This window comes from Xenopus laevis, chromosome 3L (genome assembly GCF_017654675.1).
Source record: "Xenopus laevis strain J_2021 chromosome 3L, Xenopus_laevis_v10.1, whole genome shotgun sequence".
NCBI classification, from domain to species: domain Eukaryota; kingdom Metazoa; phylum Chordata; class Amphibia; order Anura; family Pipidae; genus Xenopus; species Xenopus laevis.
In genome coordinates, this window is record NC_054375.1 from 133176432 (window position 1) to 133248520 (window position 72089).

The 72089-nt window shown below is 41.5% G+C and overlaps 3 protein-coding genes across 3 annotated transcripts; all 3 read left to right on the forward strand.

Moving 5' to 3' along the window:
• The first annotated feature begins 23784 nt into the window (after positions 1-23784).
• cox5b.1.L (cytochrome c oxidase subunit Vb, gene 1 L homeolog) lies at positions 23785-30992 on the forward strand. The gene is made up of 4 exons (XM_018253440.1): positions 23785-23957; positions 25763-25833; positions 26044-26143; positions 30772-30992. Exons 1-4 carry the CDS (start codon positions 23861-23863, stop codon positions 30882-30884), a joined length of 381 nt encoding a protein of 126 aa, XP_018108929.1. The 5' UTR covers positions 23785-23860; the 3' UTR covers positions 30885-30992.
• A 3405-nt stretch (positions 30993-34397) lies between these two features.
• On the forward strand, positions 34398-40017 carry npy4r.L (neuropeptide Y receptor Y4 L homeolog). The gene is made up of 2 exons (XM_018253441.2): positions 34398-35499; positions 38300-40017. The coding sequence occupies exon 2, from the start codon at positions 38332-38334 to the stop codon at positions 39445-39447; it is 1116 nt and encodes a 371-aa protein (XP_018108930.1). The 5' UTR covers positions 34398-35499; positions 38300-38331; the 3' UTR covers positions 39448-40017.
• Positions 40018-55102: 15085 nt separating this feature from the next.
• On the forward strand, positions 55103-62859 carry purb.L (purine-rich element binding protein B L homeolog). The gene has a single exon (XM_018253442.2). It carries the CDS (start codon positions 55310-55312, stop codon positions 56279-56281), a length of 972 nt encoding a protein of 323 aa, XP_018108931.1. The 5' UTR covers positions 55103-55309; the 3' UTR covers positions 56282-62859.
• Positions 62860-72089: the final 9230 nt, after the last annotated feature.

Below are 72089 nucleotides of genomic sequence, written 5' to 3' on the forward strand. Positions count from 1 at the left end.
TCTGCCATTTTCCCAAGGTTCTTGTCCACACTAACTTTTTATAGGAATCTCTGTAATGGGTATTGTTGCCTCCAGCAGGACTAGAGTACCTCTAGACTGAAAACTCTCCTCCGGTGTTGAGCATATCTAGGGGGATCCAGGAGGGTTCTAGCTCCCTTGACTTTCCAGAGATTAACGGACAATGTAAAGCAGAGTTGTCCACATTTTCACTTGTAGTGGGCCCATAGTGCAATAAACAGTTGACAGACAGGCTGCATTATATTAAAATGATATAAACTGTGGGGATGGCGCCCTTAAAGGGGGAACTTCGCTCAGTGGCAGGGGAGCTCCTAGATACACTTGAAAACCCAGCTTGAAGGTTAGTTAGAATGAGATATTGGGTGAAAACCATATGCTGTCCTAGATATTCGTGGGGCTGAATATCTGATACACCAGGGGGTTCCTAAACATATATAGTGTGGCCCTGTCCAAAGGTTGGGACTCCAGTAGGGGCTTGGATCAAAAAGTTTGCCAACCACTGGCTACAGCCATTATTCAACATAACTAATCGCTAGTGTGTATAAGTGATCATCAAACATGCAATTTCATCCACAGAGATACATTCTAGTGTATCTGCACACGGATAAGCAATTAGCATTTCCATAATTCACTTTCTTCAGCATTTCTAAATGAATCCAGTCTTAATCATCTTTTATTCTCTTGACAATCTCCGTTTACAATACATCATCATGCAAAAGAGAGAAAGATCTCTAATGAATTTTAGAGGGTTTCTTTCCAACGACACAAAAACATCAGTCTTGCTAGCCTCATTTTCTGGTTACAAATTCCTTGAGTGTTCAGTGCCTAAACGCTGCTTGAAGTGCGCTCATCTCGTATTCAGTAGCTGTGACTTTATGTCCCTCTAGGCCACCCCCTCGCATATTAACATTTCCTAACTGGAGAGTCTCCATGGGAGGAAACAGAAATGAGGTTTCTCTGCTGAGGAGGGAATCACTTGGCTGCCCATGAAAATATGATATTAGCAACTAGCAAAATAAATACATTTTGTGAAGATTTGATTCCGAGGAATAATACCATTGTGTCATTACCCTTAAGATCATGTCTCATTGACTAACCAACTAATATCCATGGTACAAGATATTCAACCCACACCAGACCCTAATCCACAAAACCTTAACCTGCACCCGAAAAATATTGCCATTGTAGGACCCACACTGTACCTGTGTCATCCTCCTCTGTACACTACTTCTGTGCTCACCTCTGGTTCCAAGACAGGGATCTTTGGGGGTAATCGAGAAGTGTACTTCCCCAGTCTGACCTACACACAACCCGAACCAGCAATGGTCACCCAAATTTCAACCAGAATCAGCCAACCAGTGGTCAACCCACGGGTCAACCCACACATCGCTATTGCCCACATGTGCAGTAAAATGTTGATTTTACCCTCTAAATTTCAATTTTACTGCTGTGCATGCACACAGCCTAGGGCAGCCTAAGGGATTGTTGGGCAGGTGGCAAGATGGTGGCATAGCATTTACTAGAATAGTTCCCTGGTTTGGTGTGTTTTTCAGCAAAGAAGAGACTCAATCTGGGGTATGAGATTAACAATTGTAATCACTCACTCTCCTTTAAAGGACAAGGAAAACCCAATAAAGATATAGTTTCAAACTACAAGTCAGCTTTCACTGAAGTCAGTAGCACTGAAGATCCTTCTCAGTCACACAGTCTAAATATAACTTCTAGTTCCATTCCGTAATTCCACAGTCTAGGAGCTACACCAAGACCACGATTCTGTGCACAAAAGCTAAGTTTGGAATCGTGCATAAGAGCCGAAGGAGTGAATCTTCATGGTGACAATCACATCATGTGATGACGATGATGGGTCTGTGGGCTGAAGGCTACATCTGCACTGTTTTAGAGGTCATCTTTGAACTGTCATCAGATTAAATGTGGCTGCCGAGCTGCGGTCATAAGATTTTTCATCGGATATTCAAAGTAAGAAATATAGCACAAAATAAAATAAGAAACTGATTGGTACCAATGGTGGGCAGGAAATTGGTGACACGTTGTTTGGGGGGTTGCTTTATCCCTGCCATAAAGCAAGGTGGGACAGATGTCCCAGAAAAGGATGTAGAGATATGAAGAAGAACAATGAAGAAGCAGCTCCAGCTACTGAAAAATTAGTTAACTAGAAGAGATGTCTTTTAAAGAGATACTGTCACCAGAAATTGAACCTTTTTTACATTTACCATAAAACTGACTTTGCATGCTTCTTATATTTTTGCCAATGCTTTTGCATTACCTAACTGACTACCTGTGATCGCTTATGAGGGGGCTGCCATATTTGTGCAGTAGGAGTTCTTTAGTATTAGAAACTAACTGACAGGCTGAGATGGGACAGTCAGGTTGGCAAAACAGGTAGGTTTAGGAACTTCAAGTAATAATTACTTACAAAAACAAACCTCTCAGCAAAAAACATTGCAAGTTATGTACATTCATATTTTAAAAAGTCGTTTTTTAGTGTCAGTATCACTTTAAGCCTCAACAGATAATTGGGTATTTTTTCCATTTGAAAACATGCATCATTATTTGTCATTTTATTTATTCATCTATGTATGCAAAATGCCTGAGAGCAACGTCATCTTTCCATATGGCAATACTTTGCACAGTCATCCCAGTATAAATAGCTGCCATGAACAAGCCTCATCCACAAAGTACAGAACCAAAGGCTGCATGTCCTCCCTTTGACCAACAGAGAGCTGTCCTCATTAAAACCCAAGTATTACCAAGAAAATTCCACTCCATCGTGTACCAATTACATGCTTGTGAATGAATAAAGGGTACAAGTTTCTGACTTTCAAATACAGATCTATAAAATATATATCAAACCCCCTCCCCCTGAGCCTCTTCATCTCTAATGATCTCCAGATTGACACATGGCTGCTTCCAAACTGAATATCATCAGCTCCGAGAGAGACAACGATGGACACCCCCTGAAGGAAAGAAGGTGTGGGAGGGACAATCTGTGCTCATGTAAGATGGAAGAATTCATCATTTATTATACCGAACCTTTTTATTAAGAGCTACAGAATGCTCCAGCACATGCACAAAATATCATTTTTGGTATATTCTGCAGTAAATCGCACTTGTGAGAGGGTATAATTAAATAGTAATGTATGTGATGAAGTTGTTGCAGGAAACTATATCCGGGACAGGGAGAGGAAGGCCATTCTGGAAATGCTTAGGAAGGGTGAAAGTAGACACGTAACTCAGGATACCAACATAAATGAAATCCCAGAAATTGTGAGTATTGACTAAATAAATAAATTCAGTATTCTTGTTAGGAGCCAGAGTCTTCTGAACATCCTTTTTTAACTTACATGCTCTGTCCAACAGAACAGGTCTGGGCCAGCGGAGGCCCATGAGGGCCCGGTGTCCTGTCGGCCCAGAACTGCTCCCCCAGCTGCCCCATAAAGACCAGCTGTTGTGGCGCGGAAGTGCTTGCGCCCTTCAATTTGCAATCCTGGTGGCCCCCAATGCTCCAGTCCGAGCCTGTAACAGAAAGGGGACTCTTGGTCTGCCCAGCATCTTAAAATCATGGGTCCCAATACTAGTGATGTGTGGGCCGGCCCAAAGCCCATGGGTTTACCCATGGGTTGGGCAGGTTCAGGCCGGATTCTGCATGTCGTCTTCGGGCCTTCTTCTGCCCCACTTCCGTCTCTGCACATCACTATTTATATATATATAAGTGGGTGGAGGAGCAGCGGGTTAGGGTCAGGTGTGGATCGAGTTTTGCTCACTATCCAATACTACTTAGTTTTTAGCTATGCCACCCAAAGGGAGCCTTCTCCTTTGCACTTTGCAGAACCATTGGTTGTTGGTCACTGCCAAGTAGAATAGGGCCCCATGTTTGAAAAAACAGATTACATATAAATACTGACTGATAAAGGAGGCAAAAAGGGCCATGCTCATTATATTTTTACAAGGCTAGAGTGTTAGGAGGGGTCCCTTGTAATACAGTAACTTGGGGTCCCCCTCTGCGGTGGTGGATAAAATAAGTGAAACCTGTGTGTGCACAATCCCCTGCTATTATAATACAAGTCCCAGCATCCCCAGATGATCATTTACTGTTGGTGGGAAGCTGGAAGACTTAGTTTAACAACCGTTCAAGGACCCTAGGCTTTTCATGCCTGAATAATATAATTTCCTCAACTCAATTTCCTAACCCTAATCCCAGCCCCAAGGGTTTCCTTTAAGTGTAGGGTTGCCATCATTTTACAGAATAACATGGTAAGAATGAGAATTAAAGCCAATGGTATCAATACAGCAGACATAGAAAGGCTGGTTATTCTTTTACAGAAAAGGAAAAAGGGTTCCTTCGGTGCTTAGAGTCCAGGGCAAAGCCCCTTTCTATACTAACCTATAACTGCCCCCATAAATGCATATAGAACCTTCCCCCCCCCCTTCCTTGTATTTTGTAATATGCCCCCACACACATACTGTAATGAATACACGGCATTAATTAGAGAATTTCATTTCAGTAATAAAATAAAAGTCTTTGCTGCCACAGTTCTGGTATAATGCAGTTTTAAGATGTACGGCACAGGCTTTCTAATCTGAGCAGAGCAATCATTCGCGGTTCCCCGGTGTGAGCTCAGTGCTCATCCCTCGCTGGTTTGTGCTACAGGAGTCCTAATTCATACGGGGCTTGCTCTCTCATTACTGTCTTTGCTGAGCTCTAGCCTCATGCATATGGTATATGGACTCTCATTTATATGCTGTGCTGAGCAGGAATACACAGTCAGTTTCAAGGAGAACACAAACTGTAATTTATATGTGAGTAATTTTGTTTGGGCCATCAGTCTGCATGTCCCTTAGGCTTATGTGACACTGGCAGATTAGCAGCCGTAGCCATGAAATCTATTACTAACTGCCACCATTGCAGTCAGCACTTTACCAGGGAGCTGGTAAATTTAAAAGACTAATTTCTATTTTTTTTAATTAGCAGACCCCATCCACAACAGCTACAAGAGTTGATGTTTGCGTGATTTGGCCACATACTGTATGTGAAGGGCTAAATGGGGCTGATCTGATCGATTGGGCCAGCGTGTCTTTCAGGCATGCGTGCCCCTGGAGTTTGGAGGTCACGAGGGGCCCCCAGGAGGGCCCTTCAATTTGCAACCCTGGTGGGTTCCCAAGGCTCCTACATCAGAAAGAGGACTCTTAGCCCAAAGACGTGGAACCAGTGTGTTTACCCACAGGTCAGGCTAGTTCAGGCCGACTTCCGCACTTCTTCTGCCTCTGCGCACCTCTATTTATAGTCTCACGCAGACCCAACCCCCTTTTGTGACATCACAGCGGGCGCGGGTATATAAGGAGGGGAATGCGCCGGGTTAGGGTCTGGTGCGAGTGGAGGAGCAGCAGGTTAGGGTCGGGTGCAGGTTGCGTTTTGAGTTACTATTACTAACTGCCACCGTTGCAATCTGCACTTCACCAGGGTCTGGTGGAGGAGGTGCGGGTGGAGGAGCAGCAGGTTAGGGTCAGGTGCGGGTCGTGGAGTAACGGGTTAGGGTGCGGGTGGAGGAGCAGCGGGTTAGGGTGCGGGTGGTGGATCAGCAGGTTAGGTTTGGGTGCGGGTGGAGGAGCAGTGGGTAAGGGTCAGGTGCAGGTTGAGTTTTGAGCTTCTATTACCAGGGGGTGCTTCGCCAATGAGGCAAGTTGAGGCTGTTGCCTCAGGCAGCAGCGCCCCACTAGGTACCAGGGGCAGCAAAAATGCTGCTCCTGGTACTTTAAGAGCGAATTTCCGGGGGAGGGGGGGCAGCAGCAACTGCTGCTGCCTCAGGCGGCAGAGGGGCCAGGATCGTCCCTGTCTATTACTAACTGCCACCGTTGCAATCAGCACTTTACCAGGGAGCCATGTTAAATTTAAAAGACTAATTTTATTAGCAAACCCCATCCACAACCAAGTAAAAGAGGCAGCTAAGAGTTGATGTTTGCGTGATTTGGCCACATACTGTATGTGCCGGGCAAAATGGGGCTGATCTGATCATAACAGAGATTTATGTAAACCTGTCGGGTGAGGACGGCATCAATGCGACAGCCCAATAGATATCTGAAAGATTTTCATGCAGATATCTGCTGGGGACACAGTCAGGAAGGGCCCATACACAGGCAGAAAAGCTGCCCGTGTGTCGCAAGCTTTAGTACAGGTCACTAACCATCTGATGTTTCACATTTGAGTTGGGGGCTTCATACATAGTAATTAGAAGATGCTAAGGAACCCTCCATAGCGAGCATTTTACTCACACATTTGGCTCTCTCATATGGCCCGATGGCCCTGGCCCAGAAATCAATGGTAAAAAGAGTCTTTATGAGTTTTTAGTCCCAGTGGGCCTTTTAGCCCTGCAATATAGCAATTCCTTTCAGGGCTGGATATCTAAGCAAATACAAAGGGGGATTGTGGGAGCACCCGCATTGCTAAGTAAAAATATATATAAGTATAAGGGAAGTGCTACTGGCATATCCAAATGGGTCAGTGCACATTCCCTGGGCCCCTGTCTAAGTAATTCAGTAGATATGCAAATGCATGTGTTAACAAAGACAGGGGTTTTTAGTTACAAAGTTATGATCATAAAGTTGAAAAGCCACCATACCACGTCAAGGTAAACCCCATATGGCGGTCCCTAACTTATTTACCTACCAGTCATAGTATTGAGGATCCTGTGTCTCTCTGCATAATAGCATTAGTATAGTAAAAATAAAAGTCTGCTGAACCTTGGTTTCTGTCTGAGGGCTAAATCCTCCCCCGCTGCTGAATTGCAGCTTTTAAGAGAGAGTGATTGCCCAATCCAACGCCCATTTTTAAAGAAATGTATAAATATGGTGCAGTTAAAAGCATAGGGCCACTATTAATTAATAGGGGTATCTGGATATCTAAGTCCAACAGCTCATTGTCACTCAAAATGCATGTATCTGTTTCTTTAGGTAATAACTAGTGATGAGCGAATCTGTTCTGTTTCTCAACTTTCTCAACTTTTTTTTTTACATGCAAAAACATTTTCCGCGCGCAACAATTTTTCTCACTCCAAATGCATTTAAGTCAATGGTTGTTTTTTCTTATGCCGACTTTTTTGTTCAAATGTATCAGAGTCAATGGGCATTTTCTTTTATGGAGACTTTTTTGTCCAAATACATTAGGTGGTGGCACACGGGGAGATTAGTCGCCAAGCGACAAATCTTCTGTATTGCAGGTGACTAATCTCCCGAACTGCCTTCCCTAGGCTCTGGCAAGAATGCAAATCGCCGATGGGATGGCATACATATCGCTTTGGTTTTCCGAAGTTGCCCACATATGCCATCCTGACGGAGATTCTTATTCTTGCTGACGGGGAGGGATTTTGGAGAGATTAGTCGCCCGCAGTACAGATTTGTCGCTGGCCAACTAATCTCCCTGTGTGCCACCACCCTTAAAGTCAATGGGAGTTTTTTCTTCTGGCGACTTTTTAGTCCAAATGCATTAAAGTCAATGGGTGTTTTATCTTATGGGTGTTTTTTCTCTACAACTTTTTGTTGCTGCGAATTTTTCTGTGGCATGGTTTCGCGAAAAAAATTTCAGATGGCGAAATGCAGAATCCATGGCTGACAAAAACTGGCTCATCGCTGGTGCATAAACCAGGATCAACAGAAGAGGCATGTGTCTATGGTGCACTAGGGGACACTAGGCACATATATTTTCTGCATGGCTTTCCTTGTTTTTGGACTGTCTGTAAGTCCAGCGCAGCAAATCTCCCAACTTCTGATGCACTGCTGTCTCCATGTGGAGGTATTCAGTGTGCAAGTCCCACATGGAGGGGCAAGGGTAGTGGTGGCTGCCGAGCCAAGAACACGAGCAGGCGGAGTGGTGGTTATGAGGCGATTGGGTGGGGGCTTGACTTGAGAACCCTAAACCATGTGATTCTCACAGATCTTTTTCATCACTTTCTGGCATTTTCACTCCCAAAAAAGTTTCAAAAATAAAATGTCAGAATCTTTTTTTTGCGCACATAGCAGAGAAAGAATCAGAGGGAACATTGCCCTAAGGCAAAACCATCAGGGTCGTTGGTTTTTGTAACTCACATTATTGTGATATTGAAATGCAAAGCTATTACCGTACTCCGTATAATTGTGTCACAATGCTACAAAGCAGTCTGATTACACTGAAGTATGTCAGGGCCACAAAGCATGTGCTGCTAATGTAAAAAGTTTGTGCCCCGGGCACATTATGGCACGGGTAGAGGAAAGCTTCCAGACAGGCAGCTCCACCTACTAGAACATTATCCCAAAGCTCCTACTAGGAATCAGCATCTATTAAATAACAGCAGTGCCTATAAATATGAATATACAGTTTCCTCTTTGTGTTACCAATACATCCATGGATAACAATGGGGGACGTTAACATCAGACAAATACAAGAGTCCTCTGCACTCAATCCATTATCAATATATTTAAGACATTGACGCATTTTGTGCATACAGCTACCAAAAAATGTCTTACCCTTTAAACAAAACAGGGATTATTTGTCCATATATTGCAATATATTGCAGAGGACCTCTTATATTTGTCTATGTGTATTTTGTGGTCACAGTCTCATTTTAATAGTTTTAAAAATTAGTGGTGAGCAAAACTTTGTTTGTTATAGTTATACAGGAGCAGTGACCAGCTCCATGTTGTAGCTCCCACCCCTCCCAGCTATAGTCAGGTGATCCCACTGGTGTCTAATAAAAGGGCAGCCAAGTTTAGGAGTTTTACTTTGAAAGCAGCAAGTAAGTTGCAGGTAAAACTTAGTCCCTTTGTAAAATGTATAATGAAGCAATAGAATTCTTAATGAATCAGATAAAATTGAGCATAGGACTGGCCAGATATGGGATGACTTTGACGTAGTTGGCCAGCTTAAATATATTGCAATATATGGACAAACAATCCCTGTGTTGTTTAAAGGGTAAGGCATTTTTTAGTGCACAAAATGTCTCAATGTCTTAAATATATTGATAATGCGTTGAATGCAGAGGACTCTTGTATTTGTCTATATGTATTTTGTGGTCACAGCCTCATGCGCCCCTCCTAATGTTTTAAAAATTAGTGGCGAGCAGAAATTTCCCTTGTTTGGACGTTAACATTATACAGTACCTGCAGTACATCTTATCATGTTCAGGTCTGCTGAAGGGTCATCAAGGTCCTAACAAACGGGGGAAATCATTGGAGGAACCTTAGACAATACCTAGTGGAAAACTAGTTTTATTTAAATGTATTAATGTTTTTTTTATGCGTGTTCAAGAAGAATATGATGTTGCACTTTGTGACGACATTATTTGGCACAGGAATGAATGCTTCTTGGGTGAATCCAATGTATTATGTAGAATACAATATTGCTATAGTCTACGTTATGGAATATGCACCTATTGCATTGAGAATGACATATATGTCAGTGTAACCAGCCCTCTCAGTTCCTTGTCACTCTCTTTTCCATAAATGACATATAATAATAAGGTGGTCTCCATAAAATCTGACCTGAAAGAATCTGTGGAATGCAGATATAAAACCCACAGATAACATTTCTGCTGCTGTCTAAAGCTCCCCATAGACGTGACGATTCTTCTTGCCGAACGACCGACTTTAGGGAAGTCCGACCAATCCTTAATTATCGTGCGGTCAGTGGGATTCGAACGATCGTACATCTAACGATTTTTCGGCCGACATCTGTCAGGAAATTGATCGACCAGGTCAAAAAATCTTTGTCGGTCCCAGTGCAATCTATCTATGTTTGCTGGGACAAGCAGGCAGCTCCTCTTTGTTTTCCTGGCAAATTGGTCTTAGTTGATGGTAAATTCATACGATCGTACGATCGTTCTGAGAAGATCGTGGTCTCACGATCAGGATCTGATCTTTTAAAAATCTCAACATCTATGGCCAGCTTAAGCAAGTCCATCCCTAACCAATTTAGAAAATTACAGATTTTTTTAATCAGAGTAAAGGCCATACACAGGCTGATCTGGTAGTTACTTGCCATCTTCTTCTGACTCTCTCCAGCTCTCAAATGGGGGTCACTGACCCCTTCTAAAAAAAATGATCTGTAAGGGTTATTTATTAAAGTCTGAATGCCTAAAACCTGAAAAATTTGATTCTTTTTTGACTATAAAATCAGAATTTTTAGTGAAAAAAAAAACTAGAATTTTTTCTGGAAGTATTATACCCAAGGATGGAAAAAGTCAGAATCTGAAAATCTGGCATTGTGAAGATATCCTGATCTGCACTGGGTTACATGCAAAACTAAGAGGATTTTGTGGTTTTCGGGCAAAAATACAAAAAAAAAAAAAACAGATTTTTCGGGCGGAAAATTCGAAAACATTGTACAATTAAAATTTTCGGATTTACACGTTTTTTTTTAGTTTTTTCCCAAACTGGAAATTTTCAGGAAAATGTATTGATAAATAAGGGGAAATACCAGGTGCGGATTTGGTTGGAGAATATTTCAGAAAACAATGAGATAAATTTGGACTTTGATAAATAACCCCCTTATTGTTACTGCTACTTTGTTTTCACTCATCTTTCTATTCAGGCCCTCTCCTATTCATATTCCAGTCTCTTAGTCTAATCAAAGCATGGTTGCTCGGGTGATTTGGACCATAGCAACCAGATTAAGGAAAATGTAAACTGAAGAACTGCTGAATAAAAAGCTAAATAACTAAAAGAAACACAAATAATAAAAAAGTATAACCAATTGCAAATTGTCTCAGAATGTCACTCTCTACATTATACAAAAAGTTAACTCAAAGGTGAAAAACCCCTTTAAGATGTAAGAATCTGCTTTTTGTTGATGTTAAAGGGGTTGTTCACCTTTGAGTTAACTTTTGGTATGTAGAGAGTGATATTCTAAAATAATATGCAATTGGTTTTAATTTTTTATTATTTGTGTTTTTTGAGTTATTTAGCTTTTTATTCAGCAGCTCTCCAGTTTGCAATTTCAACAATCTGGTAGCTAGGGTCCAAATTACCTAGCAACCATGCATTGATTTGAATAAGAGACTGGAATATAAATATGAGAGGACCTTACTAGAAAGATGAGCAATAAAAAGTAGCAGTAACAATACTTGTGTAGCCTTACCGAGCATTTGCTTTTCGGATGGGATCAGAGACGCCCATTTGAAAGCTAGAAAGAGTCAAAAGAAGAAGGCAAATAATTATAAAACTATAAAAAATAAATAATGTTAATCAATGAAAAAGTTGTTTAGAATTGGCTTTTTTAATCGAATCTTGGAATTTTATATTGTCAGGCATGAACTAAGGGAAAATAACTTGTTCTATTGATCATTGTTCTTATTGTGGATTCTTTTTGAACTTCATATGTATGAATCTGCATAGACATTTGTTTGTTATTGCCAAATAGACATGTCAATTTTATTTATTTATTTTATTGCAAACTCAATAAAAAGAATTTGAAACGAATTGGCCTTTCTACTACATACTTAAAAGGCATGTTAAGGCAAAAAAATCGAATCCCTTTTTTTACTTTCTTTAATAAAAAAGAATCCTATCTCCAATATACTTGAATTAAAAACGTGTATCGTTTTTATAAGAAACCTGACTGTATGCAGTGAAATTCTCCCTTCATTTACTGTTGTGGATAGGAATTGTCAGACGGTCCCTAACTGCTGAGCAGGGAAACAATCATACTTATGAACAGTAGGGGGAGCCCCCGCCTTACTTCCCAGCCCTGCAGAACTCAAGCAGTTTTGTTTATGACGATCCCTAAGCAGCCCAGACCACACTGAGCATGTGCACAGTCTTAGTCTTGCAAAGATGTTTAACAAAGTTACAAGATGGTGACCTCCTGTAGCCAACTTTGAAAGCATAAATTATTTGTTTGATTAGGCTTGTGGTGCAGTAAGTTCATGTTTATATTTAGTATACAAAATACAGTATTTCTAGCCTTATTCTATTTTAGACTTTACATGCCCTTTAAAGTTTACTTAAAGGCGAACCACCCCTTTAAGCAAAGGATACACACTGACAAAACATATTTCTAATATAATTTCTTCCCTCCAGGGGAAGACATGCCTTTGTGCCTGTTTTTCCATGTACACCAGCTATTTCTCTGGGTACTTTCCATAGCATTCTCCCTTCCAGTAAGGAAAGGGGTATTCAAGACAGGAGAGCACTACCAAATCTCATCCAGCCGGAAGAAAAGGCTTTAGAGTAATAGCCCTCTTCATCACAGTAAATTCCAGACATGTGGTGGCAGAAGGCCAGATTAAATAAAGGATATTCATCTGGGCAACACAACATAATCAAGGTACCGCTGAGCAGTGCAATCCAGCCCCAGCTCTATATTTATACCCTGGAAGAGCGCCAGTGTTTTTATGTTTTGATGATCAGGCACTAGCTCTCACAGATAAAAAAAATGTTTTTGACCCGCTAATCAGAAAAGTATCATTTGTCCAGTTATGATATAATTTTGATTAGTCTGTAACAGCTAGTCATTTTAATGACATGCATAATCGATATAATGCAGATTTCAACCCCCTCTCCCAGGTGCAACAACCATAGATGAAGCAGAAGTGTACTGGGGCCTGGGTTACACTTTCGTGGGTGAATGAAGTCCTAAAAGTAGCATTGTTAAGGATATTTTCTATTAAACACCCAGTGCTATATAAATGAAATGCCCTACAGTAATGTAATTATGCTAAACTGTTGCAGTAGACTTTTAGCTTGTCTGTAAAATGAGGCAAAAAGACAAGCTTACATAATTTGATGTTTAGAAATAGAGTGGACTCCTTCAAACACATGGGTGTGACTATAATGAGTAATTATGAAACAAATAAGCTTCAGTCGCAAGCCTCCCAAATTATTATTTTTTAACTCCTTTTTTAGGGCAAATAGCAGTTCCTTCCCAATGATCGCATCATAACATTGAGCATATGGGTGGTCGGATTGAGGACTGCGTTAACAAACCGATGCGGTCCTCAAATCGACGGGATTTTTAACCCTGCCTGATCAACATCTGGCCAACTTTTGGCCAGATATCAATCAGGGAAGCCTGTTGGAGGGAACTACACAACTATACTATTTTTACTTGGGGGTGCTAAAAGTTAGGCACCCCCAAGTTATTGCATTTCTTTTTAAGTTCAAAAAATTTTAAATTTTTTTTTAGTGATCTATTAGAGTTTTGCCCCATTGAAGGAGAAGGAAAGTCCTTTTAGACTTGGGGGTGCGAAAAGTTAGGCACCCGAAGTGCCGCGGGCGGGTGCTCCTATAAGGAGAAACTGCACCAGCCTGGGGTTCTTCCAGCAAGAACCACAGAGAGATCCTCTTCTGGCTTCTTCTGGCTTCAAGTTTCCCTGGGCAGACGCATGCGCAGTAGAATTAAATAGCCGGCTTTTTTGTTAAAGGACATGTAAAGCCTACATTTTCCTACCATGTATATAAGTTGGGCATATCTTCCCCACCAAGCCACATCATTTGTATTGCATACATCCCCTCCATTTGCCAGCACCATCACATTTTCCTAAAACAAATAGCAGCTTTCACTAGGCGGCCATCTTCCCTGTGACACATCATCAGTAACATAGACATCTGCAAACAGGACATGTATGCTGTAAAGTTCATGCAATGACACAGGCACAACATACTTTGATAAAAAGTTCTGCTGGGTTTGAGCACTGTAATGGTTGAGCTGAGCTGAGGAGAGGTGGTAAGGAGAAAAAAAATAGGATCAGACAGCTAGAGCAGAGTTTCTATGGGAACCATTAATGCTATCTCTTTATTGGCTGTTAGACTGGAGGGTGTGTTTAGTAATCTGAGCTGAGAAGCACTGAGCATGCTCATAAGTCAACAACCAAAGCAAATTCCTGAGGGAGGGGGCAGGGTGGGTTAGAGGAGGAGAAGGATTTCTAAGTGATTAAGGGGGATATCTGCAGCTTTACTGTTAACCTTTTAACAACCAGAGTGGCAGGTATCTAAAGAGGCTGTTTATTGTGGAGGGATTTTACATGTCTGTTAAAGTACACTCTACTGTGCATGCGCACCTGCGAGAAGAAAGAAGAAGCAGTAAGATGATCGCTCCATGGTGCTCCTTGTAATAACCACGTCCCAGAGCAGTTTTCTCCTGATAGTTGCACTGACCCGGGGCACTTGGAGGTGTCTAACTTTTGGCACCCCAAGTGTAAAAGAACTTTCCTTCTCCTTCAATGTGGAAAAACTCTAATAGATCACTAAAAATTTTTTTTATTTTTTTAACTTTAATAGATTGTGAGGTTTAACCATTTTCACTCTCGGAAATGCCAAAATAGAAGAACACACCGGTTTCTGATATAAAATAGTATCGCTGACGTTGGCACTTACACATCTCACAAAATTGCAGTTTGGATGTATGCTAAAAAAAATAAACCAACCCCTTGTAAGCAAAGTGTGAGAATGCCAATGTACATACTGATGAGAAGAAAACAATGTTCTGAGCTGAAAAATAACAGCTGCTCGTCAGTATAATTTTACAGCCAGTGGCAAACTGTGAGACCACAATGGAATTGATGCTGAAGACGGAGAGAAAGAAAATCAGGGACACAATGTGACATCTGCAGAGAACTAATGACAGCAGCGTGAGATGCACTAGAGCGTCTGTGCTTGTGTGCCGGAATTCTGAGACGCTTTTCTCTGCCGGCAAGCAAATGATTCTAGCAGAATGTCAGCTTATGGTATATGCTTTGCCAATCACATATTGCACACGCAGGATCCTGCTTTCTAGCTGCACTGATCAAATAGAAATGGCATGACTGGAGGTCACTAGCCCTAGAAGATCTGACACCTCTGCTGTCACAAAGCTGCTACAGTGCCATGGAAATTTACATTTAATTACATCAAGCTGACATCAGATACAGTACTGATATAATTATTCTAATAATGAACTGCTTCATCCTTGGATTCCCTTTGTTTTATACAGCCCCCCCTTTGGAGTGATAGAATGAAAATCTCCAGCTATAGTTCTACATTCTAGGTATCCTTTATATACAGTATATACCCAGAGGTAAGTGTCAGCATTGTGGCCCTCGGCACTTATTCAGTAAGTAATAACATAGTAACATAGTAAGTTAGGTTAGGTTGAAAAAAGACACACGTCCATCAAGTTCAACCTTTTTTTAACCTGCCTATCTGCTACTTGTGTCTGGGGCATGAAAAATCTGCCCCAAGGTGCAGAGTGCATCGTCATTGGGTTCCTTTGCACCCTGTGTCCACCAGCATTTCCCATGAAGCATCTGAATGATGAAGTTTGTGGGTGTCATGGAGGACATCTGCCTTTTGTGAATATATAACTTCCAAACACAGGCAATGCTGTATTCATGGTGGGAGCACTGGTCTTTGCACTCCATTTTGTTTGTGGGTGAAATGGGGTAGTGGGCGTTCACCCTTTCCCTTTAAGGATAAAGGACCTCTTATTTTGTGATCTGTAGATGATGCTTTTCTTTAATTACTGAACTTAATAAAACCTTTCTAGACTTAGTTTCTCTCCTAGGAACTGGGCCTGGATTCTGCCAAATACTGTAAAGGTGCCCATACATGGATAGATCCGCTCGTAAGGCGATGTCGCCAAACAAGCGGATCTCCCTCCGATAAGCCCACCTTGAGGTGGGCAATATTGGGCTGATCCGATCATGGGCCCTAGGGCCCAACGATCGGATCCTAGCGTTCGCAAACGGGCGGTCGGATCGCGGGACCACATCAAGGAACAGATGCGGCCGCGATCCGACGGGATTTTTAATCCCATCCAATCGAGATCTGGCCGACTTTCGGCCAGATCTCGATCGGGGAAGCACGCCGGGGGCCCCCATACACGGGCCAATAAGCTGCCGACTCGGTCTGTCGGCAGCTTTTATCGGCCCGTGTATGGCCACCTTAAAATGCCATAGACAGTCACTATTTATTGGGCCTGTGAGGGCTGTTTGGGCCTCTGTGTAGTAATGGGCAAATTTATTCGGCATGCATGGATTATGGCATATTTCTTCACTTCGCCGTCTGTGAATGTTTTCGCAAAACTGCTGCGATACTTTTCTGTGGAAAATTTTGCTGCAACAAAAAAACATTGTCATGTGCATAAAAATTGTCATGCGTCAAAAATTTTCCGAGGCCCATTGACTTTAACGCAGTTGGACACAAGAGTTGAGCGTATAAAAACTGCAAAATTCCCATCAAAATTGTCATGCGTCAAAATTATTTTGGCGCCCATTGACTTCTTCGACGAAACGGGACAGATTCGCCCATCACTACCTCTGTGTATTTAAAATGCCAGTGCCTGTTTTCAATACCAGTCTGGGCCTCATTAGTGCCGGTGGAAGTTGTGGGGCAAAACCAGTAATAGAGTGGGAGATGTGGAGAGGAATTCATGAGAGGATGGGAGGTTCGCAGAAGTAATCAGTGATTGGGTGGGCAATTAATGATGGGGTGCAAGTGCAGGGAAGTGTGCGGGAGAAGGGTTTAGTCTGCATAGTGGTGGAAGGGATGGAAATAGTCAGTGACAGGGTGGGAAACAAGGTGTAGTCAGTGAATGGGTGGAAAATATGAGTGTGGGAGGTCAGGGGCAGGTTAGTAGTATGGAAAAGGTTTGCTAGGGCGTTAAATCAAAGTATTTCCATTGCTTCCCATATTTCCCATCAAACTGCTATAATTAATCTGCAGCCCCACATCAAATGAACCTTACTCTCCCTCTTTAATGGGAATGTGACAAGGAAGATGCCTGATGTGGTTCTGCTCAGATACCATCACAATAGGCACCGCTCCATTTTGCATGTTTATTGTCATTGACAATGTGTCATAGTTCTGTGTCATGTGTTCTGGTTAGATCTGATTTCCAAAGCAGCCATGGAAAGGTCAGGGCACAATGAGATCAAGATAGGGCAGGTGTGTGTGTTACCTGGAGAGGACAGGCCTGGAGGAGAAAGTATGATAAGGAGTGGATTAAGGGAGACTGAATGGCTAATACTGAATGGGGGGATACAGGTGAAAAAGACAATTGCAGTAAGAGGAGAGTTGTGCTCACCACTAATTTTTTAAAACCATTAGGCGGGGGTGCAATGAGGCTGTGACCACAAAATACATATAGACAAATACAAGAGTCCTCTGCACTCAACCCATTATCAATATATTTAAGACAGAGACATTTTGTGCATACTGCTACTGAAAAAATGCCTTACCCTTTAAACAAAATAGGGATTGTTTGTCCATATATTGCAATATATTTAAGCTATATTGCAATATATGGACAAACAATCCCTGTGTTGTTTAAAGGGTAAGGCATTTTTCAGTAGCAGTATGCACAAAATGTCTCTGTCTTAAATATATTGATAATGGGTTGAGTGCAGAGGACTCTTGTATTTTTATGCCGGGTGCTAACCAAAATCAAATGTAGCAGTCCATGAAAGCACTCACAGCAATCGGCATCAAGCATGTATCAAAAACTCATTTATTGGTGCTTGGTGTATCAACGCGTTTCGGCTCACATGGAGCTGACGACAGCCCCATGTGAGCAGAAACGCGTTGATCCACCATGCACCAATAAATGAGTTTTTGATACATTCTTGATGGCGATTGATGTAAATGCTTTAATGGACTGATATATATTAAACATCACTTTTTTGTGCATCCTTTTCAATTAACCACTGCTAACTTTCACAGATATCTGTAAATGATACAGAAGCCAATCAGAACTATATATACTCTATATATATATATATATATATATATATATATATATATATATATATATATATATATATATATATGCAACGGAAGGCTAGGGCACACACATAAGGAGTTACATACCTGGGTGCAATACAGAGATGCAATATTCACTCAAGAAAGATGCTGCTGCACACCAGGGTTTATTGTGAAAAAGTTAGTCCTTTATTTGATCGACGTTTCGGTCCTCACCTTGGACCTTTATCAAGATACATCAACAGACAAGTGAAAATAATTTATAGACTCACCCACCATACACCCACCACCAAGCCACGCCCCTGTTGCAGGTGTGTGTGATAATCATTAAGTGAACCTTCAATCAACTGACATGTGATTTCCAAAAAGTTTTTTTAGGGCTGTAAGAAAATACAAAATACACATTATTATATAAATATTTTAAAGTGCTACCTATAAAACCAATAAAATGTTAAAAAACATTTAAAGCATGTCATATAAATGTTAAAACCAAACGCGGTGGCAAAAAATATATCCTATTAAAAAAGGCTAAGACACAAGACTTAAGTTACATAATAATTTAAAAGACTGTTGCTACTATCTATTATCAAGAAAGGGAGAAAAAGAGCAGTATTCATTTAATCCTCTTGGGGCCACAGTATCCAATGTTTTTATCCAATAAACTTCTTTTTGTAGTAACATACGGTCCCAGTCACCACCCCTCCTTGGTTCAGGCACTAAATCAATGCCCATAAATCTCAAAGTGGGCAATCTATGGCCTTTCAACAAAAAGTGTTTAGATAGGGGAAGGTCTGAGTTACCCAACTCAAATGCTCTTTTGAGGTCCTCTATCAAAAGAGCATTTGAGTTGGGTAACTCAGACCTTCCCCTATCTAAACACTTTTTGTTGAAAGGCCATAGATTGCCCACTTTGAGATTTATGGGCATTGATTTAGTGCCTGAACCAAGGAGGGGTGGTGACTGGGACCGTATGTTACTACAAAAAGAAGTTTATTGGATAAAAACATTGGATACTGTGGCCCCAAGAGGATTAAATGAATACTGCTCTTTTTCTCCCTTTCTTGATAATAGATAGTAGCAACAGGCTTCTAAATTATTATGTAACTTAAGTCTTGTGTCTTAGCCTTTTTTAATAGGATATATTTTTTGCCACCGCGTTTGGTTTTAACATTTATATGACATGCTTTAAATGTTTTTTAACATTTTATTGGTTTTATAGGTAGCACTTTAAAATATTTATATAATAATGTGTATTTTGTATTTTCTTACAGCCCTAAAAAAAACTTTTTGGAAATCACATGTCAGTTGATTGAAGGTTCACTTAATGATTATCACACACACCTGCAACAGGGGCGTGGCTTGGTGGTGGGTGTATGGTGGGTGAGTCTATAAATTATTTTCACTTGTCTGTTGATGTATCTTGATAAAGGTCCAAGGTGAGGACCGAAACGTCGATCAAATAAAGGACTAACTTTTTCACAATAAACCCTGGTGTGCAGCAGCATCTTTCTTGAGTATATATATATATATATATATATATATATATATATATACATACTGGAAATACAGCGATGCTCTTAAATAAGGCAAATTATTCCTATTGACTTTAGACTTCCACTCATGCTAATAAACACCATTTAGTGAGAGCAGGTTAATATACTGCATACATTGGACTCTTATTTGCACCATATATGTGATTAATGCCTCCCCTTGTACAGCAGCCCTGTGTACCTATACCATGAGCCTAACATCTATATTGTACCTTCTGATTTCTGTCTTGAACTTCAACAGCAGACTGTCTCTTTAACATGCAGAGCTGTGGAATTGGCCACTGCCACAATTTCATCTGGGGTCATTTGTCTGATCATAAGCAACCTGAAAAGTATAGAGGGGCATCATGTGCATTAAACTAGGATGCTGCAAAATACTTAACAGAGAATTGCAGAATTACCCATATGATATTGAAAAAGACATTTCACTAATTCAATTCAATTCAATTAAATAAGATGATATGAGCTGTTGAGTGTTACGCGTGTAATTAAATTCCGTTCAAGTTCATTTTACACCCTGTGGGCAGAGATATTGCTCATCTAGGAAAAGTGAACACTGACATCTGCTGGTAGAAATAAAATAAAGCAGAATTTAAAACTTTTTCGAACAAAACTTTTTGAGGTTTATGAAAAAGCAAATTCCACTTCCACTATTAATAAAGTTTACTACCAGGACTTTTACTCGCAGCTGTGCGCAGGCTAGAGTCCTGCAGTGGGTCGGGAACCCCTGGTTCACAAAGATGTAGGTAACCTGCAGGTTGGGGATATAGATGGTGGGTATATGTGGTCAGTGGGTTGCCAATAATGTAGGGTTACCAGATCACTTGAAAATTCAGGGACACATCTAGATTATCCAGCTAGAAGGGCTGCCCTGATTGAAGTTTAAATGCATGTCCTGGATTTTCAAGTTATCTGGTAACCCTGTGGATAAGGCAGCTACAGGTAAGGTAGTGGGTCGAAGTGGTTAAATATGTGGGTTGCAGGCTTAATAAATTGGATCTGTGCAGACACATTAAAGGGGTTGTTTGCCTTTAAATTAACTTTTGGAATAATAGAAAGAGTACTATTCTGAGGCAATTGGTCCTGCTTTTTTATCATTTGTGGGGTTTTTTAACTACATACATTTATGATCAGCAATTTTCTAGTTTGGAATTTCAGCAGCTATCTGGTTGCTAGGGTCCATATTACCCTTGCAACTAGGCAGTGGCTTGAAAGAGAGACAGGAACAGGCCCAGACTGGCAATCTGTGGGTTCTGGCAAATGCCAGTAAGGCTGCTATAAGGTCCCATAGAAAGTCAGCATTTAGTGGGCTGGTGGGGGCTGTTTGTGCCTCTGTGTGGGCTGATTGGGCCTCTGTGTACCTGAAATGCCAGGGCCTATTTTAATTCTCAGTCCAGACCTGGACAGGAATATGTAGAGGAGGGCCAAAATAGAAATATAAGTAATAATAAGTAACAACAATAGATTTGTAGCCTCACAGAGCAATACACAATTGTAAACGGGTTGTATGCTACTTCATGTACACAAAAGGAAAAAGAAAGAAAAGCATAACATGATGTAACGGGCTCAAATCTAAAGTGGATAGTGGATGAAGTAAGTGGATGCAACTTTTACTCCATGTCTTCCTCCTGGATCGGTGTCTATTTGCATGAAGCCAATGGAAGTTCTCTTAACGATTTTACATTCAACTCTTTTGAGGGGTTTACAATCCCTTTATTATATATTTACAGTACACCTCTTTGCGCACATCCTCCCTATAATATCTCATTCGTTTGTGCTCCAATTACTTTGGGAAGTGATAAGTGACATCTAGTGGCTACGTTGTATTATAACAAAATATTTAAACTATGTCTTTATAGTACAAGGTTGTTGAGTAGCCAGTACGTGCATGATATATAAGGTATACATCCATAAGAAATCATATCAATACAGTTCTAATAGTAATATTACTCAGTGGAGTATCAGTACACTTTTCATGAATATAAGAATGTCCAACCCACATTAACTGCAATGACAGTGCAGGTTAAGGGGTGTCGCTTCCATGCAAAACCATCTTGTTTCTTAGACTGTTGCGGAAATTCTCCCACAGCACTTTATCAAGAGGCCACAGTGTGTCCCACCAGGTTAAGTTGTGCCCTTTGGAAAAGAAGTGTCGGGTGGGTCTGTTGTGCATGTGAATAAAAAGATGGGGTGTGTAGCCATGTGTTCTCTTGAATCCCTCTCAAGGAGTAGAAGAGTAGGCCCCCGTGAATATGTGTCCCATGAAGTAAGAGGCCTCAGGTTAAGCAATGTAGGGCAAGGGGACCCTGTGCCTGATGAGGACATTAAAGTGTAAGATGGAGGGCTTTGTAGGTTTAAATCATGGGTGAGAAATGTACCAGTGTGGAGGCTAAAGTGTTTATACTATAAGGTGAATAATGGATCCTCACATCCCTGATAGAGAGGCACAGGGTCTCTTTTACTGGAAGAAAATGTCTTCTTTGACATACAAATATAACTACTTTTTGTGCATCTGCTATTCCAGCATTTTGTTTCAAGCCTGGGTTGTTATCCCACAGTGCCTTCCCAGAGACTATTATCCCACCACTACTATAGGCGCCATCTCTCCCTACTATACCTGCTATCCCACAGTCACACTCCCTTCCCAGAGACTATTATCCACTGTTACTATAGGCACCATCTCTCCCTACTATACCTGCTATCCCACAGTCACACTCCCTTCCCAGAGACTATTATCCCACTGTTACTACAGGCACCATCTCTCCCTACTATACCTGCTATCCCACAGTCACACTCCCTTCCCAGAGACTATTATCCCACTGTTACTACAGGCACCATCTCTCCCTACTATACCTGCTATCCCACAGTCACACTCCCTTCCCAGAGACTATTATCCACTGTTACTATAGACACCATCTCTCCCTACTATACCTGCTATCTCACAGTCACACTCCCTTCCCAGAGACTATTATCCCACTGTTACTACAGGCACCATCTCTCCCTACTATACCTGCTATCCCACAGTCACACTCCCTTCCCAGAGACTATTATCCCACTGTTACTACAGGCACCATCTCTCCCTACTATACCTGCTATCCCACAGTCACACTCCCTTCCCAGAGACTATTATCCCCACTGTTACTATAGACACCATCTCTCCCTACTATACCTGCTATCCCACAGCCACAGTCCCTTCCCAGAGACTATTATCCCACTGTTACTATAGGCACCATCTCTCCCTACTATACCTGCTATCCCACAGTCACAGTCCCTTCCCAGAGACTATTATCCCACTGTTACTATAGACACCATCTCTCCCTACTATACCTGCTATCTCACAGTCACACTCCCTTCCCAGAGACTATTATCCCACTGTTACTATAGACACCATCTCTCCCTACTATACCTGCTATCCCACAGTCACACTCCCTTCCCAGAGACTATTATCCCACTGTTACTATAGGCACCATCTCTCCCTACTATACCTGCTATCCCACAGTCACACTCCCTTCCCAGAGACCATTATCCAAACTGGTACTATAGGCACCATCACTCCCTACTATACCTGCTATCCCACAGTCACACTCCCTTCCCAGAGACTATTATCCCACTGTTACTATAGGCACCATCTCTCCCTACTATACCTGCTATCCCACAGTCACACTCCCTTCCCAGAGACTATTATCCCACTGTTACTATAGGCACCATCTCTCCCTACTATACCTGCTATCCCACAGTCACACTCCCTTCCCAGAGACTAAACTAAATCATCCCCACCCATCAGTTACCACAGGTTCTGCATGGATATCTAACCTTCAAATCCTTTATTAAAGGGATGGTTTACCTTCAAGTTAACTTTTAGTATGTTATAGACTGGCCTGTTCTAAGCAACCTTTCAATTGGTCTTCACTATTTATTTTCTATAGTTTTATAATGATTTGCCTTCTTCTTCTGACTTTTTCCTGCTTTCAAATTGGGGATCACTGCTCCCTTCTAAAAACAAATGTTCTGTAAGGCTACACATTTATTGTTATTGCTACTTTTTATTACTCATCTTTCTATTCAGGCCTCTCCTGTTCATATTCCAGTCTCTTATTCAAATCAATGCGTGGTTGCTAGGGGAATTTTCACCCTAGCAACCAGATTGCTGAAACAGCAAACTAGAGAGCTGCTGAATAAAAAGCTAAATAACTCAAGAACCATCACTAATGAAAACCAATTGCAAATTGTCTCAGAATATCACTCTCTACATCATACTAAAAGTTAACTCATAGGTGAACATCACCTTTAACGTTTCTAACAATTATTCGTTCTTATTGCCCGTACATTAACTACAGCACAAACGACCTATTCATCCTCCACTAAACTCTGGCCTGACAACTGCAATTCCTATAGGTGACACATAAATCTATAAAGCGCATGCGCCTCAAGCAGAGAGGAAAAGTTCTAAACAAAATGGCGGCAGGCTCCACCCCTCGGCTCGCAAGTAACCACTTTGCAACAGGAAGTAGTTTCTTCGTTTCCTGTTTGGGTCACTGTGTCCCCGGCATCCTCCCTGTTAGCTCGTATCTGTCATGGCTTCAAGGTTACTGTTCCGCAGCGCCATCCAGGCTGTCACTAGGGTCGGGGCTGTGAGACTAGCGGCTCCCTCACGATGCATGTCTGCTGGAGGTAACGTGTGGGACTAACAGATCAGGAATGATCAGCATTATGGGCAGAGTAGGATGTGCGGGGGCATCATGGTCAGCCTGAGGCGGAGGAATATACTTTCTGCTCTCACACTATAACATTCTGTCTCCTTTGTTCTATTATTCAGGGGGCTGTTAACTCTGCAGAACCCATTTTGCTGTAGAATGGGTCATTATTTCTTCACCTTGGGCCCCAGATGTTGCTGGACTACAGGTTCCATCCTGCTCTGACCCTTGGCTTTATGCTCAGGAATTGTGCGAGTTCTAGTTCAGCCATGTGTGGGAACCCAAGGTTGTGACAATGGGGCTTTAGGGTGTCTATATGTGAGTACAAATAGAATGGCTGGCCCTCTGTTATCTTTCATTCCTTCTTATTTACACGGACAGCAAACATCATTTGTAGCAATTAGGCTGGTAAAGTACTGGCTACATACTGTGTGCTTTTTAGTTCTCTAAGACACTGTGTATAGTAGGATAAGATGTATAGTAGGACAAGCTGTATAGTAGGATAAAATGTAGTAGGCTAATCTGTATAGTAGGATACGATGATAGTAGGCTACAATTTATAGTAGTATAAGATGGTATAGTAGGATAAGCTGTATAGTAGGGTATGATGTATAGTAGGATAAGCTGGTATAGTAGTATACGCTGTATAGTAGGGTAAACTGTATAGTAGGGTAAGCTGTATAGTAGGGTATGATGTATAGTAGGATAAGCTGGTATAGTAGTATACGCTGTATAGTAGGGTAAACTGTATAGTAGGGTAAGCTGTATAGTAGGGTAAGCTGTATAGTAGGGTAAGCTGTATAGTAGGGTAAGCTGTATAGTAGGATAAGCTGTATAGTAGGGTAAGCTGTATAGTAGGGTAAGCTGTATAGTAGGGTAAGCTGTATAGTAGGGTAAGCTGTATAGTAGGGTAAGCTGTATAGTAGGGTAAGCTGTATAGTAGGGTAAGCTGTATAGTAGGGTAAGCTGTATAGTAGGGTAAGCTGTATAGTAGGATAAGCTGTATAGTAGGGTAAGATGTATAGTAGGGTAAGATGTATAGGAGGTTACGCTGGTATAGTAGGATACGCTGGTATAGTAGGATACGCTGGTATAGTAGGATACGCTGGTATAGTAGGATACGCTGGTATAGTAGGATACGCTGGTATAGTAGGATACGCTGTATAGTAGGATACTATGGAGTCTGTAACACAGGACATAACTGACAGGCTTCTTGGTGGTGCAGGGTTGATAACAATATGATTCATGTATTAGAGTCATTGGGTGCCTGGGTGCTGCAGATTTAGAAAGGTATTTTGGTCCCTCTCGGAAGATTCCTGGTCGGCCCTAACTTCATATGATTTTTGTCCTTTGAACTTCAACTGTGAGTGTATCACCTCTAGGCTTTTGACCCCTACTTTGACCTAATTGTACTTGCTGTGTCCTGGGTGCACCCCAGTTGATTTTTATCAGTTTATTATATCCGACAATGTTTATAACTTACGTCTCGTGATCGTTTCCATTTAATTATTATTCTTTGGGGGTATTAGTGAAAGGAGCCAGTGCAGTTACAATAACTTTCTGAATTTTGTCCTTTTAAATACCTTGAGCCCACCCCCTCCCATGCTTCCCAGTAGTAACACAGTATACTACTTCTACTTCAACTCCCATATTAGGGGACCCACCTGCGAAATTGAATGGAGTTCTCACTATGGCTTTTGTGCAGAGAACATTACAAAGCTGCAAGTGAAAGTGTGGGGATCTTACTGTTTTTATCATGGATTGTATTCTGTTTCTTGGCAGGCATTCCTACTGATGAAGAGCAAGCCACGGGTCTAGAGAAGAAGGTTATGGCCGCCATGAAGCAGGGCACTGTAAGTGATCCCTCTCCATCTGTTGAGTGAATGTTCTATTGGTGTCACAGAAATTAGAAATTAATTTATTATATAGTCGTTCCTTTATTCCCTCGTATGCTATTGGTGGAAGTTATTTTCTTCATGGAAAAGGATAAAGCTTCTTATAAAACCAAGTGCAATTTTTTCCTTGTTCTATAACACATTTTATTCATTTTGAATTGATTACAGGATCCCTACAGCATGATGAAGCCACAGCAGTATGCCGGCACCAAAGACGATCCCCATGTTGTCCCTTCCATAACAAACAAGAGGATTGTTGGCTGCATCTGTAAGTAATGCATCCCAAGATGCTGACAAATAAATAACTTAGACCTTTGTCAGTACAAAAGCTGGTTTGTGGGTCTGTCTCTTTAAATGTGAAACAGCAAATCTTTCAGTGATGCAAAAACCAGGAACCCTGTTTGTTAATAGCATTAATTATTTTTGATTACTTTCAATTGATTGGGGCCCGGTTATAATGCCAATGGCATGTGTCATTCTCCCGACTGGTTCCAGTTTACACACATTCAGGTTAGCTGGGACCATAGCCACGGCACACTTTAAGCACAAAATGGGGTCTGACACCACCTTCATGCAGCTTGGCTGGCTTTTTTTAGGAACAATATCATCCAATTCAGCATACCGTATATACTCGAGTATAAGCCGATCCGAGTATAAGCCGAGGTACCTAATTTTACCTACGAAAACTGGGAAAACTTATTGACTCTAGTATAAGCCTAGACACAACTACAGCCCTGTCTCCCAGCAGCGCACCTTCCGCCAAAGAGACTCCCCCAGCGATCGGCCGGACTTCTTTGCAAAGTTGACTCCCCCAGCGATCGGCCGGACTTCTTTGCAAAGGTGACAGAGAATTGTGCAGAGAGTGCTGTATGTCATAAAACCATCACTGATCTTTCGTATAACCAACAGATGGCGCTGTGTGATATTGCCATCACTGTTAATCCTTTATTCAACCAACAGATGGCGCTGTGTGATATTGCAGTTACTGTTATTCTTTGATATAACCAACAGATGGCGCTGTGTGATATTGCAGTCACTGTTATTCTTTGATACAACCAACAGATGGTGCTGTGTGATATTGCAGTTACTGTTATTCTTTGATATAACCAACAGATGGCGCTGTGTGATCGTGCAGTTACTGTTATTCTTTGATATAACCAACAGATGTCACTGTGTGATATTGCAGTCACTGTTATTCTTTGATACAACCAACAGATGGCGCTGTGTGATATTGCAGTCACTGTTATTCTTTGATACAACCAACAGATGGCGCTGTGTGATATTGCAGTCACTGTTATTCTTTGATATAACCAACAGATGGCGCTGTGTGATATTGCAGTCACTGTTATTCTTTGATACAACCAACAGATGGCGCTGTGTGATATTGCAGTTACTGTTATTGTTTGATATAACCAACAGATGGCGCTGTGTGATATTGCAGTCACTGTTATTCTTTGATACAACCAACAGATGGCGCTGTGTGATATTGCAGTCACTGTTATTCTTTGATATAACCAACAGAGGGCGCACTGTTATTCTTTCATAAAACCAACAGAGGGCATTGTGGGATATTGCAGTCTCTCCCCAAGTGAACTGTTGGTATAAGAATGATTAAAAGTGACTGCAATCTCGGTTACTTCCCGCTGACCCCGAGTATAAGCCGAGGTAGACTTTTTCAGCACATTTTGGATGCTGAAAAACTCGGCTTATACTCGAGTATATACGGTACTTGCTTCACATAGGAATTAGCAGTCCCAATTCAACATCCACATTGGTGTACACAGTAACACAAGTATCCAACACTTGGACGTCCCAGAATCCTCTGTTAGACTCTTACTTAAAGGAGAAGGAAAGCTACGGAGGCATTTTATTGCCAATAGATTAGCTGCAATAGTGCAAGCTAGAATGCTATATTTATTCTGTAGAATGTTTTGCCATACGTGAGTAAAAAGCTCTAGAAACTCTGTTTGTTTAGGATAGGAGCTGCAGTATTAATGTGGTGTGACATCACTTCCTGCCTGAGTCTCTCCCTGCTCTGGGCTCAGATTACAGTAGAGAAGGGAGGGGGGGGAGAGGAGCAAACTGAGCATGCTCTTGCCCAGGGCAATGAGGTTTAAGCTGAAGGCAGGAAGTCTGATACAGAAGCCCATGTGTACACAATAGAAGGAAAAAAATGCTGTATTTCTTTTGACAGGGGACCTAGAGCAGCACTACTTTGGGGGTTTACTGGTGTATTTAGATGGACCTTTCTGATAAGGCTTATTTAGTTTTAACCTTTCCTTCTCGTTTAAAGGGCACCAATCATGACCAAAATCATTTACTAAGTAAATACACTATGTGAAAGTTCAAGAAATCCGATTTTTAAAACAGTTGTTTGTATAATGTAAATGATCAGCTCACTATTCCTTCTGCAAGATCTCCCCTATCTCCCCTGCAGTTCGAGCTGAGGCAGCCATCTTGGATTTCACTGGCTCCTCCTACCTATATCTTCCCAGCCAACTGCAGCTCTGAAATCTTGCACATGCTCAGTTGAAATTCCTTGCTTGCTTATCAACCCTTCTAAGCTATTTTCAAATCAGCCAAACCTGTGTGTTAGCTGCTGTTCAGTAGTGCTGCCACCTGCTGGAAGTTAGTGTGTGCCCTTCATTTGCATAATGACTTTACCAGAAGGGAACAAGATAAGGAAATCTCCTGATACTTCTAGTGGAGGAGTTTACTTTAACAAGGCATTCTGGGTAGAATACTCAAAGCAGTGTTACAATCTGAGCATGCTCCTGAAATTTGCATATTATAGTCTCTGTTATAGTCTCAATATGGCCTTCCTCAGCGAAAGAACCCATTTGACAAAGTAAGGGATTTTTTTAAAACCTGCAGTTTTTTCAAAAAACGATATATGTAGTTTGATTAAACGTGTTTATCTTGTACTGGTCAGATTGTTAATATGTGTTTGATTTTGGCTGTGATAGGTGCCCTTTAAAGGAAAACTTTACCCCCAAAATGAATATTTAAGCAACAGATAGTTTATATCAAATTAAGTGGCATATTAAATAATCTTCCCAAACTGGTATATATATTTAAGTAAATATTGTCCTTTTACATCTCTTGCCTTGATCCACCATTTTGTGATGGTCTGTGTGCTGCCTCAGAGATCACCTGACCAGAAATACTGCAACTCTAACTGTAACAGGAAGAAGTGTTGAAGCAAAAGACAGAACTCTGTCTGTTAATTGGCTCATGTGACCTAACATGTATGGTTTGTTTGTGTGCACCGTGAATCGTACGATCCCAGGGGACGCCCCTTATTTTTTAAAATGGCAATTTTCTATTTAGGATTACCCAATGGCACATACTACTAAAAAAGTATATTATTATGAAAATGGTTTATTTACACGAAGCAGGGTTTTACATTTGAGCTTTTTTATGAGCTGTTAATATCTTTTTATAGAGACCTACATTGTTTAAGGGTTTAGTTTTCCTTTAACAGGCAGTCCCTTAGGAGGGGTTTTCTCTTCCTCTCTCCAACACTTCAGCTCAGCAGGGAAACAGTCTCCTTCCAATCTACTCACACACCTCCTTAAGGTCTCCAGGAGAAGCACTGAGGTGTAGTTCCACATCTCTTTTTATCTGCAGCTCATCTGCAGCCTAATCAGAAAGCTACCTCTAGCTGGGCAGCTGCAAAAACCTAAATGGAGTAAGGAATTAAAGGCCCACCCTGCTCTCCTCCATTCACTCAGGGACCCATTTATCTGGCGTTTCCTGAGCCAGTACACAAATACACAGTCTTAAGGTGGCCATACACTGAGAGATCCTTGAGGTGGGCAATATCGGGCTGATCTGATTGTGCGTCCTAGGGCCCAATGATCGGATCCTAACAAATAGCAATGGACGGTCGGATTGCGGGACCGCATCACCGAATAGAAGCGGCTGCGATCCGACGGGATTTTTCGTCCCATCCGATCGAGATCTGGCCGACTTTCAGCCAGATCTCGATCGGTGAAGCCCGTCGGGGGGCCCCATACACGGGCCAATAAGCTGCCGACACAGTCTGTCGGCAGCTTTTATCGGCCCGTGTATGGCCACCTTTACTTGTTGCAGCAACATATGAATTTCTCTGTGGTTTTCTATTCACCAGTCTAAAACTGGTGAAATATACACAACATCACCATAATTTCCACCAAATTTATTACACAACTTATTCTGGAACTTAAACTTGAAATAGCATGTGTTACCAGATTTGATAGCACTACAGAATGCTAGGAGCAGATCCTGAAGCAAAAGTGTATGTGTGTACACACACACACACTCCCCATGATAATCAAATAATTCAAACTTTTATAAATGATTTCCTTTTTCTCTGTAATAATTCAAACTTTTATAAATGATTTCCTTTTTCTCTGTAATAATAAAAGAGTAGCTGGTACTTGGTAGGGGACCTGTTATCCAGAATGCCCGGGAACCTGGGGTGTTCCGTATAATGGATCTTTCCGTAATTTAAGTCTACTTGAAAATCATGTGAACATTAAATAAACCCAATAGGCTGGTTTTGCTTCAAATAAGAATTAATTATATCTTAGTTTGGATCAAGTACAAGCCACTGTTTTATTATTACAGAGAAAAAGGAAATCATTAAAATAAAATGGAGTCTATGGGAGAAGGCCATCCCTTAATTCTGAGCTTTCTGGATAACCTAAACTAAGATATAATTAATCCTTACTGGAGATAAAACAATCCTATTGGGTTTATTTAATGTTTATATGTTTGTTTGTTTTTTAGTAGACTTAAGGTATAGAGATCCAAACAACTGAAAGTACCAAACAGAAAGCCCCAGCTCCCACGCATTCTGGATAACGGGTCATACCTTTACTTTTTTTTAACCTACTCTTGTTCTTTCTGTAGGTGAGGAAGACAACACCGCTGTTATCTGGTTCTGGCTGCATGAGGGAGAAGCCCAGCGCTGCCCATCCTGTGGCTCCCACTACAAGCTTGTACCCCATCATCTCCCCCATTAACTGGCACTGCAGTTGTGTAGCTTTTCCTCTTTTATTCCTAGTTTACACTGTCCTGTGTACTGTATATTATAACTTGGGACCACAAATAAAGTCCGCTGTCCAGCCCTACACATTTGTCTGTTTTATTTACATTTTGGATATGGTTGTTCATACTCTTATCTAAGGGCTACACAGATGGTGTTGGATCTAATATCTCTAAATAGTGCAGTAAATCTAGTCTGGACTTGTATAGTGTGTGATCCTGCCCTGTCACAGGAAACACAGGGCAGATTTTTGGCCCAAAAAAAAGCACATATTTACCCTAGCAACCAAGCAGTAGTTTTCTATTAGAGACTAGAATATTAAATGGCAAGGAACTGATAAATAATACAAAGTAGCAATAATTATAAAATAGGAGCCTCACAGAGAAGATTTTTGGATGCCAGGGTCAGTGACCCCCGTTTGAAAACTTGGCGGAGGCAGATGACAAAGGCAATTAATTAATAAAAAAAAGACCAATTGTGAGCTCAACTGGGGCAGATAACTATTATAACACTGCTTGAACTTGCTGATCTGTAACCTGAACAATGGAGAGGGTCACTACTCTACTAGAAAGCATATGAAGTCTGTTAAGATACTGCAGCCATCTGTTTGGGACACCGCTGCAATTTTCTAATTGGGATAAAGCATATATTTCTACAGCATAACCCCCATTTTACGTTTTTCAGGGGCCAGAAAAAAATGGTGTCAGTTCTGGGAAATGTAAAACCAAGGAAATGTATTATCCATAATATACAGTATAGGTGGGATCACACAAAATGATGGAAAAAATAAAATTTGATCCCACAAAAGAGGATCAAAACTCTTTTACATGTTACAGTAAGCCGTGCATGGAACGACCCAGGTGTGTTGGCTGCATATTCTGTGTACTTAAAGCTCGTTCCTGTCCACAAATGACATATTTGTTTTACAGCAAAGTGCATGGCTGGCAATTTATACTTGACTCTCTTCATCTGTTCATACACGGCCCAAAGCAAATAACATTTAGGGCCCCCCAACATATCCAGAAGTTGTCCTGTTTTTCCAATATATGTTGAAATTGCTCATTATTTTGGGCCCCCTGCAGCCACAGGGTCTGCTTCCTCTGTAGTTATGTCCATGCAAGGCATGTGTATGTACTTATATCCGTTCATTCATGGTTTGTCAGTGGTTTCCATATATCATGTACAACAGGTCAATGGCTCCCCTCACTATTCAATGACAGATAAAGATCATTTCCCTTGTACAGCACTATCACTCCTCTGCACCTTGGATATTAATTCATGCATAGCAGAAACAGGTAAGCCCAGAAAAGCAAGGCCTCACACCTCCAGCTATCTTCATAATTACAAAACAACACTTTGTTCCATCTTTAAACCCTCCTGTAAGAGTAAAGATGTGATCTGCAGTAGTCCATGGTTGGATGAAACCTTAAGAGCTGAATGTGTCAGTAATGTGAGAGGTACAATTCAATAGCAATCCATATTCCTTGTTTAAGAACCACTGTTTCCCAATATTATTGAAATCGTGCAGCAGTGCTAATGTATTGCACTGACAAATCCTGAGTGTTACTCGTTTGTTCATAGCTTAACTGCTGATCACACGAGGGAATTGTTCTCCCTGATGCCTGATAAAAGGCTGAATATCCCAATCCTGACCCTCAAGGTATTTACAGGAACATCCCAGATAAGCTCAAGCCACAGAGCATAATATACACTTTAAATAACCAGAAATTTGGTGGAATGTTCTGTTGCGGCAGTAGGAATGGAAGCCCTCAAGAATGTCTGTATGGGAAAAAAAGAGTGAACCCCAATGTACATCATTACAGAGATTTAAAACTCAGATTTGTGAGGGCATCCCTAACTGATTCCAAACTGGACCTACATTATTCCCCACCCCTGGAGCCAAAAGAAACCACCTTTGGCTTTGGAACGAGTCCTCAGTCACTACTGGTGGGGCTAGTGTTGGGTGCCCCTCATCAAGGTAGGTAAAGAAGTTTTTTGCTGTCTATCAGGTACTTTACTTGCCTGAAGGAGAAGGAATACATAGACCAAAAACTGGAAATTGGACACCAGTGGAGTGGAACACAACAGGACAGGAATGGGGAGGCATGGTAGACCTGCACGGGCAATTTTAAAATTCTGGACAAGTACCAAGATGCAGGGTTACAAGAGGAAAGGAATGGCAATATTAGGGGAAACACAACAATGCAGTGGGCAGGGCTACAGGACTAAAATAGCACGGCAACAGCTCAATGATTGGGACAAGAAGTCTGTAATGATTAAATTAAAATGGACAAGGCAAATAATGATAATGTGTGAACTAACAGGGCTGTAGAGACAAAAAGACATGGCAATAGTACAGTTCAGGCTGGAGGACTAGAACAGGGTCAACTGCAGGACGAAGGCAAAGTCCACAGACAACAGGAGATGGCAAAAAGGAAATGTATTATTATGAGATTAGTGGGCTAGCAAAAGCACAGTCACAGACGTATTCTGGACCATGAGCATGATTTCCAGTAGGTAAAGCCATGGAGGAAAGGGCCCAACATGCATAGAAGATAAGGAAGCAGAGCTGTCCGGCACTCAAACGGATCCACAGGACCAGAGATATTTAGTTAAAAGTAGAAAAATTAAAACTATATTTGCATCTCCATCCAACATGCACAGACCCGTCTATAAAAGTGCATAAAAAGAAAATGCAGTTCAAAAATACCTTTATTAAATAATATATCTGTTGTAAAACCAAATGTGATGCATCTATTTACTGTATATGGTGTAAAAATACATTGAATTAGACATGTCACAATATGTCCATAGATATCAGAGTGTAAAGGAAATGAATGTTTTGGAGGAATATTGAAGTATCTATAAGGCAATTCAAATGACATCAGAAAGTGTGCAAGCGTATTCCAATGGAACCAATGATATTAGTGCATACAGCATGGCCATATTATATCAGAGGCTGTAACTACACAGAACCTTCTGATATTTAAAGGAGTTGTTCACCTTTAAATTCATTTTAGCATGATGTAGAGAGCAAAATTCTGAGACTATTTAGGTTTCATGTTGTTATTATTTGTGTTTTTTGAGTTTTTTAGCTTTTTTTTCAGCAGCTCTCCATTATGGAATTTCAGCAATCTGGTTACCAAGGCCCAAATGACCCTAGCAACCATGCAGTGATTTAATAAGAGACTGGAATGTGAATAGGAGAGGCCTGATGTGTAGCCATACAGAGCTTTTGTTTTTTTTACATGGGGTCAGTGACCTCTATTTGAAAGCTAGAAAGAGTCAGAAGAAGGCAAATAATTGAAAAGCTATAAAATAAATAAATAATGAAGACCAATTGAAAAATTGCTGAGAATTGACCATTCTATAACAACATACTAAAAGTTAACTTAAAGGTGAGCCACCCCTTTAAGTTAGAGGGCATTGCAATGGGCCCAGTGATGTTCCAGAGACCCTTTCTGGGAGACGCTCCATACATTAGTGGCGCTGTTCTATTGCAGCGTTACAGAAAGTGATTCACCCTTGCATCTGGTGAGAACTGGTACTGCAACTTCTAAATTCATTATTGGATTTATCTTTATTAAGGATTGAAATAAGTTAGGAACTGAACATCTCCCAGAAATGGTATTTTATTCAATGTATTTTTTCATCATCACTTTGAAGGCAATGATAGAAGGCGGCGTGTGGATCCAGTGCCATTAAGATTTCTTTAAACTGCAGTGGAATCAGTGCAATCCGAGGCTGTGCGGAGGAATTGCAGTGGGCCCAGTGATCTCACAGTGCGTGTTTGTGCACGAATAGCAATTGGGTTCCTTTGAGTGATGCCTGAACAGAAATAGAAGATGGTAAATTGACAGGAGGGTGCGAGGGGAAAGCAGAAGGTGCCGGGCTGCGTGAAGGATTTGGAATAAATTGTTTTCTGCTGCTGGCAGATACCAGATAAAAAAGAATTTGGTTTCCTAGCAACAGCAGCTGATTTCCCATAATGAGTCTGTCCGTCTACTGACATCTCTTATTTCTCCCGCAGAACCTGAGATTTTTTTTCTCCAGTGTTTCAGGGTTGGCTGTACCCCCTACAAGTCCGGCAGCCACCTGGGCCCCCCTTTTACCTCACTCGTATGGCTTGAGCAGTCCTGCTGGCAAACCGGATAGAGGGAAGGAGCAGAAGGGGAGAGGCGGTGGACGAGGAAGCTTCAGAAAGAGAGAGAGTGGGAAGAGATTGGGGAAACCCTAAGGAAAAGGCAAGTGAGGGTGGCATCTGGCCTTGGATTCGATGAGTAAGGACTGGCAGAGAGACAACTGGGGTGCCTTGAGTGTGAGAAGAAAGGGAGCTGACAGTAGAGATGAGATAGGGGGTGACAGCAGAGATGCGCTTGGGTGGGAAGAACAACGGACCACTAAATAGGTGAGTAGTAGGCGGAGGCTGGAGAGACAGATCAAAAGAACAAGATTCTGAGGTGGAAAGGAATAAAGGTGACAAAAGGAAAGTGGAAGAGATTTTTGATTTTACGCATCAAGTGTGCGTCAGGTCTACACCATCTTCCCCTGGCACCTGCTCTCTACATGTGATATTCCCCTGCCAGCCACAGGTAAGTACCTCTCTGTGCTCTCATCCTCTTACTGATCACTCCCTGGATTCCATCAGTGCTGGTGACTTTCTGAGCTTCTCTTCCTTCCTGCGTAATTGTACTGGAGGCACCTCAGAGTATCCCTGGGGGGCAATTACTACTTTAATTCAATGCCCCTAGGGTGTCATTCCTTAAACCCCTACTCTGTGACTGATATTTTTTTTTTTTTTAAAAAAAAAACCCATTTAAGAAGGTTATTCACTTCTGTATCCAGCCCTTCTAACTAGAATATGTCCAAGGCAAAAGTTCTAGTTTTGTGCACTCGTTTTTAGAAATGTGATGTCCAGTGTGTCGCATTCTGCTTTTTATTTCTCAGCAGATGCTCCCAGGGAGTACTGGGAGTCACAGTTTATTTAATAGTCCAGGGCCTAATTTAATTTTGGGGGCTCCAGCCCTACCCTGGAGGTATTCCAGGTTTGACCTTGTATCAAACCTAGCTCTCAAATGAATTCTAACTAGGACATGCCATGTAGGACTATCAGAGCTCACCATACTTAAAAGCAAATGTGGGCCTAACATAAATGGGATTTTTAAGTTTTTATGATTGGGATTTTTTCTATAAGCATAGCTATTTAGATGCCCACTACTGTCTCTTTATGCCATTAACATCTCATACAAGATGGAGGCCACCCCTACAGCAGTGTAATAGTGAGGCCGAGCTAGTGATCAACAGGTGATTATTAGTTCAAATTCAATTCTAATAATGCTCCTACCCTGCCCTAGCAACAGATATGGACTATGAATACATACATGTATGGGACCTGTTATACCTGTTATACCTGTATATAAGGAGTCTTTCCTTAATTTGGATCGCCATACCTTGAGGGTAGCACAACACGGACGATTTCCTTGCGCTTCTGTCGGATCCGACGCTGGCTGACAAAATGCCCACGTCAAGTCAGATGCGACGGGACACAAAGAAAGTAATAAAAAAGTGGGATGGTGTTGCAGCGTTCGTCCAACGCGACACTACTGTCGGATGCAAACACTGCACTCTGCATCTGCATCCAACAGTCGTGTCATGTCAGACGAACACTGTGACATCATCCGACTTTTGTATTACTTACCTTGTTTCCCGTTGCATCCGACTTGACGCAGGCGTTTTGTCGCCCAACGTTGGATCCGACAGAATCGCACAGAAATCGTCCATGTACTGTAGTTCTACCCTAAGTCTACTAGAAAATCATGGAAACATTAAATATACCCAATAGGCTGGTTTTGTTTCCGATAAGGATTCATAATATCTTGGGATCAAGTATAAAGTACTGCTTTGTTATCACAGAGAATTAGGTTTTAACATTTTGAATTATTTGTTTAAAATGTAGTCTATGGGATTTAGCCTTCCTGTAATTTGGAGCTTTCTATACACACACACATATATAAAATATAGTTCAGGTATAAGCATCAGTGATGTGTTAAAGCACATGATGCTTCATGCACAAACTGACTGTGTGTTTTGCGCATTAAAAGGCTTCCCCATATTCCTGGATTTATTACACTTTCTGTATTTCACACTTGAAATGTGATAAATTGTTACAGTTCTACTGGAAACCTTACTAGGACTGTAACCATAGGGAATCTATTTATAAAGCTGCAACACCCTACACACAGTCACTTCTGCGTTAAATCCGTTACGCGGTGGTAAAATATAATAGTGTCGATTTTCCCGTACTAATGGTTGATTTCTCCAGCTGTGATGGATAAAGCAAATACATAGCTTTATAAATATGCCATTTGTTTCACACTGCTTATAACTCCATTGTTATGGTATAAATCATTATTCATAGCTTATTACATACAGTAGGCCCCTAAATGTCAGCTCCCTGGTTCTCATGGTACCAACTGATGTTCCCATATACCCCGCAGCAGAATATTCTTACTGAGACAATTTGCAATTGGTTTTAATTTTTGATTATTTAGCTTTTTATTCAGCAGCTCTCCAGTTTGCAATTTCAGAAATGGGGTTACATATTCAAATATATTAACAGGTTTAACACAGAATAGTAGCTTGACCAAAGGTGATGGTGAACTCACTATTACCAGTTGACGATCCCTTGTGGTGTCAGGACCTGCTAAGGATAACATGTAGGCTGAGGAGCTGCTTATAATTTAGTGTGAATAAAACCTAGAATCCTAGATACCCTTGCTTATAATTTATGTAATGCTTGTAATTGAATCATCTCCTAAACAAACCAGTGCAGGATAATGTACTGGAAATTCCAGAATCGGTGACCTTGTTACAAGTTTAGGGGGTAGGGGCTCACCAAAGCTGCCTTGAACTAAAAAAACACTCACTAGACTAGAGGAAGGTCAATTTTAAATTTTATTTCTGACATTTTGTGGATTCTTTGAAGATAGATCTGACATATAAGGGTATCAAAATAGGGTGCATTATCTCATTGTCATCTCAGTTATTAGGTTATTTTCCATAATATCTCTGGATTATCTAATTTAAAGCCCTCTTTCTGAAAAAAATAACATTTAATGGGCAAGACAGGCTGGACCAGCTGGTTCTATTCTGCTAGTAAAAATTGCTTTGTTTGTCCATAGCAACCAATGAGCAATTTGTTTTGAACAGTCTACTACAAGGTAGAGATTGAAAGTAAGAGCATATATTCATTTAAGGGTGAATAGAGAACAAACAATTGTCCTTCTGTGGAGTGCTCTATTCTCACACTTACATGCTATGCCCCTGTCTCTAAACAATGTAGCTTTCACAGTAAAAATGAAGCAAATAACTGGCTTTTGCTGTATGTTGCAGGATCGTCCACAGGAACAGCCTGTTTGGTAAAGATGGAAGATTATTTGCGTCTCCTGTACCTGAATCTGTCTGGGCGGCTGGGCCCCGGCTGGGAGGGAGAGGACCCTTGCGCAGACTCTGTGGGCAATGTGACATTTCTCGTGGTGGCCTACAGTGCCCTAATAGCAGTGGGACTCATTGGAAACTCTTGCCTTGTCTTTGTCATTGCTCGCCAGAGAGAAATGCGCAATGTTACAAACATTTTCATCGCAAACCTTTCCTGCTCCGACATCCTCATGGCCTTGGTGTGTTTGCCAGTAACTGTTATCTACACTTTAATGAATCGATGGATCCTGGGAGAGGCACTCTGCAAGGTGACAAACTTTGTGCAGTGCATCTCAGTCACAGTCTCAGTGTTGTCCCTAGTGCTCATTGCTTTGGAAAGGCACCAGCTTATCATTCACCCAACAGGTTGGAAGCCTCTACCCTGGCATGCCTATCTAGCAGTGGCAGTAACCTGGGCTGTGTCCTGTTTTATCTCCTTGCCTTTCCTCTCCTTCACCATTCTTACCAGACACCCATTCCAGAATCTTTCTCTTCCCTTTGACCCCTTCATTGATCATTTTGTGTGCACAGACAGCTGGCCCTCTGAGAACCACCGCCTTGCCTACACCACTTGCCTATTGCTCTTCCAGTACTGCCTCCCCCTGCTTCTCATCCTGCTTTGCTACCTGCGTATTTTCCTTAGACTTCGCAAGAGGAGAGATGTGGTAGAGAGGGCAGGAGGCGGAGATGCAGGAGGACGCAAGGGAGGCCATCGTAGGGTCAATGTCATGCTGCTTTCCATTGTTGTGGCCTTTGGGCTTTGCTGGCTGCCTCTAACTGTTTTCAATGCTCTCTTCGACTGGGACCACGAGCAGATTTCAGCCTGTTACCACAACCTCATCTTCTCCCTATGCCACTTGGCTGCAATGGCATCTACTTGCGTCAACCCAGTCATGTATGGCTTTCTCAACAGCAACTTCCAGAAGGAAGTGAAGACAATTTTACTGCGTTGCCGCTGTGCTGGGGGTAGGGACCGATATGAGAGTTTCCCACTCTCTACTGTCAGCACTGAGGTGTCCAAAGCATCCCTGCAGAGTGTCATCACCAATGGAAACAATGTATGAGCCAAATGGGAGGACTGATGAAGCTCGTGGAGTACCAGTACTGAGAAGAAATCTACCTCCTCTTGTGAGGCCAAATCTCAGTTCTCAAACCTGGCCAGAGTCATATATAATGCTGCATTTATTGATTGGGTTCATATTCAGAGCCCCAACAGAAGAGTAACACTCTTGTAAACCCATGCAAGGTCTACGTGGATTAATTGAAGTCAATCATACCACCATGATAACTTACTATGGCTTAGCAACACGTGGATTAATATATTGAACCAACATTCTGCTACTGCAAAAGACTAAATGCCATGATGTTTCTTGTCTCTCTCCATGCTCTATTCTCTCAGACCATTCTAGTTTTAAAGACCTATAGACCTTGAACCCAATCATATGTATTGATTCTAAATATAGCCTTTTATGCCAAATATGTCAAAGTGACATGTGTTATGGGAGTTAATATAGATTTGGCCATTTCTTACTCGCATAACAATAAAGCAAAGTAACGTGAATGTAATTACATATGATGCAGATGTAGATATCAAACAATGTTATTTTCTTGTTGCTAAACCTTTAGTCATTGCTGATGGCTAGGTATATAAGAAGCTACTAAATTTGGGATAAATGCGTCCTCATTGTACACTGTCCCCCTTTTTTCTATATAAATTTTTTTGCTTTCGTGCCCAGAGAACTGCAGCGCTATTTTCTAATACAAATGGGGAACAGCTGCAGTCTATATAAGTGTATTGTAATGTATGTGTTTAATTGACAATTTAGCTCTCCAGCCATGGTAGAATGGCAGCATCCCGAACCCTCTAATTTTCAGATTTCGCCAGTGTCAGCCTAGCAGAGTGCCATAGGATCTGCCAACGGGAACAGAATTCCCATCAGCCAATCCTTATTTCTATCATGGGCCTATATAAAAAAGATATACAATTGGCAGCTTTTAATTTGTATTGCTGAGAAAGTAGGCCCAGTGTGTCATGCCATATGGGATGTTGGGAAAATCTGGAAATTATAATGTCAAACTGGAGTTTTCACTGCCAATATGGATGGTGCTAGTAACAAAGGAAAAGTCTGGTGTGGCCTAGTAGCTTATATCAAACAATCAGTAGTTAGCTTAGCAGGTCTAGGGCAGTATAAATAACTTAAAGGGCATGTAAAGTCTAAAATAGAATAAGGCTAGAAATGCTGTATTTTGTATACTAAATATAAACATGAACTTACTGCACCACAAGCCTAATCAAACAAATAATTTATGCTTTCAGAGTTGGCTACAGGGGGTCTCCATCTTGTAACTTTGTTAAACACCTTTGCAAGACTAAGACTGTGCACATGCTCAGTGTGGTCTGGGCTGCTTAGGGATCGTCATAAACAAAGCTGCTTGAGTTCTGCATGGCTGGGAAGTAAGGCGGGGGCTCCCCCTGCTGTTCATAAGTATGATTGTTTCCCTGCTCAGCAGTTAGGGACCATCTGACAATTCCTATCCACAGCAGTAAATGAAGGGAGAATTTCACTGGAAACAGTCAGGTTTCTTATAAAAAAAACTGTACACATTTTTTAATTAAAGTATTTTGAAGATAGGTTTCTTTTTCAAATGGGATTTTATTTTTTGGCCTTTACATGCCCTTTAAGCAATTCTATGTCTGCTTACTATGGGTTACTGAACTGGGGCAAACTTTGTGCACATTTCTTAATATCCATTATGTATTATGGTACACTAGAGTGTGACTGTGCATGTGCAAGGGGAGCTGGCAATTCCCTTACTACTGTTGCAAATTCTGTATAAGTGAGTTTGGTGAACTGTAAAATTGTATGGGATTGGAAGGCTGGTGAGATCTGCTTTCTAGCAGTGTTGTGTTAGACTACTGATACAGTAAAGGCCGTAGCACTGCCATGTTATATTTGTGCTGGTCAGACATATAATAGTGTTTATCAGGGGCAGAACAAGACAGTAGGGGGCCAAAATCCTAAAATCAGTGCTGGAATTGGGGAGGGATGCTATTGCTTCACTTCTATATTTTTGTGAAATTGCATCCCCTCAGAGGGGATGCAAGAGTTTTGAATCCCGGAGCTTTCTTTTGCTCCTCTCCACTTCTACATGCAAATAAAATGCAGAGGTAAAATATAATATAGTTAAATATAAACTGTAGTAGATAAAAGGAGAGAAAAAATTGCTGGGAGAGAAATAGAGAATAGATAGAGAAGCATTAAACAAAAAAAGAAGGTGGAGGCATCAGAGAGGGTTACAGAGAAAAGGAGAGAAGAAGACAGTGAAAACAAAATGAGAAAATGAAGGTATTAAACAGCAGCAGATTAAGGAATATTGAGAGAATGCTATAAAGTATATGAAATAATCTTGGGTAATATAGAATATGATGGGGTTATGACACAATACATAGACAAGGAGCTGTGTTTGCAGAAGCTGGATTGACCGCCAAGAAAAGTCATATGCACAAGTTTAGTTTTGGGGTCCCTACAGGTCACATACTAAATCTATGAATACTGGACATCACACTGTGCATAGAAGGAAATATCAGAATGGAAATAGCAAGATGGTTTTGCTTTAAAGTGGGGGAAACCAGAAAGTATTGGTGCGTGAGGCTTATTATAACAATGGGTGTGGCTTATCATTGTGGGAGGAGCTTGTTTTAGCGCGCTCACCACACAGAGCCTCCCTCCACTTTTTTCAGTCCAATTGAAGCATTGCCTAGAATCAGTAGTAGTAGGGTCTGCTACTTTTTTCAAGCAACATATAAAGGCCTATTCTTGAGCTATTTAACAAAAAATGACAGTAAAATATAATATTTAGTTAGGACTCAAAGGGCCCACAAGCTGACCTGTTCTTCCCATGCTATTAATATCTGAATGTGTGATGGTGCCCTGGCCAAGTGCACTCCAACTGCCCTGTGCTATGCATAAATAAACATTGCCTAAGCCTCCATGTTTGGTGGGCAGTCTGGCATTGCCCCTGCCAGTGTATGTTCTGTGCGTTAATATGTGCATCTGGAATGTGGAGGCTGGTATTGTTTGTGCTGGGTGAACTACAGGGATACTTAAGCTGAATTTTGCACCTTGAGAATAAGATGGGCACAGGTACTTCATTATAAACGTATCATTATTTATATAAAGAAATAAAACCATATTGTTTCATGCATATATGTATAGTTATATATATTTGTGTAAATATGGAATATACAGAAAAAAGCAGAGCATGGAAAGTTTAAATGCCCTGAGCTTCTAACTGCCTTATGTCTACAGAAATAAAAGTATATGTGAAATAGCCAGATTCTTAACACCTCTCTGTTGGATTTATTCCTAGGACGTACACAGCAGATGTTTCATGTCTGTGTGTTTAATTCAAAGTAATAGAGGGTGCCAAGTGTGTGTACCATGCTGGGTACATCAATTCTATCTGCATGCTGGGCTTGGATGGGTGCATGCCTCTGAGCCCTGCAGAATAAATATTCAATATATAGAGCATCCTTGGGATTTGGGGAGGAAGAAGGCTGATGTAAAGTATATAGTGATTCTGACACCCACTTTTGAACATTCTACATTATACCACACCCAGGGCCAGGTCCTGAGCATGGCACCTTGTTTTTGTGGGAATCACACTATATTCAGAGCTGAAGCACCCAACAATAGAGTCTGATGCTTCAATGAGAAGTGGAAAAGGAGAACCCAATGTCCTAGGGATGGCACTACTGCATCACTTAGAATGTTCCAAGGTTGGTGTAAGTAGCACTTTAAACAAAAAAAAGTGATTCTTATATTACATTGGAAAATGTGGAACCTGTTTATTCATAACATATGGACAGAATAAGTGGGGTGGTTTTGCCTTTGGTAAAACACACCTAATGAAATCATTCCAGCTAGCTTCAACTAAGAAGAAAATTCCTTTGGGACTGGCAATTGGATTCCACCCAGAGTTAATTGTTCAGCTTAGAATATTACAGGGCTCATTTATTAAGTGGGCCGAAGTGCAAAAAGCATGGTGGAAATAGCCTCTAAATGGCACAATGTTTGCACCTGATTTGCACCAGGAGGGCATAACACACATTTGGATTCAAGCTGTGCTTGTAATCTAAGGTTCTGTATGTACAAATACCCGTGATCTCAATAATGGCATCAGCGTGCAATTGATTAGGTGCAAGTCAGTCACATGTCTGGGTGCAACATGTTATCTCTGCACAATTTCCCAAAATCATCAGCACAGGCTGAACAGGTGCACTGGCACTAAGCACAGGGTTATAGAGCACATATAGATCCAGTGTCATGTTTTATTATCAATTGATTGTGTGCAATATTGTGCAAGATTTTGTGCTCTGCACCTGCCTTTGTATAATATGATCCCTCCTGTGTCATAAAATAAACCACAGCACATTCGGGAGCTGGAAAATGAGCATCCACTATTTTTTTTAGTAAGGCATAAAATACTGGGTTATAGAAATCATAGAATGTTTGAAGGTTCATCCAAAGTCCAGTCTGACTGCCAGTATGGAGCGAGGAAGGAATTTGTTTCAAGTTGTTTCAAGGAAAAGTGCAGTTGAGTTTTTTTCACCTTCTGTCTTTTGGAGAATAGGAATTGCTGAACTGTTTCTTATTTAACAGAAGTCTCTTTCTGCATTATTTATGAATTCCCCTTAATTCATATGAAGGTATTTCTGGCTCAGCTTGCAGCCTAAGCTGCCATTGCGATAGGGTATTTGGCCACAACTTTCCTTGTCCATCAGCACCCCCCACATCAGAATTTTTGGTGTAAAAGCCCCACTTCTTGTGGTCAGACAGACAGGGTCATAATGGAACTTTCTTGTAAAAACACAGAGCATCAGCAACTGCCAATAAAATCTTACTTTTAATTGTCCATTTTAAAAACGTTCCAACATGTATAACACACTGAGGGAATATATACGGTTTACATGTTTCGTGGTATCTCACCACTTCCTCAGAAGCAGTTGGCATGGCTGGGGTGTAACTGGGCATGATCAGGGCATAACAAGGCATTATTATAAATCCCCTGTCTGGATTCCTTGGAGGTTGAAATCCCTAGCCATAAGTAAAATAGTAAATCATTACAAAGAATTCCATATCTTTTGAAATATATTCAAATGTGGATATAGTTCAGAATATCCGGTTGATTCTTAGTGGAGGATTCACTTTTCAGCAGAGATGCAGCAAATCCACAATTTTTTAATTCAACCAAACACCAAATCTTCCACTGGATGTACAGCAAATCAAATCCAAAACCTAATTTGCAAATTGAAACTTGAGAAAAGTATTGAAAAAAACCATCAGCTGATCAAATACTTGTCATGTTCAGTTCTGCAGATCTTACAAGTAACTTGGGTTTTGGCTTTGGTTTGGCTGAAATTGTCCAAATCTGAATACTACAAAAAGAAGCAGTATTTAGACACATTCCTAACCATTTTCAGTGGACCCCTAAGCCACAGTGGGAAAAAACTTTTCCTAGGTCCTGCTAACCCACCCATATTTAACTGGGTTAAAACTTCTGGGGGGGGGGCCCTGCTTCCAGGTCTGGGAGTCACAATAGGCCCTGGCATTCCAAGTACAGAGAGGCCCAATAAGCTCCCCACCAGCCCACTAAATAGTGACTTTCTATGGCATCTTATGGCAGCCCCTCTGGCATTTGCCAGAACTCACAGATTGCCAGTCCGGGCCTGCCTGCTTCCAATGCTTATGATTCAATTGGATACTAAAAAATGAATGATTTGGTGCACCCCAACACGAGCTTCCTTTGACTCTATTAAGGAGATTTATTAGATTGATTGAGACAAGGGAGTCTATTCATTTCCATTCAGGGCTGCTGTGCTCGCAAGGTCCATAGGGCAAAATTTTAAAAATAATTTCCAATTACGTGTTCAAAACTTCCAAAAGAAAGAGGCAACCCCCCCTAGTATTACAATAAACGGTATCTGAAATACACTGCATATTCACTTCAGTCTTGGCTGGGAATAATGGCGAGATATTCCCATATTTATAAAAGTCTAAAAATAAATATTATTATAAAAATAGACTGGCCTGAAGCAAAATTGTATAAAAGGAGAAATGTGTCTTTTCTGCCCTGAAAAAACTGACAAAGGGAACATCAGGAAAGCATTAATTTACAAAACCAAAGAACCAACCTTACAGCATTATGTTGTGCTGAAGGAGCAGGGGGATAATAGTTTCAGTTTGTATTCTGCCCGGCAGCCACAGGGCATATTCTACTGTTGATTTTAATGCAGAAATTATGTATTTTCCCATTTTAGGTGCAAAATGTAAAATAGTGGGGCACATGGGAATGTTTAATAAAAGTATCCATTGTGTATCTATTATGTATTGTTTAATCCATGTTCATTCCATTTATTATATGCCCAAAGCTGAAACAGAATAGATTCCTCGCTCTGTGGTGCTCGCTAGAAGAACCCCGGGACAATGTGGTTTTCTGCTGATAGGAGCACCGGCCCGGGGTGTCAGGTAAGAAAAAACAATCACTTGGGGTGCCTAAATTTTGGCACCTCCATGTGTAAAGTGGTATTCCCTCTCCTTTAAATGTAGCCATACTAAGTAAGCAGCTCATTGGCTCTTTCCTGACGGGCCATGGCAGTCCTGATAGCTATTGAGCAGGTTAGGAAACCCAAGCCCATTGGCACATTGGTGCCGACCTCATCTGATGTGTCTGCATGGGCTACAGTATGATCCAGTTGTTAGCTGGCTGGGGATGGGGGTGGTCAAACGATTAATCAGATTTGGCCCAGAGCATTGGTTTAGATCTTTTTTGTTTGGTGGACCTTATCATTTTAGACAGTTATCATTTGCTCTGCCAATACTTCTCTTCTGACCTGGCTACAATTACTTTTTAAAGGGCCCCATGGGTGGTGTACTTTTAAGCCATTTACAAAATATCATGCATTTTATTGCCAAAACCTTCATTATTTATCTTCAGGATGTCTCTGCAACTAGCATTGTTCTTTAAGCCACAGAAGACCATATTCAAACATGTACCCTGTTAAATACAAGTAGGAGCAGCAGTGTATTCTGCGTTGGCTATCTCTCTGTCAGCCTCCTCCAACCCCCATATTTGTCGTTCCCACACTCCCCCCGGCCTCACAGCTTCATACCCACATACACAATCATCAGTCCCCATGGTAACCATGAAATAATATAAAACCAACAAGTTTGCAGCCTTGTAACTCGCCGGCCTTTGCTGTTTATGTAATCTCCTTGTGCCTTGTTAACAAAACTGAGCGTGTCCTTGAGGGTTATATGGTTCTTTGGATGCAGGCGACCAATCTGCACACTTCACGCTTCACACTCTGTGCCCACACACTGCTCGATAAGTGCTTCGCCGCATGCTCCTCCTGCATTGCTCTGCAACCCTGACTGTAGAGCCACCTGTGTGCTCTGCCATTACTTCCTCAGCAGAGCAGTCAGTCTATATGGGCCAGAATTATAAATGACTAGAACAAAGGTGCAAATGTAAACACTGAGCATAAGACATTTTTCATGACCACCTATTGATACTGCTTACTTCCTACCTAAACTGCAAACCCACCTAGGGTACTTTCATGCACAGCTGTCTGTCTCCACTTAGCCCCAGCTCCCAGGTGCCCCCTGTGTGAGTTTGGATTCGGTACATGTAGTCAAGATAGAGTTGCTGGTAAATCTGCAATTCCTTTTCTTTCCCCCACCTCCTTGCACAGTAAAAAAAAAATTCCAGCACCTGAGCCCACCTCAGAACTGCCCAGTCCCCAGCTTATGATATCACTGTTCCATCCTGCTATATCATCTGCCCATATTATGATATTACTCTGCCACCTTTCATCATTGTCCCAACCCACCTCGAGTGCTGGCCAGTAATGTTTGATGGCGAAGTTGGCAACCAGGGGTGTAACTACAGAGGAAGCAGACCCTGCGGCTGAAGGAAGGCCCAGGAGGTATAGGGGCCCCATAAGGCCCTAATTCATATACAATTTCAATAAATATTGGTAAACCAGGTGAAACTCTAGACATTTTGGGGGCCTGAAAAATAATTTCCTGTAGGGCCCATTCATTTTTAGTTATGGCACTGGTGGTAACCATGTCCAGGCTGAGATTTAAAACAGGCCCTGGCATTTCAAGTACACAGATGCCCAAACAGCCCTCCATAGGCTCAATAAATAGTGACTGTCTATGGCATCATACAGCAGCCCCTCTGGCACACAGATTGCCAGGCCTGGTGGCAGAGGCCCATATGCATCGGATCCAGGGGGGGTGGTACACCCCAGGAAAATACACCGACTACTGCGCTGTTTATAGAAGAGGTGAACTGGCCCAAGGTAGAAGGTAACAGTGCTCTTGCCAGGCCCTTTTTGCATTCAACATTTCTTCCCCACCACCTTTCTGCTTTAGAACCTTTCTGCCAAAGTTGTTAGGACTGTGCACCCAGCCCTACTGGTTTTTACAAAACAAAAAAAAGCACTCTAATAGGATGGGAGAGGAGGGGTGGGCACATAAATATTTATTTATTTTACCCTTCCGGCTCAGTTTTTCCCTGCCTGGCACTTTTTTTTTCCTGTGGAGAACACTGGGCAAGCAAACTGGGTACCTAACAAATTGGTACCCCCTCGATGACTTTATGTTTCCTTCCTTTTTTAAGGCAATCCCTGGATAGTTTGTTCCTCCTATTTAAAGAACACTTGAATACCAGTATTTCACAATAAACCGCTCTAGTTGGTCCAGTGTTGCCCTAAGCAACAGACCACCAACCACTTACTCCCCTGGTGCATGTGCAGTACAGTCTGCAAATATATATATCCCCGAAGAGAGGGGCACAAAAAAGTATCCGGCAGCTGAAAAATGTATTTTACCCAGAGACTGTCCCCCAAATCTGCCATTTTATGCATGTGCCCTCAGGGCCGCCATCAGGGGGGCACAGGGGGTACAAGTGTACCGGGCCCGGGCCGGAAGGGGGGCCCGGCAGTGCTGAACTTTTCGAAAGAGCCGGGCCCCCCTTGACAGCGCCGAAGCTGTGCTGCCCTTCCGAAGTCCCAAACAGCCGAAATGCAGAAGTGCCGAAAAGCCGATCAGCCGAACTCCCGAAGCGGCGAAAAGACCCGAAGTCACGAAAACAGACGAAATTTAAGTCCTGAAGCGGCAAAAAGACCCGAAGTCACAAAAGGATGGCGCCAATGTTTTTTTTTAAAAATATTCTTTGGGGCCCAGATTTTTTTTTAGCTTGTAAGGGGGGGCCCTGGAACCAATGTTTTTTTAAAAAATTTCTTTGGGACCCCAATTTTTCTTTTTTACTTGTAAGGGGGCCCTGGCACAAATGCTTTTAAAAAAAAAAAACTTTTATGGGGGGCTCTGGCGCAAATGTTTTTTTTTATAACTTGTGTGTGGGGGGGTTATCTTTTTTAGTGCTGATGTCTGTGTGGTCTTTTAACTGTGATGTGGAGTGGGTGGGATCTGGGCCGGGTTTGGGGGCCGGGGTGGTCGGGGCCCGGGCAGGGCCCGGCCCAGGTGGCCCTGAAAATGTTGTTGTACAGGGCCCAGTGATTTTTAACGGCGGCCCTGTGTGCCCTTGAGTGCCACTAAATGGTAAATACAGCCCTGGAATCAGAATCACTTTACTATTACTCTCCAACCTTTTATATCCGTGAGCCACATTCAAACATAACACTTCCCTTACATTCCATGCACCTAACATTTAGTCCAGGCTCTCACTTTTCATACATGTGGTTATAATTATATCAACAATTGTTGGCTGCCAAAGCTTCTTAGAAAATTCTGTGTTTATCTTTGCTTAAAGGGGAAAAGAAAATGCAGTTCTAAGCATCTTTGTATGATCTTTATATGCAGTCATTACACATTTTCAATGGTTCTAAAGCCATTTCTGAATATAACTGCTAGTAAAATCACAATTTGTCTTTCCCTCTCTATTCTTTTCCCTGGTGATTTTGAACTTTAGAAATCGTGTGACAGAAGGCAGCAGATTAACAGAACTTTTAAGATACAGAGAAGGCTTTTTTTCTGCTTTCAAGAGACGGAACCGGCAGTGCATAAAGGGACAGAATTTCAATAGTAATTACATTTACAAATAAGCATTAGAAATGTGTGATACTGTATATTGGAACATTGCTTAGAAATATATACAGTATTCTCTCATTAGGAAATGAGACATCTCCTGCTACTGCTCAGCTCAATTCTATTGCTCACTGTGACAAGAGTGAACTGAGCAGAGAAACATCAGGAGATGCCTTCTGCATCAATAACTTTTCTCTTAGGCTATTTGAATTCTATCCGGTCAGACAGATAGACCAGTAGGGGTGCTCCTGTTACAAAATCATACTTTGATAGCACAAAAATAAATCACAAAAGGTGCTGTCACTTAAACAACTTCCTTGCAATTTTCTCCATGGCAAATTCATACTTCATGACCCACAGCAAAGGATTCCTGGAACTGGGAGCTGTGTGCCACATCGGGGCTCCGGTGGTATGAAACCCGGTGGGCCCCCAAGGTTCCAGTCCGACCCTGCCAACATTTAGGGGAGGTGTGTTACCCAATCTTCATGAAAGAAAGGGATTGGGTAACACACCTCACCGAAAATGTTGGTATCATGAAATAAATGCTCACTTTTTTGGCAAGTGATGAAAGATTTCTGTATTTTATAGCAAATGTAAAGGCTCAGCAACAGAAGGATCTATGAGGAGACGCCATTGTGATGGGTTTAGAAATGCTATTGAAATAAAGGATAAGTGGAGGCTGCATAATGACAAGGTTAAAGTGCTGCAGCAGTGAATGGGTTAATACTCTCCTTCAGCCTCACATCTCATATGTCTGTTTTGCCATTGTCGTTTTTATCTTGGTTGCTATGCGTTCCTTAGTTCCTATGGTAACCTTGGTTACCGTTCCCCCTCTCCTCCTGCGCTCCCCTCTATCCAATGGCCGTCAGCATTACATCATGAGGATGCTGAGTGTCGCACCTGATCCAACCACCTCTGTGAATGATTGTACAGGAAGTTTATTGTGTCACACACAATGAGCAGGTGATCTGGGGTTTGTGAAGCAAGGATGGAAGATATTTAAGTGCTATGGAAAACGATTTCCTTGCGCTCCAGTGATGGGGTGCCACCTTTAACTCCTCTCCCAACCTGTACTCTAGCAGATATCTGAGCTTATATGCAGTAACTACCATTATTACTAGGGTAACATCATGGCATGGCTTTCCCTACACAATGGGCAAGAAATGGAAAACAGTAAGGGTCAGGCCACAGGAGCAGATTCGGAGAGATTAGTCACCCCATCGACAAATCTCCTCTTCTTCGGGACGACAATCTCCCCGAACTGCCTTCCACCTGCCCTCCGCCGGGATAAAATGAAAATCGAATGGGGGAAGTCACACGCGGCGTTTCATTTTCCGAAGTCGTCCGAAGGCAACTACTAATCTCCCCGAATCTGCTCGTGTGGCCAGACCCTTAGAGTGACTCCACTACAATCATATATAATAGCTATGGGTTTTCATTTGTTGCTGAACAACAACGCACAGAAAGGCTTTTGGGCATGAAGGGGGAGATTTAGCAAAGTGTGAAATTGGAGCACACCACAGTAAAATTCCACTGCTCTCTATTCATTCCTTTGGGATTTTTAGAGGCGTATTTATCAAACCATGAATAGACTGTGATGAGCTCTAATTTCACACTTTCATAAATCTGCCCCTAAGAGACTAAACTTGCAGGCACCCACCAGCAAATTGCCCACATCGAGTTCTGGGAAATGGAATTAATAGAAAGCATGCCAGATAGATGGATGGATAGATAGACAGACAGATATATGAGAGACAGATAGATGAGAGATAGATAGATAGAGAGAGAGAGAGAGAGAGAGAGAGAGAGAGAGAGAGAGAGAGAGAGAGAGAGAGAGAGAGAGAGAGATGATATATAGATAGATGATAGATAGATAGATAGATAGATAGATAGATAGATAGATAGATAGATAGATAGATACCATATTTTTTTCAAACTTGTCATAAGGGGTCACCATCTTGGAAAGTGTCTGTGACACTCACATGCTCAGTGGGCTCTGAGCAGCTGTTGAGAAGCTAAGCTTAGGGGTCGTTGCAAATTATCCAGCAGAAAATGAGGTTGGTCTGTAATATAAGATGATGCCACAGGGCTGATTATTAAATTCTGATGCTAGTTGCACTGGGTTATGTGCTGCGATGTAGTAATTATCTGTATTAATTACTAATCAGCCTTATATTCTGACATTTATATTCTATGTATACTGTATATTGTGAGTTGATCCCTAAGCTCAGTAAGTGACAGAGCATGTGCAGTGAATCAGCAAAAGAAAAGAATACGTCGAGCTACTGGGGCATCTTTGGAGACACAGATCGTTACTGCTAAAGGGCTGTGGTCAGGGCCGGAACTAGGGGTAGGCAGAGTAGGCACGTGCCTAGAGCGCAAAGCTGGGGGGTCGCCAGGCACGTACCATCTCAGTCGCCTACCACATGCCCAGTCCCTTCTTTGCCCGACTGCTGATATTACTTAGTTTATTGTGCTTCTGCGCATGCTCCATTTCGATTATGCGCACGAACGCACTCCATTTTGCGCATTCATGCAAATTCATGAGGGGGTCTATGTAGGGTAGGGTGTAGGGTTTGCTTTTCCTTTAATGAACTCCTTTAACTGATTAGTACAACGTCTCTCAGCACTTCTCTCAGCTTCAGTGGAATAACACATAATTACACTTGCAACCCCAGCTCAGCAGCAATTCCATTGGCTAAAAATGGAATCCAGTGGACATTACAATTGGCCACATTTGGATTTTAAATAGGTTACCAATAATGTTGCTAATAACAGTTTACAGCTGACAGGGTAGGAATATTTAAAGAGGTCCTACTTCTTGCTCACCTTCTGCCCTAAAACAATAGTGCCAGGAGAGGGCAGTGCTTGGTCCCTGCTTTCAGAGATCTCATACTACAGGCATATGAGAAAAGGCAAGCAGGGTAAAGGTGTGTGATGCCGCAGAGCTCCCTCTTCTAGTCACAGATAGAAATCACACACAGAATCTACAGCCTCACTGGCATGCATGAAATTTGTAGCAATGGCAACTAAGGCCCAAGGTTTACCCTGTGTTTATGGAGGCTGAGATTAAGGGGCAAATTTATGTAATGTGAGTTTCATACCTCCAAACTGTCCCTTTTTCGGAGGGACAGTCCCGCTTTTGACAGCTCAACCTACCAGTGGCGTAACTAGATATTATTGGGCCCCACAGCAAATTATTTTTCAGGCCCCCAAATGTCTAGAGTTTGACCTGTTTTACCAATATTTATTGAAATTGTATATGAATTAGGGCCTCATGGGGCCCCTATACCTCCTGGGCCCCCCAGCAGCCGCAGGGTCTGCTTCCTCTGTAGTTACGCCCCTGCAACCTACAGTCCCTCATTTGTACCGGAAAGTCCCTATTTTCTCTGCACAGAACAGCCAGAAAAAGAAACAAAGTTTCTAACTTAATTGGCTTTTAGCAGAGAGCACAGAACAGGTAACAGGTGCAAATAAGTTATTATAATAAATTTTCAAACTTTCATAACCTGACAAATTTTGTAAAATGTGGGGGTGTGGCCACAGAAAGGGGTGTGGTCAAAAAAAATTGCTGCACTACAAGTGAAAAAAAATTTTGGCCCTCTTTTTACTTCCAAAATGTTGAGAGGTATGGAGTTTAACAGAAAAACTCACCCACTTTCTATTCTTTCCAATGGGATTTTTAGAGGTGTATTTATCAATGAGTTGACCATTTGTTAAATACACTTCAAGAAATCCCACAGGAATGAATTCAAAATGGGTGATTTTTTGGAGGGTATACTCTTATTTTGATAAACCTGCCCCTTAAGCTAACCACAGACATGCAGATTTATCCTTATGTCTGATGAACAATCGTGTGTTGCATTGTCACAACCTACCACTAACCATTCAGATAAAGTAGCAAAAATAACAAATCAGGCGATGTTCTGGCCATTAATTGACAGACAGCAGTCGTATGAAGACCCGAAAGATGGCTGCGTGGAACCCTGATGCCTGAATCTGCGCTGAGGGGTAAGTAAAATGTCAGGGCATTTCCCAGGGGGGGGGGCAGTTAGGCTGGGGGAAGGGGGGTCTATGTAGGGTGGGGGGTAGGTTTTTTTTCCGCTAAATGGTTGAATTCTGCTTTAAAGGGGTGGTTCACCTTTAAAATAATTTTAGTATGTTATAGTATTTTTTTTTTATATAGTTTTATACCTATTTGCCTTCTTCTTCTGATTCTTTGCAGTTTTCAAATGGGTGTCGCTGACCCCTTCTAAAAAGCAAATTCTCTGTAAGGCTACAAATGCATTGTTATTGCTACTTTGTATTACTTATCTTTCTATTCAGGCCCACTCCTCTTCATATTCCAGTCTCTTATTCAAACCAGTGCATGGTTGCTAGCTACCAGATTGCTTAAAATGCAAATTGGAGAGCTTCTGAATAAAAAAGCTAAATAACTCAAAAACCACAAATAATAAAAAATGAAAACCAATTGCAAATAGTCTCAGAATATCACTCTCCACATCATACTAAAAGTTATCTCAAAGGTGAACAACCCCTTTAAGTTAATTTTTAGTATGTTATAGAATGACCAATTCTAAACAACTTTTCAACTGGTCTTCATTATTCAACCCTAGGCCACCACTAGGGTTGCCACCTTTTCCTAAATTTTTTACCGGCTGGTGGGGGGGGGGCGAAAACAAAAAGGGGCAGAGTGTGAAATCAAAAGGGACGGGCCATGATGCAAAATGGGATGGGGCCGCGGTTTGGAGATTTCAAGACGGAGAACAAAAGTTACGTTTCCAGGGGATTGGGTGCGGGCCAAGGGGTCTTTTTAAGGGTATTACAAATTTACCGGCAGCTACATTGCCGGTAAATTTGTAATACCGGCCTTGTCAGGTGTTTTACCGGCCGGGTGGCAACCCTAGCCACCACTAGGGTTGCCACCTGGCCGGTAAAAATAATGGTGATCCCAGTTATTAATAGGGAAAAAAGATAAATATATAGGAAGGCGGGTATTTGTTTTGCAGAAAAGGTGGCGACCCTAACCACCACTAGGATTGCCACCTGGCCGGTATTTTACTGGCCTGGCCGGTAAAAATGACAGTTGATCCCAATGTTATTAATAGGTAAAAAAGATAAATATATAGGAAGGCCGGTATTTTTTTCCAGAAACGGTGGCAACCCTAACCACCACAGGTAGGATCGCCGCCTGGCAGGTATTTTACACCGCCTGACCAGTAAAAATGATGATTGATCCCAATGTTATTAATAGGAAAATATATAAATCTATAGGAAGGCCGGTATTTTTTTCCAGAAATGGTGACAACCCTAAGTACAAGAGAACTCCCTGTGCCACCACATGGCCCTGTCTGCACCTATAAATTCTAGGACAGAGAGGTGAAAAACTACATTCTAGCTATAGGTTAATGAAACACAACTACAGTTTTGTTAGTAGGAGAAATGTACATTAGAATAATAAAAATTGCACGGTAAGGGCAAACTGTCCACACAGAGCCAGCAGAACAAACGTTAACGTTCCCCATTTGCCCAGAAGTAAGATGGCGGGACGTGCATCTACTCGGATTCCCGCACTTTCACGTCGTGGCGCAGATAGACGCAGGAAGAGGTGGAGAGTTTGGGCTGAGAGAGAGGGAAGAAGAGGGGTGAGCTGAGGAGGGCGAAGGAAGGAGAGTGGCCGAGTGTGGGTGAACGTGAGGAGTGGGTGAGGGCACGAACTGGAGAAAGAAGGGTGCCCCGGGGCAAGAGACGGACGGAAGCCGGCAGGCTAAGAAGCTGAGTGCTGCAGCGGTTGTGTGAGGAGAAGAAGATGGCGGACGGGGATAGCGGGAGTGAGAGAGGGGGCAGCAGCGGAGGCCCCGGCGGGTTTTCCCAGCACATGTCCCGAGAGCAGGAGACCCAAGAACTGGCCACCAAGCGGCTGGACATCCAGAACAAGCGCTTCTACCTGGATGTAAAGCAAAACGCAAAGGGCCGCTTCATCAAGATCGCAGAGGTCGGAGCCGGGGGCTCGAAAAGCCGCCTGACCCTGTCTATGGGGGTGGCTGCGGAGTTCCGCGACTACCTCGGGGACTTTATCGAACACTACGCCCAGCTGGGGCCCAGCAGCCCGGAGCAGATCGCACAAGCCTCTGGGGAGGACGGGGCTGGAGGGCCGGGCGGTCCCCGTCGAGCTCTGAAAAGCGAATTCCTGGTGCGGGAGAACCGCAAGTATTACCTGGACCTGAAGGAGAACCAGAGGGGCCGCTTCCTGCGCATCCGCCAGACCATCAACCGGGGCCCCGGATTCAGCGGAGGTGCGGGAGGCGGCGCCGGCCTACAAAGCGGACAAACCATCGCTCTGCCCGCGCAAGGCCTCATCGAGTTCCGCGACGCCCTGGCTAAACTCATCGACGATTATGGCGGAGAGGACGACGAGGGCGTGGGGCTCGGCGGAGCGGGAGGAGGAGGCGGCGGCGGAATGTACGGAGAGCTGCCCGAGGGCACGTCCATCACTGTGGACTCCAAACGCTTCTTCTTCGATGTGGGAAGCAACAAGTACGGGGTGTTCCTGCGGGTGAGCGAGGTGAAGCCCAGTTACCGCAACTCCATCACTGTCCCCCTCAAAGCCTGGGGCAAGTTCGGCGGAGCCTTCTGCAGATACTCCGAGGAGATGAAGGAGATCCAGGAGCGGCAGCGGGACAAGATGTACGAGCGGAGGGGCCCCGGGGACAGAGAGAGAAGCCTGGGCCCCGGGGGAGGAGGAGATGACTCCGAGACTGAGGATGTGGACGACGATTAAAGAAGAAACAACAGGAGGCAGTGGAGAAAGGGGGAGAGAAAGTTGGGGTGAGGGGAGCTCAGTAACACACACATAATCATAGGAAACAGTAGCAAACAAACGGGGTGAGGGACATGTTGGGGCTGTTAAACACCATCATGCAGGGAGTTGTTATTAATGGTGCCCTGAAATGCCCAGTATCCTCCAACTCATTGCAACACACCCCAGGGCTCACCATTCACTAACACTCCTGTGCTGCTGGCTCTTTAAACAGCCCCTGCAGGTGTTAACCTGCATTGGGGGGATTCCAGCTTTCTTACATGCAGGTTGGGCATCCCTTTAGGGTCCCTTTATTTCACCACTTCCACAATAGACCACGAAAGATCAACTTTTTTTTTTCATTTCTAGCTGAGGGCTTGGCCCAGAGCCCCATATAATTGATGCAAACACGTTAGCGATAGAATGAGCCCAAATGTTCTGTTTATTTACTTGTGCATTGGAAAAGAAATCTCCCTATTTAAGGAAAAAAAAACTGGATCCCAAAGCAGTAAACTGCTCGCGTTGCTGACCTTGTTTCACAACCTTTGAACATCTGCAATTTATTTTCTTTTAAATATTGATGGGCAGTTTTTCCCTTGAATTAGCTTTGCGCATCATTCAGAGAAATAAGAGACCGGTTATGCTACAAAACACCAAAGTCATGTCTTAACATCTGCAATGTGAATGATGCACAAAGTTACTACTTATAATGGGGCCAACACTAGCCACTGAGTGGGCTGCCAGGGAACTGATTGGCAGCTATGCCAAGGATTAATCCAAACCTGATAGTGATCGACTTTGTAATTTCTTTTAAAAAAGGTAATCTACCAAAGTGGCTTTGCCATCTGTATCCTCTGACCTTCCCATCATTTTTACAGTGATATATTTATCAGCACACGAGTTGCCGGCGTTTTATTGGTAAGCACAGAGCCGAGTGCTTAAATAATATGACTCTGGCTTCTCCTGTACTGATGTCACACCGCAGCTTAATCCCCTACATTGAGATATGCAAGATAAACTTGATATTTCTCTTCTGCTCTCCTCTGCAGAGGCCACGGGAGGGAGGAGGCAGTTCTGAAAGCTATCACGGCTATGTTTAGAGACGACACACATCTTGAGTTGGTGTTACTGTAAGCACATGCGGCTTTTAGTTAACAACCAAAATATCCATGTAACACAAGCAGGGAGCAATTTAGTGCACACACCAGAGGAGATCATAGATCTATAGGATAGAGTTTTACTAAACAAAAAATGAGGGGGAACAGGTAGGCGTCTCACTCCTTTCTCCCCTGTCTCCCTTAACCACCACCACCTTCAGTTTAATTCAGTTTTCGGGGGGCTTGCAGTGATGCCCCTCGGAAAAGACAGCCTTCCTGTTCATCTGGCTCTGCAGAAGCATAAAAAGACCACCATTCCTAAAGCACAAGGGAGCCATTTGGATTGCTAATTGCTTTACCAACAGCAGAGCATCTCGTAACAGAACCAGCCACCATTCCTACAGGACAGAACTGTGTTCCAGCCAATAATGGATTATTTGACTGCCGTAAGTTTCTTTTAATACCAGCACTGACACAAGTCAAAAGAAATGATCTTCAGTACAAGAGGAATATCGTGAAACAAAACTGAAATTGTTCATCCTGAATCTGTGAAAGAACATCTCCAGTAAAGCTTTCTACTAAATAAGAGTGGAATGAAACAAGTTCAGGCTCATGCTAACAGACACATTAAAGAAACAAAAAAAAAGTATAAGCTCAGGTCCATAATTATTCTCTTAACCAGACTTTTTATTAAACAAAAAAAAAAAGACCTCCATGAAATTCAGTACCTCAGAGGATGAAGGTGCCTCTAAACTGCCCCCGGCAAATGCCTGGAAAAAACTTGGTTGTGTTGGTTAAAAACCCAAAGCAGTACTACTATATAAGAACACTGGGGGGATGGAGAGAGTCATGTGCTCCACCTGGGCACTCGGTTAAGAAAATACAAATTAATGGATGGACTGACTGGCCTCCTTCACAACAAAGATAAGGGGGGCTCCTGTAAGCCACTGTCCACCTGTAATTTTATCATGAATTGTCTACAGATGGTTTTAACTATAACTGAATCGCTCCCTAGCTTATACATTTAAAAAAGAAAGTCTTTTGGGAATAGAGGTGCAGGACTCTTAAGGAGCCTCCTCTTGTCTCAAAAGGGTTTAAATGAAATGATAGTATTTTTTTCCTTTATGCCTATATTTATATGTATTTTTGTTTTAAACCAGATTATCCTAAAATCCATACTAGATTTTAATAAAGGTATGCAACTGTTGCAACATGCATTAACGATGTCCTTGCAGAAAGGGCATGCCACGGAACGCCCAACCTTCTTTACAAAGAAGCGTTGAGTTTCTGAAACACGGAGCCAGTCAACGAGCTGGTTTCACGACTTCATTTTTAATACCCAGAAGGTTTCTTCACATGAGCTGCCTTTATATAGTGTCGCACCACTTTGTCCCAGTTCGGTAGGCCTTTTAATTTATTATCTGACATACGTAATCCTTTGATTGAAAGATGGGCCTGCAATGCATGGTTTGCAGTATATTTTGAGCCCCTCCGGTTGAAAAAAAAAAAAATAGAAAAGTGGGGGTGGTTATTAATTTGGGGGTTGGGATCTTTTAGTTTTGAAAAGCATGTCACAAATTGTGTGGTTCTGTGCAGGGCAATGTGTTGCAGGCTGCTGTGGAAATAGATGATTTAAGGGCAAGTATATTTGCTGCTGTTTTCAATTCCATCAACGTCCGAGTTAATCCCCAATTTATTATTTTAGTTATCTAGATGTTGTTTTTTTTTTTTTAATTGTATGGGAGCAATAGTATTTCTTGATGTTTTAATCACATCAGTATATTGTACTGTATTTTTGTACCTGCAAGGCAGCTGTTTAAGTGTCCTGCTGTATCAACTTTGTGTCTCCCTCTGCTTTTATTTGTGGCAGCTGTTAAAATGCCTGCGTTAGCCATCAGCTCATTCATCCGTCTACTTCTCAGAAAATCAAGCCCCACCCATGCCCTGCTCTCTTCACTTATACACATGGACATAGGTTTCCTTTATCTTGTGTAATGTTCTGCAAGGAGATCCGTGCTTTCTCCTGACCTTTGCTGTGGAGGTTGTACATTTCTATCCAGATCTGCCGCAGTTTGCTGTGGCACATGCTCTTTAGTAACATGGCTTTGCCATCAGATATATAAGCTAAAATGAGATTCCTGACAAGTATTGAAAAGTGGGAGAGGAACATGTGTCCTGCTACCACTTGACCTTTCAGGTCATTTTACTAAGCAAACTTCAATTTTAGTTTTTTTTTTCTACATAGGAATTCGCGTAACTTAGTACGGCTGACAGACTGTCACCTACAGCAGATACCTGAAATATAAACCAGGCAATTTCAACCAAATCCCTCTGTGACGTGTCCTAGTCTCCAATTTTAAACTCTTCTCAGATTACCTAATAGTCTAAGTGCAAGCTAAATTAGCACTAATGGAAAGCAAAAGCGGGGAAGAGTTGTAGAAAGTTCAAGCCACCACTTGAAGGAAAGGCATACATACATATATATATAATGCAGCAGAGCTCTTTAAAATTAGAGGTGAGTTTCTGGTAAATTATTCCATCGGGGGATAGACTGGAAATATGATCAAAGGGCAAATAATACTCTATTCTTAAATATCTTATACTGTAGTAGAACGAAACGGTTACCCAGACATTTCAACTGATTCTGCACTTGGACGCCTACTGGTAATAGTATCAGTTGCACAGAAATGACACGCAACTTTTTAACTATAAAAAATTTTTTTTTCTAGATTCTATCTAGATACATAACTATAGACAGATGATCTATGTGTCTTATAGATATTTTATCCTTTATTTTGCAACCAGCTTGTGTGGGTTATGTCTGATCTGATCCTTTACAGGTTACATTAACTTCCACTGTATAAGGATATCCGCTGCATTTAGGGCCTTGCTTATTGTGATAATATATTGCATCCTCCTTTGTTAAAAGAGTACAGTTTCAGCCAAAGTGCTTAGTTTTATTCCAAATTGCTTCTTTTATACATTTTCCTGCAGTTAACAAATACTCTATTATTATTTTAGTGTTAAATTGGCAGACCTAAACCACACACACGCTGATGAATGAGGTCTTGAGATAAAAATCTAGGTATTGCTTCTCTCTAACCTGTCATTGGAGAACGTTTTTATTTTTCTACCCTTTGGTACCAGAGAGCTGTCCAAATAAATCAGATGGTAATCTTATCTGGCATCCAGTGGTGAGGATGTATAGGACGTTCATTTTTATAGGATATTTTTTTTCCTTCCTCCTTTTAATATGGTCACCTAACTTCCGGGTTGCCCTGTAGAAAAGGTGTAGAAAAGGTGTAGAGCAAGTGGTGACTTGAAGAATAATGCTAAGACATTGGAAAGCATTATCGGTTAAACTCTTACTTGCTCCTTAAGGTTGAAAGAGTATCCTTTAGCTTACATTGGTATGTCTGCTACACATTATGTAGTATTGCGAACGGCAGAGTTCTACAGAGCCGGCCCTTGGAACCTCCTTGTAGATGTGTATAATTTAGAGCGCACAAGTGGATATATCAGTTGGCCAGGTTGCATTTTCTAATGATACCTCTATCTGTGTTCAGCATCAAACATAGACTCTCAGTCGGCCCGAGGCTGGCATTGCATCTCTCTTGACGAATGAGATATTAAGAGGTGAGGGCCTTACGTTTAGGGGCAGATTTATCAAGGGTCGAATAGTTAAATCAAATTAGAATTTGAGTTTAAAAATGAAAACATTTACATTTTAATCCCCTTATTCGAATGCAAATTTGAATGTGAGATTTATCACAACTCGCCCATGGAAACGGTCCTAATTGGAAAATATTCGCCACCTAAAACCTGCCGAGTTCATCTACAAGTCCATGGGAGAGGTCAGTTGAGCCATTTAGAGATGGGTTGGTTTTTTTTCGAGAGAAAATCTCTTTACACAAATTGAATACAATTCAAATTTTCTGGTCGGACCATTCGATCGAATATTAGACATTTGATTTTTTTCATAAATAACCTCCCAGTCGAAATGTGAGTATATTCGAATGAAAAAAAAAATTCACATGAATTCGAAATCGACCTTTGATAAACGGGCCTCTTAATGTTGATACAGGGTATCATTCCCTCACCACTTCCCAATAATCCGATAATTCCCAGAGAGGACTTGCTCTAGAATACTCTGTTCCCATGTTGGAGTTGTGGTTTAAATGCCTTGGCAGAAATGATTCTGGCTTCCAACTTAGCTTTTGTATATGATTCCGAAGGTCAACATCTTATCCCTTATCTGCTCATTCATATATTTGTTGTTTTTTTTTGTAGACTCCGCTTTGACATTTAAAAATATATAAATATATATATTCTTGATGTCTGAAGAAGTGTTGTTTGGTTGAAAACAATCCTTGTAAATCTAATGGCCTTAATAAATGCAGAGTCAGATGTCTCCCATGCATTTGCACCGCGGAGCTATAATGGGTGCGCTGAGGTCAGACTTCTGGTTGGAAGCACTACAGTATAACCTGCACTTCTTACCTTTCTTCAGACTTGAATTTCAGTCTAGAACAGGTATCAGGCAAACCGGGTAGTTCATAGGAACGCACAGTTCAGCGACAAACCCCATTGCACTACCAAGCTTTGGCTAGTAGGAAGACACTATATCTGCTCAGAAATCAAGATCACGTGTGGCTCGGGATGGCAGTTTGCGCTCATTGTGCTTGGTTCTGTTTAAAAAAAATATATATATATATACATATAACATTTCTGCTGTAGGCATTAAACAAATCAACATAGCCTTCAATGTCATTTAGCTGACAGAGAATTATATCAAAAAATATATATATTTGTTTCTGTTAAAAGCACTTTAAATGGTAAAATGCCAGCTTAACCAGCTGCTCCCTAGACATCTACCAGACGAATATATCCTTCAATTTATCCCTTGAGAAGATATGGTTATTAGTCGTTCCCTGCTCCCTCCATTTCTTGACTGCTGACGCTAGATCCAAGTTCAGTATTTATGTTCCCATCGCTGGGTAGCCAAGACCATGTTTTCAGAATAACCAAAACGGTATAAATCCGGGGTCGGCGACCTGCAGAGTTTCACTTCTAACAGAGGGATAGTTGTTGACCCCTGGTATGAAAAATTGCATTTCTAAGAATTCGTTGGTTATTTGTAGACATTCTCTGGCTAAAAAAAATCTCCTTCCAAAAGAGGAGAACTTTGTTCTGTTCCCTGCTGAGTCTCGTCAACAAAGATTTTCAGAAGCCAAACAAGGTTTTGCTGGTTTTTCATAACAGCAGGTCTTGGAATGACCACTAGCTTCCCAGCAGGGGGGATAAATAAAAAAAGAACTAATAACACAGTGAAACTGTTCCAGCTCATGCGAGTCAGCACTCCTTACAATAACAGATTTTTGCAAATTGAGTTTTACAATCTATATATTTAAAAGAATTGTATGTTTGTAACAAATAAAGTATGCGGAAAAGTGAATGAAACAATGTCCTGTTGTCCGGCTCTTGTTTTCTGTTGCTAGCGCCCGGAATTATAATGGGTCGGCCTAAGTAACCGTTGGGGTGCAGTTTAAGAAGTAGTGCCCTAGTCAAGGCAATGATAAGTGGAAAAGTCGCAGCAAATCTCACCAGTAACACACAGAAGCACCAATAATTTGATGTATCTGAAGTTTAAATATGAAAAAGAGGGTTGGCTAATCTTGCTGAAGATTTGGTACATTCCTAGTAGTATGCTGAATACGCATTTTACTGCAATACAATAAAATCCAATTTTATTTCCTGGGTGCTGATCATGGCTGCCTCTGAATATGCACATGGGTTCTATATATACAAGAGAACATGCAGTGGGTAAAATATATCCTGCTGTTGCATTTTTATAAGCTTGACATTGTTATTAACACATATTTATAAGGCACCAACATACTCCACAGAGCTGTACAACAGAAGGATGTATGCATTAATGGTACAGATTTCATACAAAAATACAACCGCACAGGCAGATTGATACTCAACAATGTACTCCTTAAAGGAATAATAACATCAAAAAATGAAAGTATTTTAAAATAATGTACTGGTGCCCTGTACTGGCAAAACTGATATGTTTGCTTCAGATAAACTACTATAGTTTATTCAGTGATCCCCAACCAGTAGCTCATGAGCAACATGTTGCTCTCCAACCCCTTGGATGTTGCTCTCGGTGGCATCAAAGCAGGTGCTTATTTTTGAATTTCGGGCCTGGAAGCAAGTTTTAAGTGCATAAAAACTGAGTATAGTGCCAATTAGTGTCTCCTGTAGGCTGCCAGTCCACATAGGGTCTACCAAATGACCAATCATAGCCCTTATTTGGCACCCGAAGGGACTTTTTCATGCTTGTGTTGCTCCCCAACTGTTTTTACATTAAAATTTGGATCACGGGTAAAAAAGCTTGGGGACCCCTGGTTTATATGAACAAGCCACTGTGTAGCAATGGGGGCAGCCATTGAGGTGCAGGACACACAGTTGATAACAGATAATTTTTGAAGAATCCAATAGTATACTACAGGGCTTGTTGATTGGAGAAAAGAGAAATCCCTTCCTTATCAATTAAAACGTGTTTTAATTTACCTGGAAGATTCTGTAGAACGACTTCTTTAGAAAGAAAAAGCTTTTGCGAAACGCATCGGCACCTGATTTCATATACTGACGGTTCATACCATTTTACTAGAAACTGGGGGGGGGATAAAGATTTTTCTGGAAGCAATTTTTTTCTTCTCTTTGTTCTTGCTAAGAAATTGAATGTATAATGCTACCAATCTGTTTTCTCTATTAAGTGCTCTGAGATTTGTGGTGTTGAAGGAAAGTTAGCTCTTCACACAAGTTAGATAAGGTAACTTTTGAGACCACAGTCCTAGAAGCCCTGACTTCTCCACCTTTGTGGGGTCCTGAAGATAGCAAAATATAAGACAGTTACCACGGGACTTCTCCACCCTCTATTATTTCCTTATCCCACTTATCTAAGAAATCTGAGCAATTACATTCATTTTTCTGGATGAATTGGAAAAGTCTAATTTTGGTACTTAATCACTTTATCATTTATTAATTGGATACTTTTTTTTAACCCCGCATAATCTAAAGCTGTATATAGCGGTGGTAATGAATTGTTAAGGATTTATAAGATCATAAATTATTAACTTAGCACTCAGTCACTTTAATTATTATCTGAACACTTAGCCATTTTAAGCCTCAGGTGAGGAAGTCAACAAACTTAAATATTTACTATTATTATTATCATTTATTGCACAAGCACTTTAGATTTATAGTTATATATGATTATAGTATTATATATGATTATAGTAATATATATCCAGCTTATATATGATTATAGTAATATATATCCAACTCTTTCTAAAAAAGTCGTTCTACAGAATCTTCCAGTTAATTTAAAACACGTTTTAATTAATTTATAAGGGATTTCTCTTTTCTCCAATCAACAAATTTGAATACACTGATGCAAGTCGGTTCCCTTTTTTAATCATTCAAAGTAATATAGCAGTTAATAGATCTTCCTTTCACTTAACATAATACTACAGGGCTCATCTGCTGTGTATCCAGTGCCTTTTCTCCATTTTCAGCTTTGAATGGCTGCCCCCCTGGCTACATAGTTGCTTGTTTATATAAACTACAGTGGAGTTTCTGAAGCAAACACACTAGTTTTAACAGTGCAGGCAACAGTACATTATATTTTAATTATTTTAATATAATATTTTATATTTTAATTTTTGGTGTTAGTGTTCCTTTAAGTCTGGTTCCACCCCCATCAGCCATGCACTTGATGTCATTTCCTCTACACGTGACGTCACTTCCTCCACAATATGCCAGATGACGCCTCACCCCCCAGCTCTGCTACCAAATTTACACAGGTAAAACGTACAATATATAGTGAATAAAGTACCCCCTCTTGTAAATTATAAGGATATTATAAGTTACCGAGGAGTTTCATGAGGCCGAAGGCCGAGTATTTTTATATAGGTCATGGAACTCCGAGGTAACTTCTAATATCCTCATAATTTGCAATATTTTATTTATTATGATACACAAGATTCAGTGAGTCATGTGACAGAAATGACATCACTACTCACCGTTTATAACTGATGACATCACTACTCACCGTTTACAAGGATATAATTTACAGGATATTCATGGCTTTTGTGTATTATATATATATATATATATATATATATATATATATATATATAGGCAATATATGGACTTTGATGTGTTGGGCGTGTAATTCAATAAAGGCATATTCACAATCAGTATGCAAAAGGGAAGGGAGGGAGCATCTAAAAGTAGTAGCTAATAATCTCCATGTTACATTAGCCTTATAATGTAGGCAAGAAAGCTTCAATCAACAAAGTAATTAGGAAGTCATTTGCCTCATTGTGCGCTTGTCATTTTCTGCTCTATAAATATTTGTTTTAGTGTGTAAGCAAGTTAAGCTATATTTAACCTGTTACATTTCTGCCCTTGCTAGGCAGTTCACAGCTTAAAGGAAAACTAAACCCTAACAATTAATATGGATAAAATGCCATATTTTATATACTAAACTTATTGCACCAGCCTAAAGTTTCAGCTTGTCAATAGCAGCAATGATCCAGGACTTCAAACTTGTCACAGGGGGTCACCATCTTGGAAAGTGTCTGTGACACTCACATGCTCAGTGGGCTCTGAGCAGCTGTTAAGAAGCTAAGCTTAGGGGTCGTCACTAATTATCCAGCAGAAAATGAGGTTGGTCTGTAATATAAGCTGATGCTACAGGGCTGATTATTAAATTCTGATGCTAATTGTGCCATGTAGTAATTATCTGTATTAATTACTAATCAGCCTTATATTGTGACATTTCTATTCTATGTGTACTGTATATTGTGAGTGGGTCCCTAAGCTCAGTAAGCAGCACAGAGCATGTGCAGTGAATCAGCAGAAAAGAAGATGGGGAGCTACTGGGGCATCTTTGGAGACACAGATCTTTACTGCTAAAGGGCTGGGGTTGCCTTGGGCTGGTACAGAAGCCTAAAACATAATGTACAACATTTCTAGCTACTTCTTTATTTAAGCTTTACTTCGCCTTTAAGGCAAGTATAACTGGGGGCAGGGCGGCACACCATAGAGAATGCTGTACATTGCATTAGTAGTGTTTTAGGTCAACTGGTGTGAGTGCTCTAAGCACTTATGCAATGTACATGAATTTGCTACTTTTGGTGGTTTCTGAGAGATTGGCAGTTTAGGACTTCTAATAGCAGGCTTTTGGCCTCTCTCTGGGTAACATAGTAACAATAAGTTAGGTTGAAAAAAAGACACACGTCCATTAAGTTCCACCTTAAGTCTGTATATAACCTGCTAGTTGATCCAGAGGAAGGCAAAAAAAAAACATTTGAAGTCTCCATTTTGCTTCAAGATGGCAATGGGACTAGTCCCTGGATCAACTTGTACTATGAGCTATCTCCCATAACCCTGTGTTCCCTCACTTGCTAAACACCATCCAACCCCTTCTTAAATATGTAATCAGCCTGTACGACTGATTCAAGGAGAAAACTGTGAAACCTCCCCCCCCAAAGATTTAGACGGAACCTCCTTTCTCGTATTCAGAATGGGTGCCCTCTTGTCAGCTGGAAGGACCTAATGATAAATAAAGCATTAGAGAAATTATTATGATCCCCTTATATTTTTATACATAGTTATAGGGTAAGTTTACATCATTGCATTTTGGGGTTTAGCTCCCCTTAAAAAATATTACTGTGTACGTTGTATAATAAACTGTAATTAAGGGCCTGCAGGACCAACAGCTGTTTAGAAGTAGTTGTGCCAGTGTTAGTGGTGTGTGTGTGTGAGACTAAGTATAATGTGTGTGTTTATACCCCTTGTTGCAGCTGTTCGTCGGTCTGTCCACCTGTCTGCTTAATCCGGAACAGCTGATCCTCAAGCTCTTATTAAGAGACAAGGCTCATAATACTGAATAACCCTGCTGTGAATAAAAAAAGCATTAAAGAAACAAAAGATGGCATTATATAATGTTCCATAAACATTTTGAGGGTTATTTATTAAAAGTCGAATTGTGAAATCTTCAAAAAAATTTGTTTTTTTTTCACTAGAAAACTTTTAGAGGAAAGAAAAATCGTTTTTTTTTCTCCGAGATTTATTAGACCCAAAGGCTGCATAAAAAGCCAGAATGCGAAAATCGACCATCTCAGACCAGTTGATGAGTCAATGGGAGAGCCACCGTTCCCAAATTGAAGTTATTGTGGTCTGCGATAGTTTTGGCCGAAAATCTGACCATTTCTGGGTTTTCGGGCAAAACCTCTAAAAAGATCCAGAGTTTTTACTAGGTTTTATCGAGTTTTTTTCACAATGCGATTAATTTTATTTTATTTTATTAATAAATAAGCTAAAATGGGGGTTTGGTTGAGCTTTTATTATCAATATTATGAGATCAACTCGGATTTTAGTAAATAACCCCCTAAATCTATGCTTTTACCTAAAACTGTCCAAATACTGTATACCCAGATTTGATTAGGCACTTTGGCCAATTCTGACCATACTGCCTGTCCAAAACCTGGACAGTTTTGACAGTCCGTCCTGCAACCCGCTTGTCCTAACTAAATATAATCTGCTGCCATGTCAGTTCTTATGTAGTGAATGGTTCATTTTGAAATGAGAAAGTGAAAGGAACTCCCTCCACTCATTATGGCCATGAACCAATGAATAGCAACATCTCGTATTAGCTATCTCTTCAGCCTTCAGGGTGATTTGATGAATACCAGGCAGATCGTTCAATGTGTGGACACCTTTAGTAGTGCAGACATAGGATCTATCATCTGGAATGCTCAGGACCTGCAGTTTTCCAAATAAGAGGTTTTGCCTATAATTTAATCATTTAAACATAAAATAAACCTAATGGACTGGTTTTGTCACTAATATGCAGGACTGCCATTAGAGATCACAGCAACAAAATTTTCAGGGCCCAGAGCCCCACCCCACATTAGGGCCCCAGAGAATATTTTTTAAAAAAACATTGGTGGCAGGCAGGGTCCTATATAGTATTAAAATAATACATTGGTGGCTAGGGGTTTAATAAAATAAAAAAAAAACATTGGTGTTCAGTAGAACTGAACTCGTGGCTTCAGGACTTCAGTTTTGGCTCCTTTCATGACTTCAGGTCTTTTTGCGGCTTCTGGACTTCAACTTCGGCACTTTTCGTGGCTTCAGAACTTTGGCTCTTTTCATGACTTTGGCTCTTTTTGCAGCTTTAGGACTTCAAGTTCTGCTGTATTTGTGACTTAAGAGTTTTTTCGAGGCTTCGGGACTTCAACTTTGGCAGGTTTCGGGGCTTTGGGTCTTTTCACAGCTTTGACACTTCAGCTGTTTGGGGCTTTTTGGCTTTTCAGGACTGGCTTCAGCGCTGTCAAGGGGGGCCCGGCTATTTCCAAAAGTGCAGCACAGCTGGGCCCCCCTTTAGGCCCGGTACATGAATACCCCCTGTGCCCCCCTGATGGCGGCCTTGCTAATATGCATTCATGCAGCTTAGTGCTAATATGCATTCATGCAGCTTAGTGCTAATATGCATTCATGCAGCTTAGTCAGCACCCGTCGTCCGTGTGGTCCATGCGCACCACCTGCGTGAGGGTACATGTGCATTGACGCTGGGGAATGCTGTGTTTCTAATGTGGCTGGGTGGCATGCCGCCCCTAAAATTTCACTAGGCCTGGGTCTTTGTGGCCTCGCCACAAATCTGGGCCTGAGCTTAGTTATAATTTAGTACAAGCTACTGTTTTATTATTACAGACAAAAAGGAAATTGTTTTTTGAAATCAGCGTTCGGAGCTTATATGTGCTGTCACGAGTATGCGCCCATAAGGACGATTCAGATGCGTTTACTCCTGTGCTCCCCTGAACAGATTAAAATGGAACGCAGGGAAGCACAGGGCAAAAACACCTATGTGTAAGAGCCCTAAAGGGGGCATGCCATTATCATGATAAATAACATGTAGGGGACTGGTAAATTAGTTCCCCAGTATTATTTAGCAGGCAGTCCCTTAGTGTTATAGATACCTAACTGGGTCCTAAAATACAGTTAGGAGGGGGAACTGTTTCCTATTCCTGCTTTAGGCTATGCCCCGTGTTGTTTCTCACAGTGACCAGTAGATGGCACTGTGCTAAAGTATAAAAGCCTCTGAAGCCATTCTTTCAGTGTCCATCTTGTGCTGGCTCTAGCCTGAGCAGGCAGGCAGAGCTCGAGTGGAACCTAGACAGGTCAAGTCTAGCTAGGATAGGCTACTCACCTTTATAGGTCACTCTAGGAGTGACAAATAGACAGGGTATTTAGCTGAGCAGCTTGAGGCTCCTCCGAGGATTGTGAGTGGGATTAAGATCCCGGGTACTAATTGCCCAGAAGTGGGGACTAAATGAATATGGACCTAGGGTAGAGTTTCCCCTCAGGTTCCACTTAGGGAAAAAGCTGAAAGCTGGTGGTACCTCCTCAAGGCTGCATACATTGTTCTCGTTCATGAGGGAACTTATATTGACCAAAGGTGCTGTGAGTATTGCCTATCCACTGTTGATGTATGATCCTCCATGTTCTCTTTCAGGTACACTTCACTGAGGATTGTATATGTCTAATAAATATGTTCTATGGTTAAGTTATAAGTGTAGTTTAGTTCCTGGTCAGGTCTGCATAACTATTGGTTGCTTACTCATCAACCAGATAGGGATTGGCTGGCATCCCACAGTGCAGAGTGCAGTATACTGGGATGGGTAGGGGAAGCCTATGTGCCCACTTCCCTTGATAAAGTGCTGTCAAAAAACAGGCAGCGTTGCTTTATTTAACAGGGAAGAGCAAGTCAACACAAGGAGCTGCCCCTTTGGGTGCTCACCCATTGGGCAAGGTACAAAGTAAGAGGGGAATTGTGGAAGCACTCAAGGCTAAATCAAAATATATTCAAATATAATGGAAGTGCTACTTACAATGCACTTCCCTGGGCCCCTGTCTCATAAATAATTCAGTATAAATGCAAGTGCATATGTTTACAAAACAGGGGTTTTTAGTTACCAAAGTTATGATCATAAAATTGAAAAGCCACCATACCACGTCAAGGTAAACCCCATATGGCGGTCCCTAACTTGCTTACTTTAAAAAGAGATACTTCTCTGCATAATAGCATTACCTGTGTTCAGTGTGTGTTGAGCATTGGTTTCAATTTGAAGGCTGAATCCTCCCCCGCCAGTGAAGGCTTTTAAGAGAGAGAGAGATTGCCCAAACCAACGCCCATATTTAAAAGCGTAGGACCACCATTAATTTTAAGGGGGGGGGTATGGGGTGCTATTGAAAAACCACATAAAGCTATGCCACAGCTTCAGGCCAATATACAATATTAGAGGGGAATTGTGGAAGCACTCAAGGCTAAATCAAAATATATTCAAATATAATGGAAGTGCTACTTACAATGCACTTCCCTGGGGTACAAAGTAAAAAAAACAAAACATAGTGGCTTGAGCCTGTTTTATTCACTTTGCACCCTGCCCTGTGCATACTACACTATCCCTCTTTTCATCCTCTACACCTTTCCCTGATCTGCACTACCCTCCCCCTGTGCCCAAAGAGTTTCACATTTACCAGACACCATCTCCTTCCCAAACCCAACACAACTTGCAAGAATACTGTAAAGAGAGCGAGTAGTATCTCAGCCAGACCAGCCAAAAGTATCTGGGGTCAGTGAGTGTCACCGCATGTACACTAAGGTCACATTAATCTGCAACTAGAAACTAACAAAGTACCAGAAATAACTTTTAAATGAGTATATTCACCACTGGGATTCAGGTTATTCCTGCAACTACCACAGCTCCTGCATCATTGCCCAAGTGTTGTAGTTCTACCACTGCCCTTGTCCAGTGTATTTTGCTCTATATAAATCAGTGGCAGTGCATTTAAATCACACACTGCCAGGTGAAAATATCTCACATGTTCCTATTTATTGTCTTCTCCTGCTGGCAGTTTCAGAATGACAGCTGGGGGTGCAAGCAGCTGCTTAAGACATATCTATATATAGCCTTTGTTATAAGAGGGGGTGGGAGTTGAACATGTTCACAACTGTGCACCTACGACTCTCTCCTCTTCTTCTCGACTCCATTTCAGTCATGTAAAAAATCAGCCCATGTAATAAACACAGCGTAGCCTCGCCCGCCGACAGTATAGTTCATATCAGGCCATGACATAAATGCAATTGCTTTCTTGTAAACAAGAACACTTATTTCTTAAGGGGAGCCTAGTTGGATCATGTCAAATCACATACGGTTAACCCAGCACTTTAGTTTTCTAATGATTGATTGTAATGAGTACATCTAAGCACTCCTGGGTGTAGCGTTATAGACGCTGTGGTGGAGTAAAAGGATATGGGTTGTTTCATACCTCCCAACTGTCCTGCTTTTCGCAGTCCCGATTTCGATAGCTCAACCCTCAGTCCCGGATTGTTACTGTAATGTCCCGACTTTCTCTTTGATCTCCTGGCAGAGAGCCCAGAATATCTTTGTAACAATTTAAGATCCGCAAAAAAAGCAATTGTAAAAATTTTAGATAAGCAGGTCTCTTGGGGAAACTGTGACTTGTAGCTTAAAGGGCAATTCACCTTCATTAGCAAAACTGTAATAACACATAAAAACCAAAGAAATGTGTTCAAAGTTTCATAACCT

Excerpts from the sequence above, each read along its gene's own strand:
- cox5b.1.L (XM_018253440.1), top strand. The coding sequence starts at position 23,861 with ATGGCTTCAAGGTTACTGTTCCGCAGCGCCATCCAGGCTGTCACTAGG. Across the intron at positions 25,834-26,043 it reads CCGCCATGAAGCAGGGCACT|GATCCCTACAGCATGATGAA; the intron begins GTAAGTGATCCC and ends AATTGATTACAG. Across the intron at positions 26,144-30,771 it reads GAGGATTGTTGGCTGCATCT|GTGAGGAAGACAACACCGCT; the intron begins GTAAGTAATGCA and ends TTCTTTCTGTAG.
- npy4r.L (XM_018253441.2), top strand. The coding sequence starts at position 38,332 with ATGGAAGATTATTTGCGTCTCCTGTACCTGAATCTGTCTGGGCGGCTG.
- purb.L (XM_018253442.2), top strand. The coding sequence starts at position 55,310 with ATGGCGGACGGGGATAGCGGGAGTGAGAGAGGGGGCAGCAGCGGAGGC.